General features: G+C 39.8%; 2 protein-coding genes and 1 non-coding gene across 3 annotated transcripts in view; all 3 read left to right on the top strand.

Moving 5' to 3' along the window:
• Positions 1 to 13,655, top strand: part of UBN2 (ubinuclein 2) — a 39,661-nt gene extending 26,006 nt beyond the window's left edge. Inside the window, exons 10-16 of the mRNA XM_014963786.1 lie at positions 939 to 1,082; positions 3,465 to 3,515; positions 4,868 to 4,910; positions 5,536 to 7,074; positions 11,007 to 11,253; positions 12,011 to 12,100; positions 13,255 to 13,655. Of these exons, the coding sequence (XP_014819272.1) occupies positions 939 to 1,082; positions 3,465 to 3,515; positions 4,868 to 4,910; positions 5,536 to 7,074; positions 11,007 to 11,253; positions 12,011 to 12,100; positions 13,255 to 13,304 (2,164 nt within the window). The 3' untranslated portion in view covers positions 13,305 to 13,655. The remainder of the gene's footprint in view (positions 1 to 938; positions 1,083 to 3,464; positions 3,516 to 4,867; positions 4,911 to 5,535; positions 7,075 to 11,006; positions 11,254 to 12,010; positions 12,101 to 13,254) is intronic.
• A 9,253-nt stretch (positions 13,656 to 22,908) lies between these two features.
• Positions 22,909 to 66,041, top strand: LOC106901339 (putative RNA-binding protein Luc7-like 2). Its single transcript, XM_014963980.1, has 11 exons — positions 22,909 to 23,391; positions 23,500 to 23,626; positions 38,933 to 39,027; positions 50,985 to 51,083; positions 51,933 to 52,043; positions 52,757 to 52,900; positions 54,008 to 54,184; positions 56,391 to 56,482; positions 57,361 to 57,390; positions 58,310 to 58,504; positions 65,001 to 66,041. Exons 1-11 carry the CDS (start codon positions 23,263 to 23,265, stop codon positions 65,191 to 65,193), a joined length of 1,392 nt encoding a protein of 463 aa, XP_014819466.1. The 5' UTR covers positions 22,909 to 23,262; the 3' UTR covers positions 65,194 to 66,041.
• On the top strand, positions 22,956 to 23,028 carry TRNAR-CCU. Its single transcript has one exon. It is a non-coding gene; the product is annotated as a tRNA-Arg (tRNA).
• Positions 66,042 to 71,559: the final 5,518 nt, after the last annotated feature.

The raw sequence follows: 71,559 nt of genomic DNA, 5'->3' as shown, positions 1-71,559 counted from the left end.
ATGTTATCTCTCAAGAGCAATACAGATCGTCTGAAATAATGAATTCTGTTTTGTTTCCTAGAGTAGATTTTACTGAAAAGTGAGATTTAAATTAATCTGGATAGACTTTTAAGCAAGTAGATCCTTCTAAATTTGTAATTTTCTACGCAGGATCTAAGCTAATTTTAATATAAGTATACATTAAAAGGGGCTGGTGGACTGATGAATCTTCTTAGTATGTTAAGACAACAGGGAAGCAACTTTGTGGAATATATACAACCAGTATAGCTTGGACTGACCTGGAGGGAGCCATACTTGAAGAGATATTTAAAACTGTTGTGTGTTTTTCTCATTCAAGAGGCTCTAAAAGGCCAACATTGCTTAACTGTGTGCACTTTTATATTTTTAAGGACAGTAAAAGACAGAATCCCTGGCAAAGAGAATCTTCTGTTGAAATATTCAGCGTAGAATGGATCTTGCTTTCAGACATTCTCCATCTTAAATAAGATAGAGGTCACTGAGCAAACTGAGAGGAGATGTTTCAGCTATGAGGAAACGACAAAGAAAATGTCAAACCAATTACAGAATGATCATAAGGATGAAAAAGAGCCACATGGTCTATTGGAAATGGTGAAGAAGTGATAGTAGCAGATCATACCAGTTAGCAGCAAAGTTGCGCAGTGGCAAACTCCCAGAAAAGTGATTGAAACTGAGCTCTTCTACAATTGGCAGTGGACAGCAGCAGTGTAGCATCAGTACTTCCATTTCTCAGCCGCCTTCTGCAGAGCTTTTGAAAGGATAGTTTATTTAAGTATCATGATAGAGTGGTTTAGGTTGGAAGGGACCTTTAAGATCATCTAGTTCCAAACCCCCCTGCCATGGGCAGGGACATCTCCCATGAGACCAGGTTGCTCAAAGCCCCATCCAGCCTGGAACTTATTTATTATTTCTTTCTGCAGGTCTCTATTGTGTAATCTTGTGAAGATCAAGCTGGGATGCTATGAGCTAGAGCCAAATAGAAGTCAGTCTGCTGAAGATTACCTCAAAACCTTTATGGAAACAGAAGTGAAACCACTTTGGCCTAAAGGCTGGATGCAGGCAAGGTAAGATGCCTGTTTTATGTATCTGTTTATTTCAGTGTTAACTATTTCTTGGATGTTACTGTCATATATTTGACGCAACCATGTATTATTAATATTGGTTAAAACTTCAAAATGTCAGCAGAACTGGAATATTTTAGAAGAATGTTTTTCAGAAGTTAATTTTCTATCTTGTTTGCAAGCCCGAGAGCTAAAACCCCACTGTTCTCCCTGGAAAACTATTTGATTTTGTCATCTGCTGGAGACTGAATTTACTGAAGTTCAAGTGTGGTGCTTCATTTGAGGGGGAGGTATGAAGTGGGGCATAGCTGCATGGGAAGTATTTTCTGTGATATAGAAAGTGATAGTGATAGAGAAAGCAGTTTTGCCTGTATTGTAAGCAGTGTGACAATGCAGTGTGACATAGACTTTAAAATTTTGAACTGGAATTTCAACACCAGAGTTCAGAAAACGCTAAAGTTTATGCTTTTTATTTCCTGTATGCAACTGGGGTGCTTTGTGATGCTGCAGTTAAAAAACAATGCCAGTTTCTTAATGAAAACTTATGCTTTCTTCCTACTGACTTGTTGAGAGGAAACAAACAAAAGGGGAGAACTAAAATCAAAATAGTAATCATAGTGAAATGCAAATTTAGGAACGTTTTTAAACACTTCGAAGTGGAAGAAGAGAATCAAATATAGATGATGTGAGTTCTTTCCTTTTGTGGCACTCACTGTGAAAGACAGTTTCGCATCAAATCTCCACCTAACTGTAAAAGCTAAACGATATGACAATATTAATCAATTTGCTGAAGAATACCTTGATTTGTAGATTAGTCAAATCTGTATCAAACTAAAAAAAAATATAAACTGATATTTCCTAGAATAGTCAGTGTAGAAAATGAGGGTATAATAAGCTGCTTATGAAACAGTAATGAAAGGAGCAAATGAAGTTTTACACGTCTTGGCATACAGTTGACTTATTTCTGTTTAAGGATCTAGTTTTGTATAGTAAGTATTCAGATAAATGAGATATTACCACTTATGAAGACTTTATTGAAGTAGACAAGACAAGGAATCACAGCTTAGCTGAAGAGCAGATAGGAAGATCAAGTGATAACATGTCATCTAACACCACACAGAAGGGAAGCATATTAAAACTTTGTATTTGAAAGCCATATAACATCTATGGTTCTCTACTTTCCATACAAGTGTGCTGGGGTCTGGGATTCATTCTGGATTTTCATCGCAAAATGAAAAAGATTAAGGAATAGGTCAAGCACCTGGAGAAGCTGGGTAGATTGGAAAGTGGCACATTGAACTTCTAATGAGGAATGTTCCTTTTGCTCCATGATGTTCTTCATAGGCCTTTGGTAGTCTCTGGTGGGGGAGCAATGTAACACAGATGTGAAGGTTAGTATGGTCAAGACAATGTGAAAATGGAGCTGAAAGTAGAATCTGAGAATTCAGGCATTGAAACTGTAGTGAAAAGATTTTTCTTACCAGATTACATGAGGTTTGTGGATACTTGGATTTTTCATAACTATTGCAGCTCTACAGGATGCATTCTCAGTGGTGAAAAACTCTTGTTTAGACAGCTGTTCATAATGTAGTCAGTGTTAGTGTGATGGCAGTGATGTAGGAAAGTCTTGGCTGTTCTAGTTTGCCTACCTGGAAACAGCGAAGACAAGTTTTCCTTAATTGTTTTTTTTAGCTGCATTTGGGCAGCAAGCTGTAGGATAAGCACAGATCAGGAATTGTTTTTATTTCCCACTTGTTAGCTCAGGAGTCGATAATGTGGAAATAAAAGCACGTGAAGTGTTGAGATTTGTCATGCCAACTTTGCTATGTATGTGTGAGCCCATTAGTAACTGCAGTCATAGAAATGGTACACAATGGCCTGTACAAAATACTGAAGAAAATAAGAAATAAGCTTGGCTACTATCGTCTGACTTTTCCCTGCCTTAAAAAAGCCAAAACCACAAAAACAGACTAATCACCAAACTGAAACCTATGATTAATATGTGGATACAGTGTGTGAAGAATTTCCAGTGATCATTAATATGATATTTAAAATATTTTGTTAGCCTTTGAGGAGAGAGAATTCAAATTTTATTTCTTCTGTACATCTGAAGGAGTTAATATTCCATTGTGTTGACTTCTGATTGCCCATTTACTGAGGTATTTTGAATGCAGACTTGAAATCTTTTTTTTTTAGCATTCCTCTGTTTATAGCTGCCCGGAACTATATTGTGATAGCAATACAGGCAAAGTATCTACTAGCTGCTTTGGAGACAGATAATCTAAAGGTTCTTCTGAAAATTCAAGAATACTTGCATATTTGGTGATCATATGCTGATTATCCCTGTAGAATCACCTTATGCTTCTTTTCTCATCACTCTTTTAGGATGCTTTTTAAAGAAAGCCGAAGTGTTCACAATCACCTCACTTCTGCTCCGTGAGTATAATGATAATTTACTGAAGTTGTTCATAGCATCTTTTCCCATCTTCATGCTGCCTTTTTGTTGACAGAGGCAAGGAAAGGGAGATACTTTGGGATTTGTTTTAAGAGACTTAAAATGTTAAATTTCTTTAATGCTTTCATTTAGACATATAACTGCAATGTTCTTGTGGCATTATATTTAACTCAGTTATGAAGTAGCTAGATAACTCAAGTGGATATTCATTCTTGGATTAATGCCTTTTACAAAAGTATTTTGAAGTACTGTACACTACCTAAATTTTGTTGCGCAGCATATTAAATTGAACTTGGAGACTGGAGTATTTCCTGCTCTTTCTTTTCCTTGTAAATATCTCCATGATACACAGAAGACTGTGTACCTTAGCAGAATTTTCCCTTGATTTTCAGACAATGCTATGTCCTTCTGCCATGTGCAGCCAAAAGTCAAAAATAATTGACTTTGAATTACACTCAAGATGCAACCTTTGTGATAAATAAGTTTAACATAAGATATTTTTCTACATAATAGCTAAACTGAGTCATGGGCCACCTACAGTAAGGTCTTTTTTTTAACCAGGCATGTTCCTAGTTGCTTAGGAAAGGAGAATAAACAATCTATAAGATGTTAATCTGTTGGTCCTATTGAAGAAATAGAAACGAGAAAAAAGGTGTGAAATGCTTAACTTCTAAATTGAAGGTTATGTCTAATAATCCTTAATGTTGTTCTTGCTAGCATAACTGCAGTTGGTGCTACAGTATTAATTTATACGGCAAAAGACCTTGGAACTTTGTTAAATGGCTTCTTGCAACAAACAGAAGTTAAATGTGACTTTCACAGTTGATAAGCAACAAGACACTTTTTTGGGGAATAAAAGCAGCTTTTTATATGGTTTGAAATATAAATGAGAACACAAAGTATACTCCTCATTGACAAAAACATCAATGTAAAGTGAAATTATATAACTATTATATGTGACCAGTTTAGACAAAGCTCTGATAAGTAGACAAACTCTTAACATTATAAGAGGCTGAAATGACTTGATAGTTTGTAGTCTTTGCAAATCAGAAAAGTGAAAAATAGCTCTGATATATATCAGGTTATATCAGCAATTCAGTGAATTTTGCATCTAATTTAGAGATACATGACAAAAGAATATGGATTAAAAGTGTGGTTGTTCTTTTCCCCCTATATTTTAACCCATATTCTACTTCAAGGATGTTTTACAACTAAAGCTGGACTCCAGTAGTCATCCTTCTGTTTAATTGGGATATAATTAGGGTAACAGTTAAAACTGAAATTATTTGTCTTTCTCTTGTCTTCTGATGTGCATTTATCTCCTCTGTTTTAGGGCCAAGAAGAAGGTGATTCTAGCCCCTAAACCCAAAGTGAAGGTAAATGCCTATTTAGATACCTGACTTTTCTGTGACCATTTGGTACAACTTGTTTCCTGCCTCTGATCCAGAAAAATTCTGTATTACTTTCTGGAAAGAAGTACAAAAGTCTTCTGTATAGCTTTTTAACTTGAAGCTGTATTAGTTTTTTTGAAAATTGACTGTGAAGAGGTAGTAGTTCCAGTAAAGTTTCATATTTTTTTAATGTATGATTTGTGTTCGTTTTCAGCTTGTATCAAATTTGGCAACACTGGAAAAATATGTGGTTGGGAGGATAATATTGTAAGTCAATAGAGGGTCTCATTAGACACGAGTAGGTGTTGTCTTAGTTCAGTAGCATTTTTACCTAGCAATCAGATTAGCTGCTCTGTTCTTCACAGCATTGATTATTCTGAACTGTGTGGGGCACTTCTAGTTATGTGGAGCAACAGCACTAGGTTTCTAATAAGATATTGAATTAGCACACAAGACTCCAACACCTAGATATCATAGGTATCTTAACATGAAAATTTCAATAGTAGATCTTTGGTTCATCTGAATTTACAGAATAACAGACCTAAAGGCTTCTTTAGTGTAATCCTATTCCAGAAAGGCTATTAAACCTGTCTTATCTCTTCATTCTCAGGACTCCAGTCCAAAGAAAGAACAGAAAACCTGTATGTCTTCAGTCAATTCAAGTTGCTCTACTGTTCTGAGTTCTAGCACACCTGTCTGCACCCCAGCCAGCTCTAGCTGCACACCAGCTCCAGAGACGATTTGTTTGGATGACTCGCTGGATGAAGACCTCTCTTTCCACCCACCCTCACTGGACTCTATTTCTGATGCTCTGGCAGTAATTAATAATGGTGCCAAGGGATCACCTCTTGGGTCCACCATAGACACACCAACATCCAGACCTCGCCCTGGGCTGAGGGAAGAGAAACTAGCAAGCATTATGAGTAAGTTGCCCCTGGCAACTTCAAAGAAAGTAGAGCCCACTCAAACACCCCATTCATCAAGTCTTATTGCTGGTCACACAGGGCCAGTACCAAAGAAACCCCAGGACCTAGTTCACACTGGTATCTCTTCAGGCCTTATTGCTGGATCTTCAATTCAAAATCCTAAGGTTTCCTTAGAGCCTTTGCCAGCCAAACTACTTCAGCAAGGACTACAGAGGTCAAGCCAGATCCAGGCTGCTTCGTCCTCTTCACAGACTCACATTTCTTCCTCTAAGACCCAAGCAGCTATTTCCACCTCCTCTCAAAGAACCAAGGATGCTAATATCTTGGTATCATCTTCTGAGGCTCAAGGTGGTTCTTCCTCAACATCACAAGTGACAAAGGTGCACCAGCATTCAGCTGTACAGCAGAAATATGTATCTCCTTTACAAGCGACTATTAGTAAATCACAGACCAATCCAGTGGTGAAATTGAGTAGTAATCCCAAACTGTCTTGCTCATCACCAGTCATCAAGGCTCAAGAGAAATCTGTAGTATATCGCCTGCCTTTATCTAATCCCTCACCTGGAACTGGCTCTCAAGTGTCTCACCCACTGGTTTCTCGGACAACATCCAGCACCTCTACCTCTAGTAACTATTTAGCCAAGGCTATGGTGTCACAAGTTTCTTCCCAGGGTTTCAAGCCTCCCTTCTCCATGGCTGCCTCTCCCAAACCTGCTGCCTCTCCCAAGCCCACTGCATCTAAGCCCTCTGTGACACCCAAGCCCAATGCATCACCTAAATTTTCATCCAAGTCCACCTCATCCCCCAGGCCTGCAACAACACCCAGTTCTTCCAGTTCAAGTGCACTAGTTTCCCAGAGTAGTCACTCCAGCAACAACCCCCTTCATAAACAGACCAGTGGTGTAAATATCAGCAGGCAGTCTCCCACAATGAATTTGCTGCCCTCTAATCGCACCTCAGGCCTTCAGCCTGCAAAGAACCCTCAGGCTTCTTCAAAATTGCCCAACTCTTCTCCTTCTGGAACTGTTGGTAAAAACAATTTGTGTGGAGTTGGAATGAATGTACCTGCCAGCAGAGGCAGTAACCTTAACTCAAGTGGAGCTAGTAGGACTAGTCTGTCTGGGGGAGCAGGAAGTGGAACACAGGGTGCTACTAAACAATTGTCAACTCCACACAGACCATCTTCTGCCTCAGGGTCTCCAGTTGTAGCAGCCAGTGTGCAGGTATGCATCTAATGAGTATACATCTATTCCTTACATTAATATTTATCATCTTTATTTTGTAAACATTCTTTCTTGCAATATCTTGATTTGAAAATGTGTCATACATTTAATGTTTATACCTTACTAAGCATAAATGCTAATACTGATGAAACTATTTCACACTAGTGAATAGGTCTTCCCAGCTGATGTGAAATGCCCAAATCAGTGTGGAATGGATCCTCACTGTAAAATGTTTGGTCTATATTGTGGAACAGAATTCACCTTTTTTCTTTTTTTTTTTTTTTTAAGAGCACTAGAAAAGGTAAGCTTTGTGTGGCCACGTTTTCAAGGGGTGTGATGTTTTCTTGCATTATTGGATTTGTGTGTTCTTCCATATTTAATTATTTGTAATGATGGTCATGTGAAAAGGTGTCTTGGTACATTTGTTGCCAAGCTTCATAATTAACTTGCAAAACTAGAGTTCAGTTGCTTGTGGTTTGAGTATGATGTGAGACTTGTATTTAAAAGTAACACTTGCAAGGGCTTTCCTTTAGTATTTGTGAATAAATATGTTTTATTTTGTAGGATCTAGTCAAACTGAATGAGGCATATCATTAAATATATATCCTATAAATTGTTTGAGACCTTATGCAGAACTTTACCACTGGAGATAAAACAAGTTATCTAAAACAAATATTTTGAAAATACTGTTGTTCTACAACTCATGCAAACCTATTATTTACCCAAAAGACAACTTGCTTTTCCAAGTTGCGTGGTGTTCTTATTAGGAATGATTTAATTACTAAGGTGATTTGAGGTTTTCCTCTCTCTTTATCGCCCTATCCTGAAGTCTTCACTACTTAAGTAGAGAAAAGCATTGTTGCTGTAAATTAGAGTCTGGGTATACAGCAAATGGAAAGCTGTGTATTTTTTTGAGCAACGTACATAACTATTGCATGGTAGTGCCGTATACTTAGCTTTTAGCAATCACTTATAATCTTTTTCTTTGCTATAAAATATTTCTTAATGCAGCTTAATAACAGAATGATAATTTTTATGACATTTCAATGGTATTTCATCCTACTGTACCTTAAGTCTGTTACAGTAAACAAGATGTATCTGGCAGGCTCTGATACAGCATCTCCATTATTTTGGGTACTTTGAATGAAAAAACTACAACCCATATGCTGTGTAAGGGCCACTGAGGTACCACATAGGGCCTCCAGACACAGTGAAATTTGGGTACTCCAGAAAGTGCCTGGAGGAGACAAAAAATGCTACAGTGAATGTAATTGGGAATGGAGTTGCTTCTTTCTGGTACAGAATCCAATGGCTACAACTGCTGTGATGTAGAAGACAATGTGAAATGGGTGGGGTAGTGCTTACAGATGACGGATAAGGGAAATTAGTATTGTGTTGGATGATGAGATGAATTCTGGAAAACCCTCCTGTAGTTAAAGGCAAGTAATTTTTTTTAGAAACACTGAGCACTTGGAGAACTAAATGCATTTTGACACAGTGACACTGAAGAGGACTGGAGGGGGTGTGGTGGATAATCAATAACATGAGCGCATACTGTAAAACAGCAAAATAAGGTGTGTTGGTATATAGCCGGGGGAAAATCAGCTAGAGGTACTGAGCAGCATATGGGATCTCTAAAACAGTTATTGTGACTTTATATGTGGAGTTTTTTGACACTTCAGAAGTTACTTAGATAAGCTAGAAGTGGTTCAGAGAGTGGTACAAGGAAGATAAACCATGGAATAAGGCTGTTGCTACTGTGCAGACTGAGGCTTAGCTGGTGGAGTATATTCAAGAGAAGATTAGAATCAAATTACTTCCTAGTCCAAGTACATTGAAGAGGAAGAGATTTGTGATAAGAGGGTTCTATTTAGCCTTAAAGATCTAGTGGCTGGCTGCTGAACTTAATCAATTCCGGACTAGTTGTTAGGTACCTTGTACTAAGGAGATAGGTACCCCTCTTAAAACTTGTCATAAGACTGAAAATGAATCTCCTTTCCATTAAAGGCATCTCAGATTTAATTCGTATATGAGATGCTATTAATCGGTCAGAAGATGAGAATGGTATCTCAAGTTGCTCATTAGAATATCCTAGTCTGCTTACATTGAAGATCAGACTAGATGATTTTATGTGATAATAAAGGTGTTCCCAGTGAGGAAGAGTTTCCAAGAAATGTTTCTCTCTTTTCGCCTTTTGATTGACACAATTATTTATGGGAATATAAGCTTACACCTGCTCTAGCTACACAGAAATCTTACTCTGGAATACTCTATTTACATCTTAAGAACACAAAGTAATCTAAAATTCAGAAATTGTTCTGTGTGATTTCCTATAAAAGCTCTAGCTATCATTACTCTTGAGCAGAATCTGGCTACTCAGGGATCTCAGTGACTCAGATTTACATGACCAGGATGAACCCTTTTATGAATTGCTATCATGGGTGAGATAAATAGAAACATCTGAACTGCAGTTCTTTTAGGGCATTCTCTGTAGCTCTTTCCATCAGTGAACTTCTCCTTCCTCATTTTTGACTAAGCAAGGACTTGGCAGAGCACATCACAAAGCTTCTTTCTATTTCCAGGCATTTACAAATCCACAATTGCAAGAGATTACTGTATGGCTTTTTTTGTTGCATGGTAAAGATTACGTAGGTGGTGAATGGCTGTCATTTTTTTGTACATAAGCTTATTGTGAAATTATTCTCTCTTGCCTTGAAAAGTACCAGTCATGTATGTTGAAGTTTTTCATCCATTTTTTTCTACTTGTGGGATGGAGTATATCTTAGAAGCTATCACTCTTAAGACGACCAATACAGACACTTGCTACCAATGTCACATCCGTAGTTATTTGCACTTAGAATGCTCTTACTGTTCTAAAATTCTTTGTCATCTTGTAAGCGCTTTCATCTGAACACCTGAAGACCAAAGCTGGTAGTAATAACTTTATCCCTGCTAGGAGTTTTCGTCACTTTGCTGTAAGTTGATATTACAGAAATCAAGGAGACTTCATTTTAAGCTTAGGTCTTCATTAAAACGATTCTAAGTTTTGGTTTTAGTTAAGGCTTGCTTGTATAAATGCGCAGGTTTGAAGTCCTATTCAATCCGAGTCTTTAACCAAGAATTTAAAATATCTGATCTTGAGTCTGATTCAAAATGTTTTTGATACTGACTGTTTTGTAATAGATCATTAGAGAATTGAACATCAGCATATAAAACTACTATATGCATAGTGAAGGAAAGATTGTTAAAGAAGAATGAACTGTTCTAACTTTAGAGGAATTAATGTGATTTGGGGGTTATTGTACTTAAAATGTTCTGCCTAATCTTGTATTTTCATTTTTAATTTGCAGTGAATTTAACTTCACTGTGACATATGTAGAGTGGAGAGATTATTTTCCTTGGCCTCTTGCTTTGACAGGCATACACACCTATATTACATATGTATGTCTGCATTTTGGTAACCTGACTTCTCTCAAAGTGTGAGGGTTCCAATGTATTTTAATTTTCAAAAATAATTTGGAAATAAAGTTAGTGTTAAAGTTAAGACCGACATTTGGAGAGGGGAAGGTTATACTGTGCTTCTAAAGAACTTCAGATCTACATCTGATAATTTCATATTATTAACCTAATAGAATATGTTGCATTTGATTCTGACTTTAGACCCAGTGTATAATTAGGAAAGAGATAAAGGAAATTACCTGCAAGGCTGATGAGAGAAACATGAGAAATGAACCATACTGTCATGTCTGCATCTGAGATATAATTGTATTTGCTTAGCAGATGCACAGTGGGAAGACCTCCTAGGTAGATAAGTGGATATTTATTAATAGGTTAATACACTTCTTAAGAATTTACTATTTTCTGTACACTATCTCCTTAAAGAATACAACTCAAGGCTTTAAAATCTTGAAGTACTCCTTTTCTTTGTACAGTCAACAGCAGGAGCATCATTACTGGCTAACGCCTCACCTCTGACTCTCATGGCATCACCACTGTCTGTAACCAGTCAGAACGTGACGTCTGCACCATTAACTCCTTTTGGGATGCTGGGTGGCCTTGTTCCTGTGACCGTGCCCTTCCAGTTTCCCTTGGAGCTGCTTGGCTTTGGGACGGACACAGCTGGAGTGACAACCACCTCGGGATCTACCTCAGCGGCTTTCCATCACAGCCTAACTCAGAGTGAGTGAAATTAGTTACCATACTGTGCTATAAGGAAAGGTGCATCCTGAAAATGGAAATCAAGAAGGGAAGCAATAAAGTTCTGAGACACTCAAATTTGGTTCATGAAAATCCCTACAGGAGACTAAATGTGATTTCTTTGCTGGAAAAACTTTGTTTATGTAACTATCCTTTGATAAGCTTAACTTCAGCGTTACATTCACAGTAATCGTAGTTTTGAACATGTTTTTTTGGGTGCACTTTTAATCTCATCTTTAGAAAGGAATAAAAGCTTAAATGTTTCCAAATTTCACAATACAAATAAGAGACTTAGTGTGGTGGTTCCTCAAAATATTCATAGCTCAGTAATCTCAAATATCAATCAACTCTCTCATGAGGAGGTATCAACCAAGATGGCATTTATTTTTTTCTGATTGCTTAAAAAGAATTTTTTTAGGTTTTTAACCTATACCAGTTTTTAGTCTTTCTGCTGAAGGAAATGATAGGAAGAGTTGCATCCTAATGGTGAAGCATGATCCTTGCTCTGACTTCTGATTAACCATATCTGAATAGGTCTGTTTCTGTTGAATTATTCTTGCCGTTAGAATGTTAGCAGGTATTTATTTTTTGCTGTTGAGGTACTACTTCAGAAGTCTGTGCAAATTAGCATGCTACTATAACTACACTATAGAAATAAAAGCTTGCTATTTCACAAAGGCTGCCTCTGTCCTTATTATACATTTTTCAGCTTTGTTGCTTTCCTTTTTTTTTCCCCCAGACTTACTGAAGGGTTTACAGCCAGGTGCTCAGCACGCAGCAACGCTGTCTCACTCACCTCTGCCTGCTCACTTGCAGCAAGCTTACACAGGTAAAGACATCATATTTTTCTTATTACTTTTTTGTAATTTAAGTCAGATTTGTCCTAGGCTGAAATAAAATGTACACCAGAACTGAAATTGTTTTAAATAAGGCACAGCACAGGGATAAGCCTTGGTAGCAGCAGGCAGTACACATTCTATTGTAGCAGCACTTCTGGAACCTGAACAATTTTTTTTTCTACTTGTATTTAATGTTTGGAACAAAATAGTTAAAAAAAAATCAACAATATTTTATTGTAGCAGTTCTAGAAACCAAAATGTACAAATTCAGCTAGTGGGGAAAAAAGGAATACTACTTACTAGATGCTAACATGATTGTTTACAGGCTGCATAAAGTCTGTGTTGGCAAGATTGGGGCTTTTATTCTGCTCAATTTTAATTTATCCTTTAGAGGAGAAACTGATCTTCCAGCTAGAAGTTTCATGTTTCTTGTAAGAGTGTATACATGCATGAACAATGTGATGTTTTCCTAATGGCAGACCTGCCTGCCTTGGGAATTGTATCCTTGATAAGTCACATGTTTTGATTGAGAAGCTTGAAGCAGAACATCTCCTGTTTTATAAAAGTTTAGAGCTGAAAAACTATCATAATACTTTAGAAGCTATAGATTAGAGTGTACTCTTTGCCACCTGTATGTGTTTGGGTTTTTTTGCCAGGAGAAGGAATAGGAAAGGTGGCAGGGCCTTGGTGGGAGTTCTTTATCCTGTTCTCAGCACTGGAAACCTGGGCAGTGCTGCTCAAAGAGGCTGTGAAAACAAACCAATTGGCTATACTTGGTACAACCTTAATTTTTGTGTCACAGTGAGTGCCCTGGGTTGAATGCTAAAAATGTTTTATTAAAATATAAAAGCTTCTAAGAAAGGCTTGATTTTTAATTTTTTTCAGTATCCCAAGCTGCAACTTAGTCTTTAGAAAGATGGTATCTTTTGGTATGAAGCCTGAAATCTTGGGTTTCAACAGTGCATTTTTAATAAATGAAATACAGAGAAGATGCAAAGTCTTCCAACCCTACAAAGACAATGTACTTTTTGGTGATGCTAAAGCTGAAGATGCCAAAATCCTGTCTCTCTTGCTGCAAGTTATAAAAATAAAAGTTCACTCATGCTTTTATTCTTCCCTTTCTTTTTCTGTCTCTGAACTACAGATGGAGGCCAAAGTAAAGGGGACACTAAGTTACAGCGGAAAAACCAGTGACTTCTGGACAAGCAAGGGAGCTGAAGCAGTTCTGGTTGGCTGACAGAATCTGCCCAGTTGGGAAAGTGCTTATTGTCACAGGGCTGCTGTTTCTGTCGATGTTTACATATTCTGATCCCAAGCACTGTGGTGAGAGGAAGAAGAAAAAGAAAACAATACTTGATCAAAGAGAGAAGGAAAAGGAGGACTGGTCCTCCTGGTCATGCAGACTGGTCATAGTTTGATCTTGCCTAAAGAAACAAGCTTTTTTTATCTGCTCTGATTGGCTTTTAAAAGAAATTGATCGTCAAACCCACAGCAGCACAAACATTTTATTTCTGGGTGATGTCCAATAAAGAGTTGAAAGTGTGAGATGAGCTAGAATAGGTTTCTATTTCCATTGTGTAAGGTGGAATCATCCACTTCATTAGTGCCCAAAGTGCCCAGTATAAGATTCTGTGTAGGTCCTGAGTGTACTTCATGATTGTGGACCAAAGGTTATATAGAGTAGAGGTGGTACTGGGATACTTTATTATAATTAAACTCTTACACAAATGAGTTACTGATACGGGCATTTTCCAGCTTTACAAGGCTGTTTGGCTTTAGGGAGCCTACAGATTTATGCAGTCTCATTAGAGTTGTCTTCAAAAACAGATCTCCTGGTACCTGGAGATGTGAGACACAGACTACTGGGAAATCCATTGCTCCTTCGGTTGGTTTTCTGTTTAATATAAAGAGTCTTACTTAAGGAAGGAAGGGGGTGGGAATTTCCACTTACATGAGAAGGAAACCCACATTTTATTGGTCAGGCTATCATTTCTTTGCCACATCATATTTTTTTTTAAGGCACACTGATTTTTTCAGTTCTTCCATTTGTTAAACTTCCTTTTCCTTTGCCTCATGCTTATCTGCTACTGAAATTAAATAATGTTCTATTCATGTCATTTATAAAACACAACCAGTTCTTTACTCATTCTAGATCTTCCTCATCTTTCATCCAACTCCTCCCAAAAGCCATGTGTTATACTGATTTGCTAGTTAAAGCTGATTGTGACCTATTCCAGAGCCAGGTTAATACTGCTTCAGGCATTAGCCAAAGAGGAGTCGTTCAAAAGCGACCAGAGGTGCCTTCTCTTCTGGGGGCTGAATGGGTTGTCTCCAGTATTTCCAGCCCCTGCTGGCCTGGGGAGTTCCTGACCTGAACTGTTCCTTACATGGTAGCACAAGACTGCAAAGCTGGCTTTTTTTTTTTTTTTTTTTTTTTTTTTTTTTTTTTTGGATAGCAGTACATCGACTGGTTCATTTGTAAGGTTAGGAAGTACCAGCACATGTTGCACTTTCAACACTAGGACAGAACTTTGCTGTTGAGACCCTTGCGCTGTCAGATAAAAGGTGAGAATGGCAGAAACTGAAATAAGGGGAGAGGAGCAAATAAAATAGTATGATGCCCTTCTCCTTCAACCCCAAAACATTCCTTTGATCAGAGATGCTGAAGTTCCTAGTAGCTAGTCTTTCCAGTAGTCTGATTTGAGATTGAACCAGTGACTACTGGTTATCTCACACCTTCCAGAGAGACTTCGACCCATGGTTAATGAATCTTCAATGTTTTTTGCTAGATTAACTTATAGCTTTCAGGTTTCTTTTACATGTGATTTATTTTTCTTAGACCAGACAACAGTTTCTTTTCTATTTAGAGCTCATTTTAATTTTATATAAATATATATACGTGAATTTAAAATAATATATATTGTGTATTTAGTATACAAATGTTGGGTTGAGCTCAGCAATAAATGTTTTTGCACAACACTTCTGTGAGAGACAGATTGAATTAAAATAGGATGCATTAGTTTGTTAATTTCACTCCACAGCATCTGCCAATTGAAAGCTTTTTAGCTAGTGCAAATGTTTTGTATGTGGTGTGTTGATTAGATAAGCTTGCATCTCCATCAAGATTTAGAGTTAAACCATACAGCTACGTAGACTCTGGCATTATTAACCCTGTGCAGATTTGGTCAAAATCCATGCAAGCATTATGTGGTTTTTTTCTTTTCTCCAGGAAGGGTTGAAGGAAGACAACTTCTGTTTTTTGAGGCCTAACAGTTTTGTCAGGATACTAATTCTCTGAACTGTGTCAAACCTGATACCTTTTAAAAATGCATGTAGCTAAGGGAGTTGCAGTAGTGAGCCATCAGGCAGCAATATATTGAAAAGACCCTGTCCTAAGAGAGTTCTACCTCTTCTGTGTTTTCCTCATCGAGGCATCTCATTCAAATTGCCATCTTTTGTCTTCATACTTAATGAAATTTTAGATTGGGAGACCTGGAGCCCTTTATAACTACAGCACAAATTTCTTTTCAAAATTCCTCTCTTCTCGGAAGTATACTTAATCTTCAGTTGAGGAGTATCTTCTCAATCTTAAGGAGGGTAGGAGTAGTCCTGTCTCTGTGGCCTATTGAGTTTCTCAGTCTTGGGGAAACAAGTAAACCAATACTTACTCTGGAAATAGGTAGTAGGATGATGAGAATAAAGATGACCGTATGCTGTTTGTGAAGTCAGTTCAAACAGCCCCCGGAGGGTAGCTGTTTTCAGTCATTACACTTCTGAGCTTCTTTGGAATCAGTGACATAGCAATGAAAGGGTCTACATTCCCTGTTCCCCCTCCCCGGTAAAACGTAGCAAGCCCAAATCAAAGGAAATAACAGGGTGGCTCCCGGAGACCTTTGCAGGTAGCATAAACAGGATGGGGAAGTGAAAGATTTCTGCAACATCCAAATGCAAAATTAGGTTAATGTTTTACTACTTTCTGCACAGCAGCTCTTCTAAAGATATTTCCCCCCGTTTTTACTACTTTTTAAGGGCCTTTGTTAATAAATAAACTGTAGTTGTACATATAAATAACCCTCAGTATTCACAAGCAATAAGAAAGCCAAGTAGAGCTGTCTGTTCCAGGCAGCAGGGCTGAACTTGGTTTGGGGACTGTATATGAGCTAACATGTCGAGCTCACTGAAAGCCTCAAACAAATGCAAGCAATAATTTCAAACACAGGTTTTAGATGTTAAAACCGCCTGGGTAATATTTTCTGCTACATGATCCAAAGTCCCAAAAGTCATGGTAGCTATTTTAAATCCTTTCGAGACACTTGGAAAGAAAGAAGGCAGGCTAGATGAAAAACAGGCTGCAAAGTTTTCCGATACCTTGGACTATAACTGCAGTGTTCTCCCACTCCAAGATGCAAATGACCTAAATCACTTTGTCCAGCCTTCTCTGATGATTTGAGATACATGACTAATACCAACCGAGTCACAAGTGTGGATGCTGTGGGTTTCACATCTGTTTTCTGCTAATCAGAAGTAACTTTTAATTACCTGGGTTCTGCTTCTTGTTTGAATCCGATCAAAGTTGTCTGATGCACAGATTTGGGGCTGGGACAGGTGCCAAGAGCCTGTTCCCCACAGTCCCATCACCTGACCCTTCCTCCACACTCCTTCTCCACTTGGTGCAAGACCCTTGAGGACATGAAAACAGAGAAATCCTGCAACTCTCCCAGGCTGCCATCAGTTGTGTGAACCATTAACCCTCTGGGAGTCATCTTGGACTCCAACTAACTTTATCACATTTGCTGCTACATTCGTAAAATGAACTTTTGGCTGTATTTATTAGCAAATTTTAATCTAGTTTACAGTTTGTTTGGTTTTCTTTTGAGTAGTTTTTGCCCACAGATGGATTAGAAGTGTTGGGTGTTTGGGTTGATTATTTTGGGGGGTTTTTTTTGTGGGTTTGCTGGTTTGTGGGTTGTTTTTTTTTTTTGTTTTTCTTTTTTTGAATGAATTGGTGAAGGCACAGTGGTCCCTCTTCTGCTTTTGTTTTGAATCTTTTTTGAGGATGGCATTGCAGGGAAAACATGCAGCCAAGCCAAGCTTTGGAAGGCTTCCTCCCACACCTAACTTTCGTCATTCACTGAATTGGGGGGAAATCCTTAAAGGGACACTTGCTTTTTGTTTGGGTTTTCATTTTTGGTTGTTTGTTTTTTTTTTTTTTCCATAAAATGAACCAGAAGGTGAAAGCAGTAGGTAAATGACTGATTAATTAACACTTTATGCAATTTTAATTTTATAGAAATTAAAAAAAGGTTGGTAGATTTTGATTGGTCCTAGCTCTGGTGAAATGGCTGTTACCCTCCATGACTTACTTGATTCAGGCCTTTGTCCTTTGTTTAAGTGCCTTTTTTTTAATTTTATTTCCCTACCCTCTTTAAACCGTTCTCAGAGATCCTGAAGTGCTGGAAGGCATTTTGGAGGAAAATCTTAAGCTTGCCAAGATGGCTTTATGCTGTTATACTATTTTTTTTTCCCTTTTGTAAAGAAAAAAAAGTGTATAATGTGTGTAACTTCATAGCTGCTGTACCATGGCATTGGTTCTGTGTCCTTGTGCGTGCTTTCTCTCACACTCACCCACGTTCGCACACACACATATACAGCAATATTTCTGAGAAACCTGTTCATCCTTCTACATTCTGCTGGCTCTGTTAAACACTTAAAAGGTGAACGCTTGTGCAAAGATGGCAGTACAATAAAAGTGTGAGTGTGCGTAAATGTGCATGAGAGAAAGGAAGTGGCTAATGGGAATGAAACTTCTTGCATTTTTCTCTGAAGGTTTTAAATTTGGATGTTAATTGGGTCACGAGTAAAACATTATGGGCCCTGTCTGGCAACCTTATTAGATACTGGGCTATTTCACACAATTACTGAGTCTGAGGCAAAGACGTGTGGCTGACAAGTCCAAGGATGTGTGGGAGAAAGAAGATTAAAATTGCAGTTTGAGTTGAGATGAATTGCAAGGAATCTTGTGTGGGACTGGTCACATCTGCTTGACACCAGTTATTGCGAGGATTCTCAAGATTTACCATAGTTGTCCCTTTCTACCACACACCATATCTAAGAAGGAATTTGTTAAAACCTGCAAGCATGCAGCTGCTAATTGAAGTTAAACCTGGCTACGCTTCACATGCTGCCTAAATCATTCTCCATGAAGTCATTTCCTAGTTGTTCTTTTTTTCAATTTATTGAGGTTTCATTAATGGGTTGTTCTTTTAATATAATGAACAGTAAGTTCATGTGTTGTTAGCTGAAAGTGAATCCTCATAATAGTGTCTGTGCTTGTTTCCTTGTTCTCTGGCAAAATTAGCAATCTGCAGTAGATCATCTAGTGATCTTAACAATCTAACTTACAATTATTATAAACATGCATACCTGAAATTAGCAATTCACTTGTTGACCAAGTGCTAAACTTAAGGTAACACAGGTACACATCACTAGACTCTTAATTCTGTGATGTGCTTCCCCTGGGGAAGATACTGTTTTGAGTTGCAATATGAAAATGAAGCATTGATTTTTCCAGAATGGAAATGGAATGTAGAGTCCTTCATAGGTGGAGAACCCATTGAGAGAGCAGAAAATAAGATATCAAATACAACGTGCTCCTGCAGCAGAGAATAGCCTAACTGCTATTTCAGTTCTTGGCTTGTCTTCACATTTTTGAGGGAACCTGTTTATGTCAACTAGGTGATAGGCTGATAGGCAGATTTCTTCTACCAATCTAATGGTGCCAGTCAAAGATAGCGCTATTGCTGGTAGCTCAGCCAGTTACAGTGATGGTGAGGGTGTGTCTTAATTTGCCTTAGGTGCATGAGTGAAGTTACTTCAGTGGAGTTTGCTGCATCCACCTGTGGCAGTAAACTGAGCTAATCTGGCTCTTCTTTGGCTTTTTAATTCATTTTGAGCACATGTGCTCTCTATCCGAGGCTGATCTGTGAGATGGGGAATCTACAGCTGTGATAATGGTTGACTGTTGCAGCCTTTTTTAACAGATGCAGCTGTTGTGAAAATCTGTGTCTGTCTACTGCTTAAGAAATCACTGCCAAGATAAGCAGCCAGAAGTACGCTTACTAGGCGACTGAAAGATAACCATTGTGTAGGAGAATGCTTTGTTTGTGGAAACTTCTGATGTGGCTTCATCATCCTTTTTCTATGATCCGGTGATCCCTTGCTGCTGTAATAGCCTTTTGGGCCATAGAAAGCCCTGCTGCTGCTATGAGTTATGCTGAGAGATCAGCATGGCCTGGAAATGGCCCAAAACTGGGGAAGTACAAAAATTCCCTACAGCTGTTTTTGCACACTCCTCATAAATAAAACTGTGCTAATCTTGTCAGTAGTCAAGGATGTAGGTCTGTATTTTGTAACCATTTTTGACAGCTATAATTCTGCAGAACAACTCTGGAAAAAAAATAATACATGTTTTGTATCTAGAAGTGAATTTCAATCTCTCCCCTTGCTGTTGTCATCTGCTTAAATAACAACTGTTACCTAGTAAGTTTTTTGTTATGGTGAAGTAATGCAAAGCAAGCAGTGTACGCTATGTTTGACTCCTATTGTGCTCAATATTAAGGGGTTTGGGGTTGTCTTTCTTTTCCCCCCGCAACAGTGTGTGCAGATGTATTTTATCAACAGATAGTTGTGTTTGTTACTGTCTAGTACTAAGAGAAAAAAGGAGGGAGAGAATCAATAAAAAACCAGTCAGGAGATACCACCACCATAGGCCAAACCAAGTAGCTGCTGAGGCAGCCAGAGATTCTTTGAGACTTACTAGATTTCACCAGAGGATTGGGGAGTGAGGGAAGAAACTTTTCTTGTGTTCTCAGCTTTTTTCAGATAAGGCCTTAGTTTGATTAGTAGTCACTAATATCAACTATGCAGAGAAGTATTTACGTGTTTCAGTGTTACATGCATTCCTTCCCCCAGCTACCCCTCTTAACACATGCTGAAGTTTTACCCAAAGAAAATGGAATATTTTTTGAATGTCTGTACTGCAGAAGTCTTTTTTTGCTAATGTGAAGAAAGAAAGTTGTATTTTAAAAAAGAAACTCTTTCACTGGTGCAACACCTAGTGTCAAGTGTCATGAAGTTGCTTCCAGAAGGAAGCTAAAATCACCTCTTGTGACAGGTTTTAGTCTGAGAGTTTTTTAGAATATTCAGCTCTCAAAATCAGTTTAAGAAGCCGCAGCAATGTTTTTCAAATGTACAGATTGGATTTGGGGAGAAACTAATGAGACATCCCAGGTTTCCTTCCAGTATCAGAAGTGAATTAAATCTTTCTCAGTTTAATGAAGTTGCTTCTAAACAAGGGGAGTTACCAGCTATACAGTAGCTGGATCTTCAAATAAAAGCTAAATTGCGATCCCCAGGTATTTCTCACTGATCTTTTAGTCTTGTTGTATGTAACTACAAGTAACAATTTAGCTCAGAGGTGAGGACCATAGTGCGTGTTTTATTGCCGGTGATTCCATCATGTAGCAATTAGTACCATGTTCTTGCATAGTTCTCAAGATCCATACTGGAAATAGATGGAAAAATTTTATTTTTGGACTACTGTTAAAAAAAAAAATACAGAGTGAACTACTATTAACCCAGAAGTCTACTGAGCAGCGTTATATTTTAGCAGTTGAACTAGTACCCTTGTTATGTGATTCGTCTCGTCTTTTACTGGGCGTTAGAAACATTTCATGAGTAATCCTTAAAATGTTGCCATTCTCCAGCTCCAGGTGCTCATAACAAAAGGGCATCTGTGATTATAACTCTGATACAAAAGCATTATGTTCAGAATATTTCATTGGGGAAAAAAACCAACAGGTGTGGGTTCAAGTCCCTTTAGTTCTGCCTGATAAAGAGGCTCAGTCAAGAGCAGAGCATCCAAATAACCTGCACAGCTGATGGTAGTGGGGATCATCCCCTCAACAGGGGTTTGGCCTCAGTATTCTTTGTTTGGTGTCACTTTTAGTGTGTGTGTGTGTATATGTATATATATCTTAGCAAGTTTGGATATGGCCAGCTTAAATCTACCTGACTTGCTGTCATCCCCAACACAACGAAAGGCCAAGGAAGAGATAGAGAAAGCGTTTTCCTTTCACTGGGTAGCTTGGAACAAACAGCTGTTCAAGTGTTTTGTTATAAACAAATGTTAAATCACAGCTAGAGTTCTTTGCATTCCTTGGCTTCAGACAATGGGATGTGCAGCTACTATGAGATGGCAAACCTGTTTGAGTTGGTGATTCCTGTGACACTTTACTCAGTCCAGCATGAATCTATTACAAGGTCACCTTCCTCCTTTTAATACTCGCATATTTTGGATCATAAGGCTTAGTGATGGAGAGAGGATCCTAACAGCCTCCAGAGAAACTCCCCTGTGAAATGCTCCCCTCTTGCGACAAGCCTGAACAAACTAAATGCAGCTACATTTGGGTGGTCAGCACCACTTTCATTTGGATTTTTAGGGAGGTGTGTTCAAATAACTTCAAGGGATACTGTGTTTTAAATGTGTGATTTCTTTCCTCTCTCCTTATAAAACTGAACCTGAACGCAAGTTTTGAGTTGTTGGGGTTTTGGTTTTTTTTTTTTTTTTGTAATAATCTCAGGACCTGAAAGATTGTAGCATTTAGTGTGTCTTAAAAATGATGTACTGTACCAGCCATGGATTTTGTAAATACACCTGTCTCCCTTTTTTTGTATTTTAATTTTTTAAAAGTGTGTAAGGCTCTTTGCCAGAGGAACTGGTGCCTGCTTAATTTCCATCCTGAACTGAAGCAGGAAAAGGAAGAAGCTGCTGCCACAAAAGCCCGCATCAGTTCCAGATATGTATATTGTTCTGGTCGGTTTAATGGCTGTTCGTCTTTTTTTAGTTGGGAAGCCGGTTTGTTCCCCTGCACATTCCCAGTTGTGGCCAGCAGAGCCCTATTCAGGGAGACTAATTTTAACTCTCTTCTATGTGACTACTTGATGTTTTCACTCCTTCCACATACTCAGGTTTGCCATCCCTGAGAAGTCTGATGTTTTGAGAGGTCAGGACTATTTGCCCTCTGCAAGAATAGCTGGAGAAGCATTTCTCATTTTATCACTGCTTTGGTCCAAACACAGGTAATAGGGTTTGTATCCTGCAAACCTTGCAGGTAGCGCCTCCACCTGTTCCCAGAGGGACTTGCCCATTTATTTTTTGCTTTCCTGAAAGGAGTGCGAAGATTTTTTTTTTTTTTTTAAATTTTTTTTTTGGCAGCAGCCTTTGCTCTGGGATCCCCCCTTGCCGGCAGCCCCCTGTTCTGCAGTAGGAGCCTTACTCCATTCGGCCTAGCTGTTCCCTGTCCCTCACTGTGACAGGCTCTTTTCATCAGTGTACTTTCCTTTTTTTTTTTTTTTCCTTTTTTTTTAAATGTGTCATGTGTCTGTGCTGTATTAAATAAAGAGGAATGTACATATTAGCCCTGTCTCCGTGATTTCTCACAAAAATAAAAAGATGTGAAAATGTTTCACTGGAAGGGCTGTTGCTTGGGCCTTTTTTTCTTGGGTTTTCCATTGTTGGGGGGTGGGGGGAGCCTACCTTTCTCCAGTCACGGCCTGGCGGTGCCCCAACCTCTACCAAACCGGGGCCTCGCTCTGCCGCCCGACCTCCTCAGGGCCCGGCCCTCGCGCCGTGCTCCCGCTGGGCGGGGCCACAGAGCGGCTTCCGGTCCGCCAGCCGCGCGCGGGGAGGTGCTGCCCAGTCAGCGGCCTTCGAGGCTTTCCATAAAAGGCAGAGGGGCGGGGACACGAGACAACTACAGGCACAGGAAGCTTGTCTTCGTGGCAGCCCCAGTGGCCTAATGGATAAGGCATTGGCCTCCTAAGCCAGGGATTGTGGGTTCGAGTCCCATCTGGGGTGGACATTTTTTTTTTCGTCTGGGCGGGACCGTGGCGACCCGTAGGGGCTCCGCGACGCTCAAACCGTGCTGCCTTTCCCGAGCGCCTGCCTTAAGCCGTGAGGGGTTGCGCCTCCTGGAACTTCCTGAGCGTCCCCCCTTGGTTGTAGATCGTTTTAAGACCGGAGACTGCAGAAACGCGCCGCCATCTTCCGCCCCTCCCCGCCCGCCGCCCGTTGGTCGGGGAGGGGCGGAAGATGGCGGCGCTGGGCTCCCCACTGCATACCTTCCGCGGGCTCCTCCGTGAGCTCCGCTACGCCAGCGGTCGGCCCTATCGCGACACGCCTGCCTACCGGCACATCGTCGCGGCCTTCCGCGCCCACCGGGTACGCTCCGGGCTCTTCCCTTTATACCCCTCTCCCTGGCGAAGCGGGGGCGACCCCGCGGCTTCGGGGTGGAGGTGAGGGGTTTTTGTTACCCTCCTTTCTCGGCAGGTCACCAGCGAGAAGCTGTGCCGGGCCCAGCAGGAGCTGCACTTCCAGGCCGCCACCTACCTCTGCCTGCTCCGAAGCGTGCGGGAGCACACGGCCCTCCACCGGGAGTACCACGGCAAGGGGGAGCGCTCGCCCGAGGAGGTCGCCGGCCTGGTGGGCTTCAGGTTGCCTCAGCAGCCCGGAGGGAAGGGCTAAGATGATTCTGCCGTGTTACCTATTTATTGCCGAATAATAAAACGCACTAGAATTGCCAAAACTGGGTTGTCTGGATTGTGTTTTCTGTCAGTTTTAGGTGGCCGGCATGGTGTGAAAGAGCCTTTAAGTGGGAATCCCTCTCATGGCTTATCAACCGCACCAGGCCTGCCCCGTCGTTGTGGATGTGGGTCGTGACGAGCAACCTCCACGGAATGAGGGAAAGGTGGTTTGTAGTCGAAAAACACAGCAAGGCCTTTGCTGTGAAGGTGTCTGTCAGAGGAGTCCCAAGGGTCGTTGGTTGGTTGCCCCCCTCACAATCTGTAGGGTTCACTGTAGGGTTTTCCAGCCACATTCTCTGTGTGTGTGAATTTTCTGTTCTATGAAGAGCAAAGGCTCTTTTTTGGGGTGGATTCTGGTGAGCTCTGCACAAGCACCAACCTCATTCACCTTGAAGGTATATTTTTTTTTCCCATGGTGGTGAGCTAGTGGTAACAATTCAAGGAGACCAAGACTACTTCATGAATTACGTGTTTCTTGGTGCCTCTGAGTGGTCGACTGTGCACCTGTGAGCTTCCTGTGCTGTTCTTACACACTGTAAATCTCAGAAAAACTTGAGTGAGCTGATTACTGCCAGTTACGCTGGCTGTACAAACCAGGCTGCCATTTTCCTGCTTGTCTTGCCATCTGGAACAGCAAGCCTCTTTTTATAAGAAAAGAAATACTGGCTTTCAATTCTTGCTGCCCTTTTCTCAGAAAAGGGCTGAATTATACACAAGATACGTAAGAAATCTGTAATAAGGATGACTTACAATGACTTAAAATGTGAGGCTTGTTTACTTGGGGGGAGGAGCTATAAGCAAGGCTAACAAAAGAGTGGTTGTTCGGTGGTTTTTTTTACTACCAGAGAAAACAAAGTGTTCTGTCAGAAAAGCATTGAAAATAGAATTACTTCATCTAAATCTATATATATTCTCCTTCCTCTGTATTTCAAACATGGGGATAGTTTAATCCCAAAAGTACAGGGGATAGGCACATAGATCCTTAAGACTGGGGAGATGTGGGCTGCTTAGGTAAGGTAAGGAGAGGTGCCCTACAAGTTTTAAAGTTCTGTAGACTAAAAATCCAGTTTGAAATTCTTGCAGTGTCTTACTGGCCTAACAGCGGTGGATTTCTTAAAAAAAGTGGTAATGCAACAGTTGAGGAAGTACCAACCTACTCGAAGCTCAGTGGATGAAAGTTAGGGGAAGTCACCATACCCTGAGAATGGCTGTATTTGTTGCCCTGAGTTATTTAATGCAGCTGCTACATTCTGCAATTTACTTTCCAGATGGACTAAAGGTTAGCCCCATCCAAAGTCATACTGTTCCAGAAGAAAAATACACGGCTCACTGAAACCAATTCTGAAAGAAAAGCTGAAATTTGGCCTGAAATAGATGTAAAAAGTAATCTTTGCTCTTTAAAGAGTACCTTGAGCTAAAGCTTGTATGGTGTGGGTAAAATAATAGCTAAAATGTCTCAATAGAAAAAAAATTAACCTGTATCTATATCACTTCCAGTTACTTCCCCTTCAATCCAAAGTAATGTAATGACTAACAAAAGCAAATGTATATGTTAAAGAAAAAGGAAAGCTGGGATGTGTTCTGAAGGAGCTGAGGAGTACTGGGTAGGGAACCTTTTCCTAAATTTGTTATAGAAAGACTCCTATCTAAGCATTGCACCTTCTCTGCAAGTCCTTGTGAAATCCAGATAATTTGGGGTGGGGCTTTTTAATAGCTTTTTACAGTTGCCTTTTATTGCTTGTATTAAGCTGATTTTAAAAGTTGAACACAACCCTGGTTGTAGACGATTAGAACTGATCCTTGTGACAGTCACTGACGCCTTTTGGGCACTAGATGGCAACAGGATGGTTAAGAAAGGTCAAAAAATGCAGGCGTTAGGATAGATAGAAATTGTGAAATTTGCTTTTTGTGAGGCAAGATCCTGGTGCTCTGTAAATTGATATTAGCTGCAACACATAACAGTAACTTCAGTCTTAAGGGAGGCTCTCTAAAAAGCGGGTTTTACAGGAGCTTTTCCCACCGGTGCGACCATAACTGCACTTGACAGCTCGAGAGAAGCACAGAATCACTAAACGGGGCTGAATGTCAGTCAAAGGGATTTGTCTTTCAGATGCACATCCCGTCAGCGCTAGCTCTGACGTACACCCCCCGTCACCCCTGCTCCCACCAGGCCCCGCTGCGCACGCACACCCACGCATCAGGCAACGCGCTCCCATTGCTGGGTGACTGCCCTGACGAAGGGATGCTGTGCCAGCCCCGGGGCTGAGCAAGGGGCACCAGGCTGTGGGGCTGTAAGAGATGCCCAGGTTCCTGTCCTGCTTTGCATTAGAATCACAGCATCATAGAATTGTCTAGGATGGGACCTTTCAGATCATCTAGTCTACCATCACCCTAACACTGACAAATACCATCACTAAACTGTATCTCTAAGTACTGTGTCTACCTGTCTTTTAAATACCACCAGGGATGTTGACTCAACCACTTCCCTGAGCAGCCTGTTCCGATGTTTGATAACCCTTTTCAGTGTAAAAAATTTTCCTAATATGCAATCTGAACCTCCCCTGGCGCAACTTGAGGCCATTTCCCCTTGTCCTATCACCTGTGACTTGGGAGAAGAGACTGATCCCCGCTTCTCTACAGCCTCCTTTCAGGTAGTTGCAGAGAGCAATAAGGTCTCCCCTCAGCCTTCTTTTCTTCAGATTAAACAACCCCACTTCCCTCAGCCACTCCTCGTAAGTCTTGTGCTCTAGACCCTTCAGCAGCTTTGGATGGGACCTTTCAGATCATCTAGTCTACCATCACCCTAACACTGACAAATACCATCACTAAACTGTATCTCTAAGTACTGTGTCTACCTGTCTTTTAAATACCACCAGGGATGTTGACTCAACCACTTCCCTGAGCAGCCTGTTCCGATGTTTGATAACCCTTTTCAGTGTAAAAAATTTTCCTAATATGCAATCTGAACCTCCCCTGGCGCAACTTGAGGCCATTTCCCCTTGTCCTATCACCTGTGACTTGGGAGAAGAGACTGATCCCCGCTTCTCTACAGCCTCCTTTCAGGTAGTTGCAGAGAGCAATAAGGTCTCCCCTCAGCCTTCTTTTCTTCAGATTAAACAACCCCACTTCCCTCAGCCACTCCTCGTAAGTCTTGTGCTCTAGACCCTTCAGCAGCTTTATTGCCCTTCTCTGGGCCCGCTCCAGCACCTCAATGTCTGTCTTGTAGTGAGGGGCCCCAAACTGGACACAGCACTCGAGGTGGGGCCTCACCAGTGCCGAGTACATGGTCCTTCACACCACGCTGTTCCTTACACAGGCCAGGATGCTGTTGGCCGCCTTGGCCACCAGGGCACACTTAAAAAATTTTCCTAATATGCAATCTGAACCTCCCCTGGCGCAACTTGAGGCCATTTCCCCTTGTCCTATCACCTGTGACTTGGGAGAAGAGACTGATCCCCGCTTCTCTACAGCCTCCTTTCAGGTAGTTGCAGAGAGCAATAAGGTCTCCCCTCAGCCTTCTTTTCTTCAGATTAAACAACCCCACTTCCCTCAGCCACTCCTCGTAAGTCTTGTGCTCTAGACCCTTCAGCAGCTTTATTGCCCTTCTCTGGGCCCGCTCCAGCACCTCAATGTCTGTCTTGTAGTGAGGGGCCCCAAACTGGACACAGCACTCGAGGTGGGGCCTCACCAGTGCCGAGTACATGGTCCTTCACACCACGCTGTTCCTTACACAGGCCAGGATGCTGTTGGCCGCCTTGGCCACCAGGGCACACTGCTGGCTCATATTCAGCCAGACGCTGACCAATGGCCCCAGGTGCTTTTCCAACAAGCAGCTCTCCAGCCACGCTGCCCCAAGCCTGTAGCGCTCCATGGGGTTGTTGTAACCCAGGTGCAGGACCCAGCACTGGGCCTTGCTCAACCTCATGCCGTTGGCCTCAGCCAGGATGCTGTTGGCCGCCTTGGCCACCAGGGCACACTGCTGGCTCATATTCAGCCAGACGCTGACCAATGGCCCCAGGTGCTTTTCCAACAAGCAGCTCTCCAGCCACGCTGCCCCAAGCCTGTAGCGCTCCATGGGGTTGTTGTAACCCAGGTGCAGGACCCAGCACTGGGCCTTGCTCAACCTCATGCCGTTGGCCTCAGCCCATCGATCCGGCCTGTCCAGATCCCTCTGTGGAGCCTTCACGCCCCCGAGCAGATCGATACTCCTGCCCAGCTTGAGTGGCGCCTGCGAACTTACTGAGGGTGCTTGGGCACGTCAGAATCAACCGTCGTGAAACTGCTTCGGTTGGGTTTGCCCCCGCTCCTCAGAGAGGCGAGAAACTGTGACGGACCCACCGGGCCGCGACCTCTGCTTCCCGGGAGGGAGGGAGGGACGGCCCGCCTACGCCCCCTGCCCGCCGCCGCCGCGACCGCTGGCCCGGAGACCGACACGTCACAGCCGCTAATGTGAGGCCCGGCCAATCAGCGCGCCCCAGCGGACCAGCCCGGCGACCAACTCGACGGCCCAATCAAGGATCTCACCGCGCGGGTGCGTCATCGGCAGAACACCGCAGGCCGTGGCCAATCGGCAGGCGCCAAGGCCCGTCCGTGCTGACGTCGCGGAGCGGACGAGAAAGAGGCCCAGTGCGCGTGCGCGCGGGTTTCCGTTACCGCTGGCGCGCGCGCGTGGCAGGCGTGAGAGGAAGCGGGAGGAGCGGAGGGGGGGAGGGGAAGGCGGCGCGGCGGCACCGCTGGCCGGCGCGAGGCAGGTTTCCCGCTCCGCCGTCCACCGGCAGCGCGAGGCAGCGCCGCGCCCGCTTCTTCCCGAGGCCCCGCGCGGCGTCGGGGGGGGGGGGGGGGGGAGGGGCTTTTACCAGGGGGGCAGCCGGGATTGCTTTCGTTTCCCCCGCCCTCCATTTTCTACCACCCCCCCCCCCCACTTTTGTGGGGCCCCCCCCCCCCCCCCCCCCGGCGGAGCTGCCAGCGCCAGCCGTTGTCCGGGCAGCGGGAGGCCGTGCTGCTCTTTCAGTCGCTGTTTCAGACCCGCGCCCCGCGGGTGCGTGGGGCGCGCAGCGGAACTGCAGCGCGAAAGGCGCGCCCGTGGGGCCTTCCCGCGCGGCTCAGAGCCGGGGGAGGCAGCGGTTTCCCACATTCGGATCACGGAGTTGGTGGGGGGGGAGAAAGGGAACAAATAAAAGAATCCCTAGAGACCAATAGCTGCTACAATAGAGCGTAGAGCAGGGCTTTTTTTTTTTTTTTTTATGTGTGTGTGTTATTATAGTTTTGTCTAAAGTCTGACCCAAACCATCATTTCAGTCAGCAGGTGGGTATGGCTGATGCTCTCTGAGAGTGTGTAATTAACCTAAGGGGATGAACTCTTTTAAAAACCAACAAGCCCCCAAGCAGCTAACTAAAAGCTTAACATCTAGAGGCAGTAATCCCAGGAGAGAGGTAGTAGAAGTACAGTCGGGTTTCAGATCGCTCTGTGGTCACATCGTGAAATGGAGAATTATCTTCGTGTACGGCTTCTCAGAATTTTTGTCAGGGTGTGTGGCAGTCAATGTGAAAGTTTGAATTGGCAGTCATCCATAAATCCACATAGCTTGGGGACAGCTAGAAAAGTGCTGTTGCTTTTATGCTGTGTAGTATTTTATTTAAAAACCAGAATACTGCACCCGAGGGTAGACTGCAGTTGGAGACTATTTGAATGTTCTGTACATTGTACTCACTATTACAGATGTGTTACGTGTTTGTTGAAGCTTCGTGCTGAATTAATGGTTACCTGTTTCTCATGTACCAAGTAGGTTGTATGAACTGGGACGTACCTTGTATGTACCAGTCATTTGTTGGTACTGAGGTGGTGTGATCTTTCTGACAGGTTTTTTAAATATAATGTAGAATTCTAAATAAATTTAACTAGTTTTCACACACCCAGTATGTCATAAATACTTTTTGCTAAGTGCTTGTAGTTGTTTTAAGTAGAGGTGTGATAATCTCATTGGAAAATTACTGTTCTGCAGAGATGGCCTTCCAGAGCAAGGTTTGTTAGTGAGTAGTCATCATGCAGGGTGACTTGGGGTGTTTTTGTCTTAGCCCAGAAGATTTTCAAATCCTTCCTGTTGTGGCTGCGCGTGTCTGTTTGGCAAAGGAACACTGTGCTTGTGAAACTCAAGTTTTCCCAGTGTCAGCACGTAGATCGCTGTCTCAGAGCTACTTAAGTGTATACAGAAGGTTTAAGGAGGGGGGTGCTGTTTCAGTCTATGAATGTATTTTCTATTGGGTGGTGGGGGAAGAGTGCCATTTACCTGTGACAGCTGCTAAAAATGCTAGGTGACTAAGATCCAAACCACGAAACAATTTCAGACTAGATTTCCTTTAGCTTTGTGAGAAAGCAGTTATTTTATTGATAGTGGTATTCTGCCCTCCCACCCACCCTGTACTTCCCAAGCTGCGTGTGCTGAACTATTTAGAAACTAACTGGCTGGAGAGGAAGCATTTACACAAAATTGGCAGGATGGGGAAGGATAAGGAGAAAAGACTGTTTGCAAAACTGGCTACTATTATTGGATTAAGTGGAGAGTTGAGGATCTCGGTGTAACACCGTTCTAGTTTTGTTTTTTTTTTTTAAATGAAATAATCCTGTGAAGCATTACTTAAGTGCACACAGGGATTGAAAATCATCCTTCTCTGCAGAGCTGGTACTTAGTAAATTCAAGGCCATACTCAAGGTCATTGAAACATTGCTAACCTTGGGAGTAGTGGGCTTGGGGGTTGTTTGGGTTTTTTTTGTGTTCCCATCACCTTTGACAAATACGCTGTTTCTAGTAATATGCAAGTCATAGCTTTTCATTAGAATGTGGCAATTGTTTCATTTCTTAGTTGATTGTAGCTCTCATTTTGCCAGTTATCCCTGTTGCCTTTGATTTTATTCTGCCTGGCAACACAATAGAGTTTAAAGTGTTCCTAAAAAAATAATCTTTCTTGGGTGATGTTTGTGTTTTATGTTGCTCAAAACTAACAAAGTGCTTTTTAACTTCCTGAATAACAGAATTTTATACTTTTCATAGTTTGAGGGTCGCTTTGGGGAGGGCGTTGGTTGGTTGCATTTTTTTGAGGAGCCTGGAATGTGAAAGCTTGAAATTCTTACCTATATTTAAAAAGGTATAGATAAACTTTTCATCTCATCAGTGAGACTAGAACAAACTCAGACGTAAATTCAAAGCCAATGTTGTTGCCTGAGTACGTAGTCTATGTTACTTTTTCAGAGCTTAAAGTATCCTTCGTAGAGAACAGGAGCATGCTCTGAAAATGTTTTTGAAAATTCCACAATGAGATGCTCAAATGTGGTTTTATGAGATGAGCTCTAGGCTGTAATTTGTGGGAGTTTGTGCACGTTCATTGTAACTGGTGTCCCTGGGGCCAGAATGGTGAAGCTCAAAGGAGGTAGTTATGAAATGTTTTTATGGATTTGCTGTTGAGCTCTGAAAACACCTAGAAACAAACACAGTTCTGTATTGATCAAATTGATTCAGAAAGTACTCACTGAGCCCTAATGTTGCTGCAGGAATAATTATGAAAAATAAGCTGTGTTTGTAAGGAGGCTTCTCATTTCATAGTTGCCCTATGTGTGGCTATCCAGAACTCTGTATGAGGCTCTGGGCCTGCCCCTTGCTGTATCCTTTCCCAGATGGTCCTGTGCCTGCGGGCAGGGAGAACTGAGAGCTTTGTGACTTGCTTTGGCACTGAATTTTGGCAGTGGGATAGATGCACTTGTAGTCACACGGCATTGCTCAACGTGTGATGAACTGGTACCTGCCAGGATGTGATGTTGGGGCAGCCTCTCGCCAGCTGCCCAGTCCAGTGCCCCACTGCTCCCTGCTTGCTTTGCTCGTGTGACAGGCACTTGACAGAAGGGACTTGGCAGATGCTCTTCAGGTGTTTCCAGTGAGCTGCAGTTCTTAGAATTCACCTGGGATATCTAAAAAGCAGTTGTATTGTTAATGTCAATACAATGAAGTAATTCTGTAAATAGCATGGTTTTGTTGCACACATGGAAAAACACATTATTTAAAAACAAGTGGTTTTTTTTTTGTTATATCCAACTTAAACTTCTATCACATGCTTCTCTGACAAGAAGACTCAATTGGATGTAGACCATGCCAGAATTTCAAAAAAAAGGCAACCAAAAAGCAGGTTTACATTTTGATGTTAGTAAAAAGCTGGATTAATTTAATATAGTCATCACTGCAGGTTGGAAAAATCTTCCCCGAAGTATGTCACTTCAAGTGCTGATAACCTGACATACTTAAATAGAGAAGCTTAAATATAAGCTACTGAATATACAGCGTGGTTTTCCCAAACATTTAGAAATAAGGAATATTGAAGACCAGGTGCTAATCTTATGTACTTACAAACAAATGTTTTCTTGATACTGGTTTTTCAATGTTAGCAGTTAAACTAAAAGACTCTTTATTACATATGTCAGTAGTTAAAAGGTTAATTCAAGTGGAATTTATAGTTGATGACCAGAGCTGTGGGAACTTGTCACTCAGAAGTATTACGGATAAGCTGATAGAAAAGTGTGATTTTTATTTTTTTAAATACCATTTTTCAACTGTGAAATTGGTTAAACTTTTTTTTTGTTAATAGTATGCTTTGGTAAACCCTAGTTTTGCAATCTCTTTCTCTAGAAAATATGATTGATCCTTACAAGTAGGATCATGACTGTTTTAAGTAAATTGAGTCATTTACAAACGGAGTGAAATGCTAACAATTGGTATTAGTACCTGTCGTGGTAAGTAGTAAGTAAGTATAGCTCTGCCACTCACTCACTTTTCCTGGTAGGACGGGAGAGAGAATCAGAAAAGTGAAAAAACTTGTGGGTTGAGACAAAGACAGTTTAATAGATAGAGCAAAAGCCATGCATGCAAGCAAAGCAAAACAAGGAATTCATTCACTGCTTCCCGTGGGCAGGGAGGTGTTCAGCCATCTCGAGGAAAGCAGGGCTCCATCACATGTAGCAGTTACTTGGGAAGGCAAACACCATCACTCCGAATGTCTGTCCCTTCCTCCTCCTTCCCCCAGCTTTAAATGCTGAGCATGACATCACAGGGTATGGTCACTTGAGGTCAGTTGTCCCATCAGTGTTCTTTCCCAACTTCCTGTGTACCCCCAGCCTATTCGCTGGTGGGGTGGTGTGAGGAGCCGAAAAGAATTTGACTGTGTAAGCACTGCTTAGTAGTAACTAAAACATCTCTGTATTATCAACACTGTTTACAGCACAAATCCAAAACATAGCCTCATACTAGCTACTGTGAATAAAATCAACTCTATCCCACCCATAACCGGCATGTACCCCAGGAAATATTTTGTTTCAGGATATAGCTGGATTGAACAAGGATTGCCAGGTTTTCTTTAACAGGCCCGGTTGTGAAGATCTCGTTTTGTCTGAAATCAGCTTATCTTGCTCAACTGGTTCATTTTCTGCCGGGTCAGTTACCTGCTCTGCCTTGCTGCATGAATGCTAGAGTCAGTGTGAGGAATGGGTTAGAAGCAGAAGGTGGAGCAGGCATTACTAATGACAGTAGTACACACACAGAGCAGATCAGAATGGCCCTGGAACACCACCACATTTTGAAACTGCCAAGGCTCGACTGTTGTAAAGAAATATAGTGGTAGCTTGGCTTGGTTTGGTGTTTGGTTTTTTTGTTGTTTTTTTTTTTTATAATAATTGCTACTATGTCAAAAATAGGTTATAGTCTAGAAATATGATAAACTAGCAAAGTTAATTAGATTCTCCTTAAGAGACAGCTAAATTTGTGCATGCTTCTGAGACTCATGTGTGGTTATTAAAACATTCTCCCAAGCATCCTAACCGATACTGTGCTACGTGACTAGCAGAAAAATCTTTGGAACTGTTAGATACACAGAACCCATGTGTATGAAGTGCCTATCAGCCTCTTTTGCTTCACCTGCTAACTTTTTAAGCTGAATGGCTGTATTTGGAGTCTGTAACTCAGTTCTTTAGCTGTTATTAACAAAGCACTTTCCTTGTTCTAAATCTTCTTCTTCTGGCATTGAAACTTAAAATATCCTTTTTTTCATCTGTTCACATCTTAATCAGTTTTTCTGTTTTACACTTGCCACTTCAGTTATCTTGAGTAGCAGTTACTAATGTGTGGCTTTCATGGTCTCCTTGCTTGGGAGGAGTTGAAGTGACAACCTTGTGCTTACCTCAACATCATCCTGTGTCTTGTGGCCCCCTTTATATGGTAAAAGGTGTAACCCAGAACTTGTAGACTCATTTTTTAATTTATTTGTTTCCACATGGGATTATTGAAGAATTCTCTGTGTACTTAAGGATACGTAGATTTTGGTTTCCACTTTGCTTTACACTTGTAGGTGGAAGGTAGTATATGCTTTTGAAATCAGTTTCAATATGTTTTTGTCCATAACTAGAAGACCACCAGCCCTTTGGGTAGCCTCAGGCTGAGAGCCGCATTAGGGAGCTGAGGGCCTCCTCTGAGAGCTTTTCTTTCAAACACAGATCAGCAGCAAAGCAAAGGCAGAAAAGTCTGTCCTGTATAGACATATTTCTGCAAAACCTACCCAAAATGTTGAATTTATATCAGCTCAGAAATCTGAAGGTAGTAGCAACACATAAACCATGAAAATATTCTTTATGTGTCAGGAGTGATCAGAAGTGAACAATCATGTTCAGTGAATTTTGTGTATTTGCTGGCTTCGTTATAAAGTTCTGGTACTTCAGTCTTTAAAAACGAGAACAGTGAAGGACCTAAGGAATTTCTCTACTCTGGATTTGGGGCACCGTATGAAATTGCATTTATGAAGAAGCAAATGGCCATATTCATACTTAAAAAATCATTCCTGTATTTGTTCCACTTGTAATGCATTAGATAAAAAATGGTTTAATTCTATTCTGCATTCACAAATATTAATTCAGTCATAGTGTAAACCAGAAGCTTAGAAATGTGTTATTCCAAAGTTGTTATGATAAAGATGCATCCGGTGTTAGTGACAAGAATATCAGAATTAGTTGCCTATTAAGTGTGTAGCAGGGACAGGGTCTTCTGTGACTGCCTAAGCCTCAATTAAATAATGATGTTGAATCCAGCAAAACAGGGCTTGTTTTGCTGATGAAATTTGATAGGCAGTCTTTAACCTGATATTCCACCCAGTTAGTAGCTCTTTGTGAGTAAAGCTTTCAGAGTCCCTTGCCAACATGTTGGGACTCATGCTTCAGAAATTTGAGCGGAAAGCTAACTGGTTTTGGGGAAAGCTAACTGGTTTTGGTTGATGCATCCTAATGCAGGAGGTTAACGGCATGAAAATGCTCATCATTGTCTTTGCATGGACTGAGCTTGTTGTTAGTAGTATATAAGCGTACATCAGAACAGTAAGAGGTGCTGGATCAAATAAATCATTGTTATAAGCACGTTATAGTGCTAGGCATTGTTGTTACATAAGTGTTCATTCTGCTGGTTTGTGATTAAAATACACTGAATGGGAATTGTGGAGGCTTGTTAATAGGTCAGATTTGGGAGTTCAAAGTGAATTGTATAGTCTTAAGTGCATGCTGTGATCTTAACTTCTGGATGTTCCTTAATCAGCAGTATGCATTGGTCTTCATGTTACTTTTGTAGTCAGCATGTTTAATACAAATTAGAAAACTTCCTTTAGAAAGTTTACATTACTGCCATTATGTCTTTAGTATTTGTATCCCTAGTGTGCAGTTTCTTTATGTTTATAAAGGATATGAGATATACAAGTGTAGAAATTTCCTCATGTTTGGCTTTTTTTTCTTGAATGTTTCAATTCTGTTTCAAAGTTCTCCATTCATCTGGAAAGTAATCTCTTATAGAAATGTGGTTTGGGCCAGGTACTTTAAGTAAAACTAAAGCTGCTGCTTCTTGAGGAAAATGTAATGTATTTTTTCTGTATCTCTATATAACTTTTATCAATGATATGATTATTTTTTCTTGTAAATGGAGAAAATCTAATTGGAAACACAGGAATGGCTTATAGTAATAGATGTTGACTCCTGTAATGCCCTGGTAAATTACTTTGATTTCTTTAATGAGTGTTGAGTCCCAAAGATAAGTAGTTGAATACTCTGCTATTCTTCAGAGGCAGAGTTAAATAAGTTGCTATTCTGAGCAAATTTAATTATTTACCTATTAAAATAGAACTTGTAATAAGGTCTGAATTATCAGTGATAGTGTCCCCTTTACAAACGTTTAGGGATACTTCTGAAATTTAGATGCCTGCAGGTGCTTGGTACCTAAATGAATTATTTTCTTCTTACAGAATATATAAAGCCTTTTTTTAAAATACTCATAAATGTCACTTAGCTTTCACTTGGTTGTTTGAACATACAAAGAGTGTATCAACCTAAGTACAGTTTGACAAGGAGAAGTAGTGTCTTGGTTACCTGAACACTGAAGTCCCTTGGCTTAAGAACATATCTGTTCATGTTTTAATTCTTCGTCTCTTTTGCTGTAGGCTGAATGTCAGGTGTATAGTCAATCTGTAGATTTTATTCTGCCCTTCCCCCCAGCAACCCATGTAGACCCCAGGTAGTCATCTGCTCAAGATGATTCATCTGTAGGTCAGCAGCAGAATGCGTCTTCTGTCTTTGCCAACACGTCTGCGCTATTTAGGGGTATTGGAGCTCACAAAATTTATGAAGAAATAAAAGCATTTTCTTCTGAGGCTATCAGACTCTGGAATGAGCTGCCGGAGGGGCTTACAATTCAGTTGTTGTTAGGAGATAGTATATGACACTTTCCTTTTTGATAAACCTTTCTTTCTGAAACAGCATAGATTAAAAATAAATGCAAATGTATGAAGCTGCTTTTCATAGGAAGGAAAAGGTAAATATCTGAGTGTATGGGAGCCTTTCTGAAAGTCTCTTAAATACTAGACCAAGGCACAGTGCGGAAAGAATAAAGGTTTAAAATGTAAATGTGGGAAGTGTTCTTGAGGCTGTCATTGACCGGTTTCCGCTACCTTTCTCCCCCCCCCCCGCCATGTTGTCTTAGTTGGGTAATTGTTGTGATTATCATGCTAGCCACTTAGATGAAAGAAGACTGTATTGCAGCTCTAGCATCAGTTCCTAGTTGTGGTAGAGGTATGAAAAAAGCTACGTCCAGATGTTGAGGTAACGTCTGAAAATACTGCTTGCCAACGTTACCTAAGGAACGTGATGAGTCTTTTGGCAATTTTCTGGTCTTGATAACTCCTTGACTAGGATAGTGCTATTAGGCCATCAGCTGTCTTTTTAAAAATATTTTTCGTGATTTTGTTCATGTGTCTTTATATAGAAGATTCTTTACCGTCAACATGTATTTCTAGATGCTGTGTTAAAATTGCTGGCAGAGTCTATTATTCTATACAAACTGAACAATCTGGCCCCTTGTTTTATTTATAAAGGTTCAATGTATCTTTGCCTGCCTACATCAATCTGCAAGGGAGTGTCAGAAAGGCCCCGCATTCGCCGAGCCGTGAGTTATCAATAACTTTTCAGATGTGTTAATGAATGTGGAACAAACGCAGTTATGTGTTTAAAAAATATGGATCCACCTCCTGAAAAGCAAAAAAGGAGAAGCAAAACTCTGAACTCTTTACTGCAGTAGCAGGCATGATTTTAAAGGGATTGCTCTAAATTTTTAGTGGTGTAAGTATAACTAAGCAGTAAGGTCGCCCTCTAGAAAACCTATTGTTGAACTGCTTTGAAGCTGTCTTTAGCCTGTGGATTACAGGTTTTAACTATTGTATCTCGCAGGCAAATTAAGCATGTGGTGTTTTTGGAAACTTTTGTTTGCTTATTAATCTGAAACTTGGCCTATCTAAAAATGCTACATATAAGCATCCTATGCATAGAACTGATATTTTAAAATCTGATTATGTGATAGTAAGAAAGGCTTGACTAATAAGATATGGGGGGTTTATTCCCCTCTGTCGTAGTTACTTCAGTAATCAATTTGCCTTCTTGAATTAATAGATTCAAAATTCTCAGTGTTGTGGGTCATGAAGCCATAAAAAACATCAATAAAATATATCTTAACTCTGAAATATTTGATGAAATGGAAAAGGCTGCTGTCTGAACTCATTGTATGTCTTTTTTCCTCCAGCAGCCTTCCTTGCTTCAGTAATTCACCAGTAGGTTTTCAATGATTAGAGATTTTTAAAAACATTTGTTATGTTTTAAATAATGACTAAATAGCTACATCCTGAGAGATTAAGGTGTTTTATCATGCCTGTGTCCTAACAACAAGAGAGCCGTAGCAGTGGTTTCTCTTCCAGATCTCAAATAGTGACAATGTTATGACTTGAAGGAAAACATATTCCCTCCCTCCTCCCCAAAACACCAGCTGGTTACTTTGTTCTGAAGACTTTAGGTCTTGCTCCAAGATGGGGTTATTTAATCTTGCAATTGGATCTCAGTGTGTGGGCAGGTTGATGCTTCTGCTCATGCAGGAACTACAACCTGCCATGATGAAGATACAATTAAGATATTTCCAGCCCAACAAACAGCATGTAGAGAAAAAAAAAAGGCTTATGATACGGAGATATGCAAACATTTGTAAAATAATTTTGCATATAGGCTATGTCCATATGTTTAACTGACTTTTTTTTCAGGTTTGTAAGCATTTAAAACCATTCTTCTGCCAACTTTTTATGCTACTCCCATCAGAAGTAAGAGGATGCATTGCATCCAAGAGCAAATTCATAAAATGAGTATCAGGTGGGATTCGGTGAAGACTCAATGTTTATCATCTTGTGTTTATGAGGCTGCTTTTATATGCTAATTGTTGCATACAAATACATCACTATTTCATGCAAAATCTGAATAGAGTGTTACATAGCTCATTTAAGAAATGTTGTTGTAGCGAAGTGTTTTTAAGCTAATGCTGTCTTTCTGGTTTTAAGCACTTTTCACACTGCATTTTTGAAGAGGAAGTGTGAGAGGATTTTAAAATAGCATTATAGAGCATTAAAACATGTATTTGTGTTTTCGGTGTTATTTGGCAAAGAAGCATACAATGTTTTAAGTTCTAGTTTCCATAGGCCTTCACTATATGACAGGGCAGTATTAATGCTTTGCATGTGACCTGCAGAATATGTTTGGCTTCCGCAGATTTCTAACCTGGAATGTGTTGATTTCTATATTGCAGGTGACACGACCCGTCAGCGAATCAAATTCAGTGATGACAGAGTGTGCAAGAGTCACCTTCTCAACTGCTGCCCTCATGATGTGCTCTCTGGAACTGTATGTAGCTACATCTTGTGTTTTATATAGATAAAAATGGAGAAATTGAATTATTTGTTGTTAGTAATATCACTTTCATGGTAATTTCATGGCTTTCAGCTGTGCCCTTTGTTGCCGTAATTGTTAGAATTAAACATTGCTTGATAGAAGATAAAAAATTTTAGATACATAACATTACCTACATAAATTGTGCTATAGCAAAGTGGTTTTAAGCTGGTACAGTTGCAACTAGTAGAAAAAAGAACTATAATTGATGCATAAATTATGATGTTACTTTCTGAAAACTTCATGTTATAGTGAGAATTTATCCCACACAAATACTTCTATAGGAAAGAAAGGTGATTTTTCTTTCTTCAGAAATATTTTAGTGAAAATAGTTGAAATTTCAAATAATTACATTGCTAGAAGCTGAGATATATTTAACAAGATAGTGACACTTACTCTACAATACCCAGTTGCTGTGTCATTTTCACAGATTCAAAAGGAACTTGAAAATCCTAGTCTTCAGCATATTAGTAACTTCTTTGACCTGGATTTTTGTGTACTCTGTAGTAGAAATTCATCTGCCTGAGCATAGCAAACAAAGGGTTTTCACACATGCCAGTAGCTCTGCCAGTGTACTTGTGCTTTACCTTGTGGTGCCTGGTTAAACTAGCTTATTCTTTGTGAAAGGCAAATGAGTTACAATTATACAATCATAGAATAGTTTGGTTTGGAAGGGACCTTTAAAGGTCATCTAGTCCAACTCCCCTGCCATGTGCAGGGACATCTTCAACTAGATCAGGTTGCTCAGAGCCCTATCCAACCTGACCTTGAATCTTTCCAGGTGTGGGGTATCTACCTCCTCTCTGGGCAACCTGTTCCAGTGTCTCATGGTTCTCACTGTAAAAAATTTCTTCCTTCTATCTGATCTGAATCTACCCTGTTTTAGTTTAAAGCTATTATTCCTTGTCCCTTTGGACCTTTTAGGAGGCCCTGCGAAGGCCTTTGTCCACATCTCTCCTGTAGGCCTCCTTTGAGTACTGGAAGGCCACAATAAGGTCTCCCAGAAGCCGTCTCTTCTCTAGGCTGACCAATCCCAACACTCTCAGCCTGTCTTCGTAGGAAAGGTCCTCCAGCCCTCTGATGGCTTTTGTGGCCCTCCTGGACCTGCTCTGACAGGTCCCTGTCCTCCTTATGCTGAGGACTCCAAAGCTGGACACAGTACTCCAGACAGGGTTTCACCAGATGTTCCATGGTGTTAGAAGAATTAACAATAGTGAGATGTGGTATAATGATATTTAGAGTCTTGTGTGCCTACCATTCCTTTGGTAGCTTTCCCTATTCACGTTGGCACGTTTTCTGACCCTGTGGCAGAGGGAAAAATAAGTACTGGAAAGCCTGTCTTAAGGATTATTTGAAGCAACATTGTTTTTCTGTGCCATGTCATTCCAAAACGCTAACTTGACTGGAGCTTTTAATGAAATACAGAAACTAATTTGCAAAATAGAAAACTGAAATATGTAGACTTGGTAAGTTATTTACCTGTCGCCTGGCCTCTAATATGCTTTCCAAGTATCTGTGAATTTAAATTACCAGAACATTTTTCATTGATCAAAGGGCTTCAAACATGCATGCACACACTAATTTTTTTGGCACTTGGACCAACAGGCCAATAGATAAAATCCATCTTTCCCTCTTCTTAAGAGTCTCTTTAGAAGTAGGTGCAACTGTAATCGCTAAGAAGCACAAGAAGAAGAGGTAAACTGAACTACAGAAGTTAGCATTTTTCTTAATAAAAAAGGCAATGGAATAGAAAATGCCCACTTGTTGAGCTTCTTCGTAAGTCTTGTGGCTTCTTAACTATTTTTTCCAGTCCTTAAAGACACTGTTTCCTTTTGTATAGCAAAGTTCTGTCATACCACAAAAATCAGGTATCTTGAAGTTAATGTGGTGTGTTTGGCTTGTACTGAAGATAATTCACACTGAAGATAATGCATCTTTTATATATTTCCTTACCTTCAAGTCATTCTTTTTTATAAGTGATAACAAACTGATAACAGTGCTTTGTGTATAAATGCGTATGTAGTTTTATTTTGAACTGTTCTGTAAATTACTGTTTGAACAAGATGGGGGAAAGGGAGAGGAAATGTTTATGTTGTCCAGTGTTTTGGTTGTGTTCTGAGCAAAATTTCTCATGGTTGGGGGAAGATATGGGACATAACTATGTTATAGAAACATACTAAGTCATTGGTCAGCATCTATAAGAGGATACTGTTAAAAGATTGACAGCTTTTCATTGTGGTCTAATTTTTGTAAGCAAAGATTACTAGAATGGCTGTCTTTAGCAAGTAAGAAATGTTTGTCTTTAGAACTATGTAAGTCATAGGTATCATGCAATAATGCCTCTTATGGTGCAAACCAAGCATTTAGGTTCTGCCTGTTTACCCAGTTTAAGTCTTCACTGAAAGTTCTCATCTGTCTCATAGTGGATTGTGCTGCTGCTCTGGGAGTACTAAACTAGAATGCTTCTTCAGAGAATATCAATCTCTTTTTTTTTTTCCCTCTTTTTTTTTTTTCCTCATGATGCAGTTAGTCATTGGACCTCAGAATCTTATGCTTCTGAGAGAGTAAGTTCTCTGGGGACACTTTGAGGTTAAACCTTTTCATTAACTAGATTATCAGTAAAATACTGGACATGAATTGTCATTTACAGTGTGTCACAAGATAATCTGTGCAATTCCAACGAAATGCATATTACTGTTCGTGTCTGCAAAATGCAGACTTCTATGCCATTCCAGTCCACCCCCTCGTTCAACAGCACTCAAGGAGGACATTCACAGATAACACAAGACAAACTAAATGACTCATATATGAGTAGGCTCTGTTAATTTACCGTGTTCTTTTTGTTAATGGCTAAATATCAAGAACTCTGCCAAGGAATTGATTTCCCTTGACAATAAAATCATGTTCCCTGGCCTACAGTATGTATTGGTAAAAGTAATGAGCCTATGCTTTACTTAGAAGATTGAAGACTTTGTCTTTGTTGTCCAGATTTCTGCATATGTTATCTCTTCTCTTGTTAGATGAGTGTGTGCTTATTTTTAAGAATACTGTGTGAAGTCTTCTGTTATTTCTAGACTTCTCTGGCATGCTTGCAGTAGGTATTTTCCTCAAGTTTCTTTGAGACTTATCTTTTGGTTAACAGCAAAAACACTTCAGGAAAAAAGCATTCATACAAATTAGTGAAGTTTAGAGTCTTACTAGGAAACTTCCATTGCCTAGATTGCCAACAATACACAACTTCTTACTTGTTTTAAGCTTTCTTCTGAGCTTCTCTGTGTCTTGCTTCCTCAGGGTACTTTGTATTTAAAGGAACAATAAAAGTGGTCTTTAAAGGAACTCTAAATATTTTACTTAGGAGTATAAAGCTGTAAGAATTAGCTGTATTTTGAAATGTAATTCTTTATTCTGGCTGCTGTTGCCAACAGAACAGTTCGTTCTGTATCGGTTACCCTCCTCTTCCACTTTTCTGGATGGACTTGTCTAGTTGTCTGTTAATGAGCTTAAATTGTTACCTACTTAAATCAAGAGATTTTGGTTACGTTCCTATTTTTATTTCATTTTATTTAGGGACATGATTTTGTGCTAGGTTTCTGGTTTTGTAGACTTGAAAAAAAAAAATGCTAAGTCAAGTAGTCACAGGTGTCTCGGTGCCTCCAGGAGATGATTTTGTTTCACTTTGGGGAGAGACAGGGAGTGTATGGGTTTGGATTTTTTTTTGTGGTCTGCAGTGGCAATAACAGGCTACATGGAAGATATAGGTAGAATAGTGAGTCCCAACAGCCAAAAGTGTAAACATTTCTGTTTACATAGCATCCTCTTTCAGTTTATTAAATTATAATTCCAAATCTGTTGTGCTCTGTGATTCTTTTTATTTGAAATGTGTTTTGAAGTTCATGTGAGGCACGTAGTAAACCAATTGGTAAGATCACAGAAATGACTTTGTATTCAAGGTTGTAGAACGGTGTCTGTTCAGAACATGCTTTTGACAGTGCCTCTTACAAAAGCTCTTTGTTTTTAATTGGCTTTTTTTTTCATGTTTTGGTGCTCTGCTTTTTCATAATGATCACTTGAGCACTGGTTCACATGCATAAGTCAGGCGTGTGTAAGAGTTTGCTCATTCATTTCAAGTTGAGAATTTTATAATGAGAGAGTAGTAAGACTTTGTAAACACTGGCTACTGGGACATGGTGAAGAATGTACCACTTAAAGTTAGAAATTTTTATTTAATTTTTTTGTGTCTCAAAGGTTTAACATACTTACTTTAGCTTTTTTATCCTTAATAGTTGCTGATGATCAGACTTGTGGGTTTTTTTCCCCAAACCATGATTCTTGAGTTATTTTTCATCAGCGTTACAAAAATGTTTGCTTCTATTTATCTACATTATGAAATTAGGACTGGAGCTACATACATAGGAGTCAGATGACTCCCCTGTAATGGTACAAACCTATTAAGCAACATTCTCTGGATGTAAGCTTTGTGCTATCTTCAGCAAATTTTGCAAAGGTATAAGAATGTGTTTTGTCTGTCTTTGTATGTTTCTGAGTGAATAGCTAAGTACTACTGAAGACAGCAAGATTTACAGCAAATACCTTTCATAAGGTTAAAAGTAACAATGTCCTGCATATTTATAGTAACCTGCTATCTATCTTTGAAGAGCCTGAGCACTTCAGCATTTTTGCAACAATCTGGCATTCTTACTAGCTTGATCATGCTTCCCTGTTGAAAAAATTTCATAAATACTGTATGTAGTCTTGGAAACCATGGTTGGGAAACTCCACTCAGTGGATTAGCTTTGTCTGCATTTGTATTTATGTGTATTTGTTGAGAAACATTGCTTCTTGCATTTTATTTATACAGACCTCAAAAGTGTGCTCTGTCAGCTCAGTCCTGCAGTTAAGTATATATTTAGGTGCTTGTGAATTTATTGCACTCAGCTCTTCAGGACTCTTGCTGACTGAAATCATATTGATTGAGACCTTGGTTTAGCAATATACTTTAATACGTGCTTAACATTAAGCTTATTAGGGATGGAATTCAGCTCCAGATTAAGACATCTAAATATAGGTTTCAGCTGAGGAGCTAGGTGTCGAAATTTGCACTGGAGTCAGAAAGGATCTAGGCAGTGGAGCATACAACCACTCTCAAGGTGGGCTGAATCTAAGCTCTTTGTTTTTAATTGGCTTTTTTTTTCATGTTTTGGTGCTCTGCTTTTTCATAATGATCACTTGAGCACTGGTTCACATGCATAAGTCAGGCGTGTGTAAGAGTTTGCTCATTCATTTCAAGTTGAGAATTTTATAATGAGAGAGTAGTAAGACTTTGTAAACACTGGCTACTGGGACATGGTGAAGAATGTACCACTTAAAGTTAGAAATTTTTATTTAATTTTTTTGTGTCTCAAAGGTTTAACATACTTACTTTAGCTTTTTTATCCTTAATAGTTGCTGATGATCAGACTTGTGGGTTTTTTTCCCCAAACCATGATTCTTGAGTTATTTTTCATCAGCGTTACAAAAATGTTTGCTTCTATTTATCTACATTATGAAATTAGGACTGGAGCTACATACATAGGAGTCAGATGACTCCCCTGTAATGGTACAAACCTATTAAGCAACATTCTCTGGATGTAAGCTTTGTGCTATCTTCAGCAAATTTTGCAAAGGTATAAGAATGTGTTTTGTCTGTCTTTGTATGTTTCTGAGTGAATAGCTAAGTACTACTGAAGACAGCAAGATTTACAGCAAATACCTTTCATAAGGTTAAAAGTAACAATGTCCTGCATATTTATAGTAACCTGCTATCTATCTTTGAAGAGCCTGAGCACTTCAGCATTTTTGCAACAATCTGGCATTCTTACTAGCTTGATCATGCTTCCCTGTTGAAAAAATTTCATAAATACTGTATGTAGTCTTGGAAACCATGGTTGGGAAACTCCACTCAGTGGATTAGCTTTGTCTGCATTTGTATTTATGTGTATTTGTTGAGAAACATTGCTTCTTGCATTTTATTTATACAGACCTCAAAAGTGTGCTCTGTCAGCTCAGTCCTGCAGTTAAGTATATATTTAGGTGCTTGTGAATTTATTGCACTCAGCTCTTCAGGACTCTTGCTGACTGAAATCATATTGATTGAGACCTTGGTTTAGCAATATACTTTAATACGTGCTTAACATTAAGCTTATTAGGGATGGAATTCAGCTCCAGATTAAGACATCTAAATATAGGTTTCAGCTGAGGAGCTAGGTGTCGAAATTTGCACTGGAGTCAGAAAGGATCTAGGCAGTGGAGCATACAACCACTCTCAAGGTGGTTTAGGCTCACTGACCTGTACTGCCTAGATCTCCTTTTACTGTGGAAGAGAAGTTTGGATAGTTCACACATATGCCGACAGGAGTTAGTAAAGTATTTTGATCTGGAGTTGATTTCTTTGCCAAGAGTCCTGTTGGCTCAGTGGAACTATTTCCATGCTTAAAACTTAGGTGTGCCAGTGTGATTATTTGCTGTAGCATTACAAAAACCAGGCATTCTGCTGGAGGGTATCAACTTTCCAGCTCAGGACTGATTTGGTCGTGTGAACTGCTTCAGCTTTGCAAATCAAATTAAATTAGGCTTGAATAAGCTAGCTCAATTTTGTATCCTTTAGCCCAGCGGTGATGAATTGTAAAGTGCTCTGTTGTCCCAACAAGTAGTCACGTCAGTCTCTTGAAACATATTCTTAATTCTTTTGGCCAGTGCCGGGAAAGTGAACAGATTGTACTATATTTCATTGGGTTTAATTTATCTAGGTGAAGGGTATTCTTTTGTTACTTTCTGTATGATTATGTAACTTCAATGTTAATGTTTTATATAGTCAGGCTAACAGACCAAATATTATGTGAACACTGACATATCTCATTTAAAAATAAGGAAGATTGCTGCTACCTTTATCTTTCAGTGAAGATTTATTCTAAGGACTTGAAGCCTTCGGAAATGAGGGTATGATTAAAGAGAGAAATGTCTTTAAAGTAGTATAATTCTGAAGATACCTGGGATTTTCAGTGGTTGCTAAGGACTTCAATAACTTATATAATTTCTGCCTTTTTTTAGCTCAGCATTTCTTTCCTGCCAGTGAAGTCCTTCAAAAGTTAACCCTGTTAGTGAAGTTAGAGGACTTAAATCACTCATAATTATATTATCCTAAAGACTCCCCTTCTGAACATGTGTTGCCTACAAGAAAGGACAGGCTTTATCACAAGTCTAGAAATCTGTCAGAAACAAAATTGTTAATGCAAAGTGAGTTCTATAATAAGGATGATCCCAGCAAAGAGTTTATCTGCAGCTTCTTTTTATCAGTAGCAAGGGTGTTCTGATACTTCTCTTGACAATTTGGTAAAGGGAGAGATCTGATTCCTCCAGTATAAATTTTTCAGTCATGCCAGATCCTCCTGAACAAAAAAACCCCTTCTCTTGATGAATGTTACCTTCTTTGGTATGGATATCTTTATAGTTAGAAAGAATTCTCTACATAAACACTGTCCAGAGTATCTTACTTTGAAACCTACCAAAGGTGAATGCTGGTTTTAGAAGCATTGATAGCGTGTGCTGCTATGTCACACTTGGCTAAACATCAGTCCTCTGTGTTTTAAGTAGCTTTGACTTTTCTGTGCTCTTTTTGCAGTCATATAGAGTACATTCAATAATCTAATCTCTGATGTCAAAGCAATGTGTAGTAGTTGCAGAAGTGCCAAAATGGGCATTTTGCTGTAGGTAGCTCAAGATTTGAAAAGAAGGCCGTCTTAATTTCATGTTCCAGAAACAGCATCACATCAAAGTTTAGTCTCTGGTTCAGTTATTAGTGTCAGCTATTGTGCATATGTATTTTATACATAAACTCTTTAGATTCTCTATTGTCCAAGTCCTCAGCCAGCTCTTCCTTGTCTAGTCATACTAGACTTACATGATTCTCTTTTGTTGGAGTGCATGATTTGATTGAAGCAGAGCTATGCATTTTTAAGCTACATGTATGTAATCCATATTTCTGTATTAATACTAAAGGCATTCTGTCCATATTGTGGATGGGATGAAAAAAATTATTATTAAATCATTTCAATATGAGAGATTGTTTGAAAGACCAGTTATCTAAACCTCAGGGAAATGAAGTAGCTTTGATTGCCCATATAACGCTTAGGAATAAAAAAAGTGCTGCATAAAATGGTTAGAAAGTTGTTAGTAGAAGGCTCATAGTTTCTTAACCAGAGCTCAGCAATCACAAAAGGACTGTTGATACCCTGCTTTGCATGTGGTTGCCTAGACTATTTTCTAGACTAATCTTGAGCAATAGCTTTCAGTTATAAGAAGGGTTCTGAAATATGTAGGGGTTTTTCTGGTTTTAATCTTCAGTAAAAGTGCAGTAACTGCAAAAAGTCCCAAAGCATGGTTTCACATATTCAATAAACTTTAGTTATGTCACATCTGAGGATTTGGGTGTTCTCACATTTCTTTATTTGCTTTACTCATTAGGACTCCTCTGTAAATCACTGAAGTAGTGTAAGTGTCTGAGAGTATGGACAGTGAAAAACAGTTTATGTGCATTCTTTTTAAGTCATTAGTAGCTCAATGTCTGAACGGTAGTTTTCCTCACTCATCTTTTGTTTCAAATGTGATTGATCCTTATAGCTGACTACCAGTGCCTGCACTTTGCCTCCAGGGAAAGGCATGTCTTGGCACCAGATCGCAAGGTGGACATGTGGAAAATGAAAATAATGCATCCTGCTATATCTTCTGTCCATTTCGATCTGCTGTCCATCTACTCTGCAGCTAGCTGTATAAGCCAAATTAGAATATGAGGTGGGCTGTGCTTATTAAGGTCCTTGGCAATCCTGATCCAGCATGGATTTTTGACAGTAAGGAGTCATCCCCAAAATGAATAGTTTTTGCCTGATGTTGCGTCACTTACAGCAGCAGAAATTATTTTGTATATAATATGCAAACTAATAGATTTGAATAGGTTTTTATGTCTGTCTGCCTTGGGGTTTACTAATAGAACTTTTAAGAAAGACGTTTAGTAGTAATACTTATGCGATAGTGCTTTCAAGGGATTAGACAAGACTAGTACAGGCTGTGTTAAGGACCAGTTCCAACAACAATACAATTTGTTTTGCAGGAAAGCTAATGAAAAAGAATCCTTTTCTCTTGTACCTGCTTGTTCTTGTTCCCTGTACGTTATACCACGTGAGCATTTACAAAGCTGCACTCTGTTGGATTGAAAAGGGGAAGGGGAGCCAAAATTTCTTGTCTTCTGATTGAGACATCTAACATAAATAATCCCTCCATAACACCCTCCACATCCCCCCAAATTACTGCTAATATCGCTGAAGTTAATTCAAGAATTTCTGAAGTGGCATTTTGTTAGTGTAAGAGAACCTAGCTGGTTAAGTTCACCGTTTCGTTGCGGCCTACCTATTGTTAAGGCATCTGTTTGTGTGGCTGCCTGACAAGTTGGACAAAGGTACACTGCTAAAAAATTGCCTCTGTTTTTGGTGTGCTAAGATGCATTTTACCCAGTCAGTAGGCTGACTGTTGTCAACTGCAGAGGCAGATGTGCCAGCATGGGGTGGCACAGCGCAGTGATAAAGGGAGGACAGAATGTTTTTCAGTAGCAGTGCTGGCTCAGAGCAATTACTGTCCTTTCAGGCTGTGGACTTGCAGCCTTTACAGAAAGCCACAGAAAAACCACAGACCTTACAGAAGAAATCAGAGGATATACTGTCTTGAGGAGGGCAACCCAAATTGAGAGAAAAGAAGTGTAAAACACGTGTAAAGTGAACAGTGTGTCATGGTAGTGTTGTGTGCATTCTGGTTTTTTTTTTTTTTGAGTGTGATTAAAGTTTATTTCATGCAATTAATCAAAGTGTACGTAGATTGCATATTAAAGTAGCATTTTTCTGATGCTACTGTGGGTATGTTTTGGGCTTTTTGTCATTATATTCAGATATATTAAAAATATGTCACTAGCCTTACCTACGCATTTAGAACTGAGCTGGCTTTGAGTTTTACAGTTTAACATTAAATACCTTATCAGTACAAGCATAAAGACAATATTTTCACAATTTTGGGAGGATTTTGAAATGTCTAATTTGCAGATAATTTAGAAATGTTCTTTCACATTGCTTTGCTAACAGTGAAGTACTTTCCTGAAAGAATGCTGCGGTTAAAATAATGTCAGCATGTAATGACTTCGAAATAGATGTGTAATATATTGCTCAGCTTCAAGGTCTTTGAATTGCTGAGGTCCTGTGTAGTTGCAAAAAGATGAGCTAATCTTTTTCTTTAGCGTTGCAATCAAATGTTCTCTATTACAATCAAATGTTTTCCAGAAAATAGGTTTATGTTGGCTGAAGGGTATTGAAATAACTATAGTTTATCAAAAACTTTCAAGTTAAAAAGTCTGTATTTTAACAATGTTTTTTCTGTCCAACATTTGAAATAAACCAATAACTTCTATAAAAATGACTTTAATGCATTTGTTGAAACATCCAACTGATGATTTGAGAAGTTGAAAGCAATTGGTGTTTATTTTTTTTTTTTACTGTGTGAGCCTTGAATTACTGCTTGAATGCAACTATTTTGTTTATTTAAAAAAAAAAAAGGCACTCATTTGGCTCAGAACCAAATGACTTGCAGCAATTTCTGAGTTAACACTCATCTTTTATTTACAAAACTCAACACAAATTGTTAATTATTTTAGTTTTGGTTCTAAAACTCTTACTAAACTACAAGAGTAACAGCTTTTCCCATCACAGTTCAACTTCCGTTATGTGCTTTCGATGTTAAGAAAGGATTCATTTTTCAAAATATTAAATGAGCAGTGCCAAGAGCAGACTTAACTGAAACTGCTGGTTTGAAGTGATGCAATGGTTATACATCAGCTTGTGCTTTTGCAGAGAGGGTGCCTTGTTTTTGTTCAGTGTTGTTTCCAGTACAAATATTTTTTGGGATTTGTTTGGTTTGGTTTTTTGCTTGGCTTTGGGGAGGTTTTTTTGTTGTTGTTTGTGGGTTGGTTTTTTTTGTTGGTTAGGTATTTTTTTGTCATGTACACATCACTCTGTCTTGATCACCTGACAAACTTTCAGGGAACAGATTGAGTTAGAATTCCCTTTGCTGTGTGTTACGCAAACTTCAATTTAAAATCGGTATTTGTTACCTAGTAAGATTCTGGGCACTCTTCTGGTGGCATTGTACACAAGATTAGTGATGCAGCCTGCTTAAGTTCATGCTTGCTTCCTGCCCTTTCTAGAACGGTTTTAGATTACAGTAAAATATCTAAGCTTTTTCTTCCCTGATTCTTGAACATAGTCCAACACTCAGCTCATCTTCACTCATCTGCAAAATATTTTGCTGGGATTTGCTTTTTGGCTATCTTACTTGAAATGCTTCAAGAATGTTTTTTTGTTTTTTTTTTTTTTTTAAGCAGCACTTATAGTGGTGCTGTGGTTGTAGCTATTTCAGGTGATTAATATAACTGGAACATACAGAGTGTGCAGACTGTTCAGATCCAGCATTTGGCCATTTAATTGCCAGGGTTTTTTCAGGGAACTTGGTTTTCCTAAGCTGTTTTAATTCAATACAGAATGTCCCACTTCGGTCACTTTTTAGAACTTTTGGTAAAACAACATTTTTGCAGTACATTAATGATACTTTGAAATACAAACAGTCATTATGATAAGCTGTTCATTCTGTCTCCTTTTATTATTTCCTGATGTGTGCTTATTAAAGATCTGGTATTGTCTTCTTATAGCTTTATTAAACTGTCCTTCCATTCTCACAAGTGAGATGATTTGCTTCAGAATATTTGACTGTTCAAGAAAATTGTGCTAGCTTCATTCCTTGTAGCACTTCTAAAAAGTTATACCACTTTCCTTCTGTCTCTTCAGAGAATGGACCTTGGAGAATGCCTGAAGGTGCATGACCTGGCATTAAGGGCAGACTATGAAATAGCATCCAAAGATCAAGATTTCTTCTTCGAGCTTGATGTATGTATTTTGTCTTAATGATGGAGAAAAAGCATAATTTGTGTGCATAAGTGGATAAACTGAGCAACAAAATTAAGCTTTGGTACACAAAACAAAAACTTTTGGAAGGTCATTTAATAGAAAGAGGCAGAGAAACCCTTGGCACAGTTATATAAAAGATACATGCCTCTTGTTATGTGTGGATGGTATTTAATTTGTGTTGCTAGTCATCTCTATGTAGAATTGTTAACAGCCTTCCACAGAACAAATTACGATAAACCTGGATGCTGTCTTAGCGTTATTAAATAGCAAGCAAATGTTAAGGCTGTGTATGCTTTGAAGAGAGTCTTAAATTCTGTGCTTATTGAAGAAAGTAATTTTGGGGATAACAAATCATATGCTGTGTCTCAGTACACAGAAGTTTGAGTAAATACAGTTTTGAGCTCCCGACTGGGAAGTTAGTCTCCACTAGAACAAAAAGGATGGGGTTTTTTTTGTTGTTATTTGGAGGAATAGTGTTAATATGCTTAATAGCATAGTGCATATTGCATTTATTGGCTGGGGGAGGTGAACCTGAATATTCTTCAAAGAATTTTCATGTATGTTAGAAATGCTCACTTCTCTAAAAAGACTTGAGAGAATCTATTCTAAATTTCTGCAAATACGTAGGACAACATGTAGACTATGCTTTTTAAAATGTTCTGTATTAGTATATGGGAGTAGTCACTGTAAACTGCTGGATTATTGTTTTACAAAGGTTTCACTAATAAGAATTAGTAAAAAATAAGCCTTAATAAACCTGGAAAATGTTAAGGTTAATTAAATTCTTGTTCTTGACAGCGTCAATCAATGTTCTTATTGATGTTTTAGGCAATGGACCACCTGCAGTCATTTATTGCAGACTGTGACAGGAGAACAGAAGTGGCTAAGAAAAGACTAGCAGAAACCCAAGAAGAGATCAGTGCTGAAGTTGCAGCTAAAGTAAGCATGTAAAACTAGTTACTGAAGTATCTTTGAAGGTCTGTTTTTCTAAGGAGCCAACTTAAGGCTTTGGCAAGCTATCAAATCTGAAGATTCATGCTGAGGAGGGGAAAAAATAAAACTTTGTCTCTATCCCTCCCTAAACTTCCTTTAAAGCACAGAGAGGAGAACATAGGGAAGAGACCTCTCTGATATTTTTGAGCTCAGGAAACTTGACTCTCTGTGATACCTTGCCATACAAATGTTAATTCTTGAACCTCTTTGATCAAAACTTCATCCATAAAGTAAAAAAAAAAATTGTTGTTCTTCTCTATATCTTCTAACTGAAAAAAACGTATGTAACTTTTCTGCACATATCTGCAGAAAAGAGGAGTGGTTGTACAAATAGGAGGACAAAGAAGAGGACAATAGAGGCTGTAAAAAGAGGAGGAATGGTTGTATAAATACTAATTTTGCAAGACTGTGGTAGAGACAACTGTGTGAATTACTTGAAGTTTCTGAACAAAATCCTGCTCTGGAGTTGATACATAGACTTGGTAACTCAGGCATTCTCTGTATGTTTTTACATGAGGTGACTTCTGTTTCACTTTTACCTGAAGCTTATCTCTGCATGTTTCTTATAATTCTGTCCTACACATTTTACATATAACAACTCAGATTGTTTTCCATAATTAAAATAATTTCCTGTGTTAAGCCTTTTCTTGTATTTCAAGGCTGAAAGAGTTCATGAATTGAATGAAGAAATTGGGAAACTGCTGGCCAAAGTAGAACAGCTTGGAGCTGATGGGAATGTGGAGGAATCCCAAAAAGTAATGGATGAAGTGGAGAAGGCTCGGGTAAAGAAGAGAGAAGCGGAAGTAAGTTGATGGTGAAAGGCTTGGGGGATGGAGAGGGCAGGGTCCGATATTAAATCGGTCGGCATCTGTGTAATGCAAGATGTCTTATCTGCTGCCACTTCCTTAACTAATCCCTGCATATAAACCTAAAGAATTTGCTTTGCGGCATCCTGTACAATTAAAGTTTCTACCTTTAAGTACTCTCCTATACTATTACGATTATATGCGTTTCCACAGATGATGCATTTATCTTATTTTAACTGTATTGGCCAGTTGTATCTGTGGACACTACAGTTGTGTCTGTGTTTGTTGGACTGACTGACCTCATTCGGTCTCATGGCTCTTGCTATGGCAATCCTGTTGTGCCTCATGTTCTGCTGAGTGGCTTGTACTAGAAAGCTTCAGTGAAGTGACCCATTGTGTTCACTGACAGATAATTAGTCAATGGCTTGTGTGTCAGGCAAGTAAAACGGTCCTTGTTGTAATGTTCAGGTGGCAGAACTCACCAAAAGATTTTCCATGTTGTATTTCGCCAAGATACTTACATTTCTAGAAACAAACATCTGCACTTGTTTTAATGGTACCAGAGTGGTTGCTGGCAGTCTTGCTTGTCATCTGAGTGTCTGTAGATAAATTTTGCTAATAAATTAAAACTTCGTTTAAAAAAATTAAACTTGTTTAATTAGTGTCCAAAATGAAGGTAGGTTTCTCAGGAAACTGCTACAGTTTTAAACTGAGTTCAGAATTAAAATTGGTGTAATGTTTTCATAATATGTTAACACAGCAATTGTAGTGTTAATGTCTTCATCATTGCACGTGAAACAGTTGTTCATCTTTCTAAATAGTACGATCTTAAGTAAAGGTAATAATCACCCAACTTTGCTTCATTTGCAAACCAGTTGCTGATGTACTGCTTTTAAATATGTCCAATCTTCAAATTAAGGAACTTACCTTGTATCTTAAAGAGACAATTGATTTGTGAATAGTGTGAACCAACTAAAGGGTGTGCTGATGTATGCTGAATTCAATTATATTTGTATTTTATATTTGTAGTTTATATTTGGTAAAGTGTTAACTTTGCATTTTGTGCATTGAGAAGTAACAGTTAGCAAATTGGTTTTTTTCTAGGAAGTATACAGGAATTCTATGCCTGCCTCCAGCTTTCAGCAGCAGAAGCTGCGGGTTTGTGAAGTGTGCTCAGCTTATCTTGGTCTTCATGACAATGACCGACGACTTGCTGACCACTTTGGAGGAAAACTACATTTAGGATTTATTGAAATAAGAGAGAAGCTTGAGGAACTCAGGGTAAGTCATTCTTGTATTTTTGTGTGTGGTCTTATTTAATTATTTGCCAGGCAACCTTAATGCAGTATTTCTTTCTGGGTGTGTGAATTTTTTTCATATTACTTTAAAACTTGCAATTTCATTAGTCTACAAAACACAAAAAATTCTAATATCAATTGTCTGGATAATTTGATAAGATGACCTCTTTTGCACAGAGGTGTATTAAAACACATGTTCAAAGTAATGCATCTTAGGAACAAAGAGTGCAATTCCACTTGTAAAATGGAGAACAGTATTTTGAATGACAGTGATGTTGGAACATGTTTAGCAGTCATAGATAGCCAAACGAACTTTACTTTTAGCCAGTTAATTGGCTGAAAGTAATAATAAGACTTGTGAAAGCACGACAACATATAGTGGGCCTTAGTGAGCGACATTTAATTAGGATAAAATGTCAATAAGGCTGGTATTGAAATCCTCACTTTTGGTACCAATACATAATGAGGATGATAAAACAAAAAGATCTACAGAGAGTGAAAGTTTAAAACTCAATTTGTTTATTTTATCCAGACAAAGATTGGGAGGTGACTTTCATTCTATAGGTACCAACAAGTAAAGGAGATTTCTTTAAAAAAAAAAAAAAAAATTGGAGGCTTTTAAGATTAACTGACAATAGACTAAGTAACTTCTGACAACTCAAGGCTGTAGCTATCCAAAGTCAGAATACTAAGAGATGTGTATCTTGAAGTCAGGTTAGATATTGCAATAATTGTTACAGAGAGGTTGCATGTTCTTTATAGCTTGAAGATTTGAAATCCAGTTGGAATATTATCCTAAACAGTACTGTCTTCACTAGAAATCGTGTGCTGGAAGAAAGATTTACTGGAATTATGTTCTTGACTTTCGGTATTTAAGAGGTTGGATTTGGACATGGATACCATTTATGATCTTAATATACAAATTGCAGAGTTAAAGGCTCAATTAAGTATTTAACTGTAGAAATCAGTAAAGGCAATAGCTAAATGAGTTGAAGCCCTAAAAGCAGAAAATGCTGCTACCAAGCTTGCGTAAATTGGCTTGGTGTTTATTTCATAATATTCCAGCTGTCTTGCATGGATACTGTGACTTACCCTTTGGAAAGCCCAACTCTTTCTGTTGACTGTATTGGCAATTTAGGCTCCTAAATATAGCTGCTGTAAGTTAATCCTTAGATGCCTGGAGTAGATCATGTGAGCTTCCTCTCATCCCTCCATGAAATTATGCAAAGAGTCACTTGAACAAGAAACTTTGCTTGTAGTTAAATTACTGATACTGTACGAGGAAGTATAGATATAATATGACATAAAGGGTTGAAATAACTGATCATTTACACCATTTGCAAAAAAATGCATGGATAATTACTTCACATTCCCAAAGCATCAATAAAATAATCTTTTGAAGTACTTCGCTAACAAAAAAAGAAAACAATAACTATCCCCTCCTTCCTCAGAGCTCTCCTCAGAGATCTAATCAAGATGCTGCTGGGGCAATTCCACATCTCAGAAGAAGGTCTTTACAAAGAGTTGAATTTCTTGCATCATGTCCAGAAGGTGGCGAGACTTGGGTTTGGCCAGATCTCCAGTTGTGAGTTCCACTTCTGAGGGCCCTCTACTGAGCGTGCCTTGTCCCCAGTAGTAGTGAGTTCAACCTGGGGACTATCAGCTGAAGCATCCTCTCTAATTTTATGTCTCATGTTCACAACACAGAAACGAGTAGCCTCAAAACTAGGTATCAGCCCAACCAAGTCCTTTAAGACTAAGGATTTCTTTATGTCAAAGCGTAGTTGAAGGAGTTAATAATTAACTGTCCCCGTTCCGATTCCTTTCTGCCTTTCCCCAGTGGCCAAAATATGAAAGGATTGGCATGGAAACTCTCACGTTAAAGGCATAGCTTACTCTTCTAAATTCCTATTTGTGGAAAACTTAATATATCTCCACATATTTCAGGTCTTCGTTGTAACACCCATCTATTTGCTGCAGCTCTTCTGCAATAATTTATGTTTCTTGGAGAAAAATAAATAAATAACAATATATATACACTGAGGAAGAGAGAGGGAATAATATACACAAGGGAAAGGGAATATACATGAGGGAAAGAACTGAATATTAACTGTCTAGGTTATTTTTATAGCACCTTCATCTGAGAAATTTTGATATGTAACTTAATGAATATATTCCTTTGCTTTTAGAGGATTGTGGCTGATAAGCAGGAGAAACGGAATCAGGAACGTCTGAAACGTAGAGAGGAGAGGGAAAGAGAAGAAAGAGAGAAACTAAGGAGGTAGGGATCTATTTTAATTGCATATACATAATGACATACTTAAATTTAATGGGAAAACTATGATGAGTTCATACATATTTCTTAATCTCCAGAATCATCATAATTTGTATTCCTTGGAAACTTAAAAGAATTGAGAGCGAATGTCATGTCAAAATTTTAAAACCTGAATTGTTTTCATAGCCTTTTCAAAAACTACAGATAGAAGTGTCTCTACGTATTTGTACAAATGGCCTTTAAATTAGATAATTTTCAGGTGTGTACCTTGTTTTGAAACCTTACAGATGTAAGCTTACACACATGTGAGTTTCTAACATCTGTTAAACCTTCAATATTTTCTTTATAGATGTTAGCAATTTTCCTTAGTAGTTGAATGTATGACTGAGGAACGTAATTCCCTGTTCTTCTATGAAATAGTTGCTTCCAGGCCTTTTGGAGCTAGAGTGGAATGGAATTGAACTACAGTTCTCTGGACATGTCAGCTCCAGAGGTTAACAGTGTAAACTTAGAAATCTGTTGTGGTGTGATAATACCTGCCTGACAAGAAGTAAGGGAGTACTGACTTGAAGTGCAAGCTTTTTCTGTGAGAGCGTTCGGAATAAAAAAGCTGATTAGATATTTTTTTGGGTTTGTAGTATAGTGGGCTCAAAAATAAACAAAAAAAACCCCACAAATACAAAACAGTTCTTAGAGGAATGTGTTTCCTGGTAAATATTTTTACGAAGTTGTTAACATCACATAAAAGGCCTTTAAATAATTGCTAGTAAAATGAGAACTACAGCAACAGGTCAACTAGCATGGTTTATTATTACTAAAGTATACTTTATTTTATAATAAGATTCTGTAAGAAAAATTGACTTACTGTTTTCCATTTGTTTCAGGTCCAGATCCCACAGCAAGCATACCAAAAGGTATATAACTCTGCAGACAAGAAATACAATCAATGAAGCTAGCGTTTACAAGCTAGAACATTCTAAGTTTGTCTAGCACTATAGTTTAAGAAGTCCATCTTTACAAACGAAATATTCCGTTACATATTCAACTTCTGTGTGTTTATACAGTATTTATCACTATGCAACTGAGATTATATGTGTGCATCTATTTTGTGGCTACTACAGTGCAACTTTTTGTCCCAGAAATAGTTAGAACACACAGCACTGCTCTTTCTTTAAAACAGAAATTTGTGATTAATACCTTTTGGTGAAAACCCCGTGTTTTTAAAATCCTAAACTCCAGGTTAAATCTCAACACCACATGACCCATCAATAGTACAAGTTTTCTTCCTAGCCTACACAGTTGAAGGTCACCAGTGAGGTATTATTGCAAAGTGACTGGGAGGGAAAATAAATTAAAAAAAAGAAAGAAAATAATGAATTTGTATGGTGCTTAGAACCTTCCAGACAAGTTTTGAGGAAGGATATAGTCCTGTTTTTGCAGAACATCATAATATATATGTTCTGGTAGATGATCCCTTTCATTGCATCATGCAGTTCCCAACTTTGCCTGATACAGATTTTAAAATTTTAAAAAGGAATTTTTTCCCCGTATTTTAATTCCTTTCAGAAGCCTGAATTGGCTATGCTGTAACCATACATAGAGTTGTGAATTAACTATAAAATTGTCTGCATTAGTTACAAAGGAGTTTGTAGGATTTCTAATGTTGCTTTCCCCCCTCTGTTTGCCTGTCACAGGACAGTGCAATAGCTCTGAGCACTGCAGAGCATTCTCTATACAATAAATTTCCATATGCATAGAGTACGTAGCATTCAAAGACGCTGACAGAGTAGCTGGGTGAGTGCAGAGTCTGGCTTAAGTCCTTTCTGTTCCTAGATCTAGGTCCCGAGATCGCCGCAGACATCGGTCTCGCTCAGCCTCCCGGGAACGGAAGAGAAGAACTCGCTCCAAATCCCGTGAGAAACGCCATCGTCACAGGTCTCGCTCCAACAGCCGCAGCCGGAGTCGCAGCCATCACAGGAGCAGGCACAGCTCCAGGGAGAGAAGCCGAGAGCGCAGCTCCAAAAAGAGGTAAATGTTGGCCTAGAAATAAAGGGCTTTTCCTTGGTGCACGATGAGAGTTTTCACACTCAATTAAATTTACATTTATCACATGGTAATTGTTGTGGCTTAACCTCAGCTGGCAACTAGGATCATGCAGCTGCTCACCCTCCTCACCCCTCGGGCAGAATGGGGAGAGGATCAGAAGAGTAAAAGTGAGAAAACTGGTGGGTTGAGATAGAATAGTTTAATAGATCGAGCAAATGCTGCACATGCAAGCAAAGCAAAACAAGGAATTTGTTCACTGCTTCCGATGGGCAGGCAGGTGTTCAGCCATCTCTAGGAAAGGAGGGCTCCATCACGTGTAACTGTTATGTGGTAAGACAAATGCCATCACTCTTAATGTGTGTGTGTCCATCCCCTTCCTTCTTCTCCCAGCTTTATATACTGAGCATGACGTCCATATGGCATGGAATAGCCCTTTGGTCAGTTGGGGTCAGTTCTCCCAGCTGTGTCCCCTCCCAGCTTCTTGTGCTCTCCCAGCCTGCTCGCTGGTGGGGTGGGGTGAAGAGCAGAAAAGGCCTTAGTTGCTTAGCAGCAACCAAAAGCACCAGTGTGCTATCACACTATTCCCATCCTAAATCCCAAACATTAACTGTATTCCAACTGAAACATGACAGTATTTTAAATACATTGAGACTGTGTCAGATTTCAGTTACACCTTTATCATATTTATGATTTTACACACAGTAATGATATATATATATTTTTAATAACAATAATAGGGTTATGTAGTTCTGTTTTGGAGGAGTGATAAAAGGTATAGGTGTCAAGATGATAATACTACCATTTTCCTGCAGCATAGAAAGTGAAACAGTTGATCTCCATTTGAGCCCAGGGATATCAGCAGTCCATCTTACTGTCATCTGTCTGTTTTTTCCCCTTGGGCTCTTATTCCCAGCTCTGGAGCCCCATCTGTTTTGTACTGAACCAGATAAAAACAAGTTTAGATATGCCTGAAAATAAACTTGTTGCATTGTGTCTGAAGACGTTGCTTTGCAAGGAAAGTGGCCTAACCCCTCATTGAAGGATTACTGCAGAAAGCAGTCTGGGGTTGTTGCTTTTGAATTACTCAGTCGCTGTCTGCTCCTGAGGATTTGCTGGCTTATTTTAGCTGAGTGAGGTAAGCATAGTTTAGAAGAGTGTTGGAATTGCACAATGAGGCATCTGGTAGGGAGGTCTGCTCATAACCAGGATTCCTTCCTTGTGTAGGTCAGCCACCACGGCATAGATTTGAATAGAGGGTGCCCAGTCTGAAAAGCTTGACAGACTGTCGACTTGCAAGAAGAGGAAAGATCTGGTTTTGAAATGGCCACATATGCAGGGTTTATAATTCAAATTATTTTAAGAGTTAAATTGCCAAGCATGGAGAAATGTATTGAATGTGTTTGAGTATCTCATGGGCTCTTTGCCCTAAAAATGAGCCATTTTTCATCCTGGAGTGGGCAAGTGACTGTAGTGGCATTGTGCTCTGTAAGAGAACATAAAATATAGGGTTGTTCTTTTTTTTCTTTTTTTTCTTTCCCTTCTTTTTGTTGCAGATGGATAAAACTTAAATGTCCATCACTCTAGTTGATATAATTAGTAGTGTTTGGTATTTAAAATTCTTCAGGGTGTTCTTTAGTGTCCTAAAGTCAATGTTTCAGACTCTGCAATTTCCATCTTGATTGTAGCCTGTCATCACAGTTATCCTAAAGAGCCTACCACTTCAAGGCATTCACAGCAGCAGAATAGCAGATCTTCAAACTTGTAGTTTTCCAGTCTTAAAATGGACATTTTCCTTTGAGTCAATACATTTTTTGAATTTGGAGGAACCAATGTACAGAGCATATGCTCAAATTGCCTTTAATTCTTCAACTTTGAAGTCCAGCCTTGCAAGATTCAATTTCAGTCCTTCAAAGGAAATTATGCTGATTGTTTCAGGATTCTCATGATAGTTGTTCAAACTCTCCAATATGATATGCATAATGCAAATGATGCATTTTATTCTATATGTTGGCAGAAAAATATTTAAGAGCAAGGAAATGGTGTGAACCATTGGTGCTATCCATGTAACAATAAACCTATCAGTCTCAGCTGTAAAAGGTGAATTGAAAAAGCAGAAGGTGATTTAAAGATTAAGTCGGTGTCTTTTTGCAAGTTGCAGTCAAAGAATAAGCCCTTAAAACCTTTTTGTGTGTGAATGAGTTAAAAAATACAATGTAATTCAGGGCACTAGACTTCAACCTTACAATATTCGATACTGGAAATATTTCTCCAGATGTTAGTTCCTGCCCTGAAGGAACGAGACACACCTGTGTTGGAAGACTCCTTCTTTGTACAAATAAGAGTTTTACATTACTGATAACTTGAGGGGAAAAAAATGCTGTGCCATCATTAGCAGCTCATACCTCTTATTTTCTCTGAGGTTGAGCAGAATTTTTGCTCTTACAGTATGTATATTGTGTTTTCAAGAGTAAAGAATCTTCAGAACTATGACCTTGCTTCACTGGGACCAGGGTAGCTATTGAACTCCTATAAAGGAGGCTGGCTATCTCCTTTTTAGAGATGCCCTTCTAGCCATTAGAGCTGCTTTTCACATGAATGTGGGAGAAGTCTTTCTGTTGAATACCATACTGCTGTTGATGCCAGAAAATAAACCTGAACTTGCAGACTCAAAGGTATTATATTTCTTTGTCTCCTAAGAACCCTTTCTATTCCAGGGAGGTATTTGAGATTCTTTGAATTTTATTTTTTTTTTGAGGAATTTCTTAAAATGCAAGTTAACTCCTTCAGGCAGGAGTTGGTAGCCTTTTGGTTTTGAGTAACCAAGTAATTTCAGATTTGGGGAATGTGATGCTTTTGCCAAATGCTTGCAGAATAGCAAAGTGTGACACGAGAAGCAGCAGAAAGACAACTGAAAGCTGCAGCAGTGGCAGCACGTAGTGCCACTAATTCTAGGGCCGTAAGAGAAGTGTGGATTTGTGGTTGCTGTGTGGGAAGAGTTGCATCATTTTATGTTAACCTAAAGCCTTCAGTGTGATTTTTGTGCTTAGCTTAAGTACCATAAAACACTTATTGTAGGCTGCTGAATCCTGCTGTAAAAGCTATTCATGTGTCTGGGTGATTTTTGGTCGTTGGTTGGTTTGGTGTGTGGTTTGGTTTTTTGTTTTGTTTTTTTTTTTTTTAATTATTATTATTTAGTTAGTTTTGATCACATCTATTATGGCTTCAACATGCAAGCATACTAAACAATTAAACTTCTTACTGGAGAAAGTTTTTACGTTCTTTTCCTGGAAGTCATGTTCCCATTTTGTTCTGTATGACATTATCACAGGCACATATGTGCTAGGTATTACTGTTGCAGCAAACCATGCAGTTCTTTCTGGTTTTCCTGTCCTCCTTTCTTCAGAAAGTATTTTCTGAGGAGTCTTTTATGTAAAATGAAAAGCTGCTACCTCTCAGATACTTCTTCACTCTGAAAGTAGAGAGATGTTTATTGTATGCTGTATCTTGGGAAATTCTACAAATACATAAATTGGTCTGATAGGCGTTTTCTTTGATCTGTTTCATTGGTCACCCTGTGAAGAGGTGGATAGATTTAAATCTCTTAATGGCTGAGATCTTGTTTCAAATTTAGTAATTTAGTGGACCTCCACGCTCTGTGGGCACAACTGAACATATGTAGAGTATATGGCAATAGTTGTCTCTAAGATAATGGGAGCCCATCTGGTAATAACAGCAAAGTGCTGAAGGTAATAGGAACCCTAGGTCTACCCAGGCTTAAATTACTGTCTTATCAAGAGCAGGTCTAAATATGAAGTCCTACTTTTCCTCGCTATTGGCTATAAGTTCCAAATAACTAAAGTTATTCATTTCATTAGAAACAAAATACGTAATTTTTGCTTCTTGATTTGCAGTGAGGAAGTGAATATTTGTAGTTAGGTGTTGAGATTGATCTTACCATTGAGTACAATCGTGACAGCAGACCCATGAATTGAGAGATGGTTGTGCCAGTATCCTTGAGCCCACTTGGAAGAATTCATGTGACAAGGGCTAATGTACTCCCATACAGACATTGTATGGACAAAGAGAGTACCTTAAGTATGGGGCTTCACTTCACCTGGCTTTTAGATGACTAGGTCAGATGTAAATCTTGTGAGTCTCATTACAGATTTATGTGTCATAATTTTGTGTCTATTTTAAGATGAGACAAATCATGCCTTAAAGTGTCTGTTTCTTCTGCTGACTGTTAAGGAAATCTGGCTGATTAGCTTAGATGTTTACACGGCAGACATTTAAAGCTGTGTGAGATAGATCCCACTCTTAGCATTTAGACTTTTTTTTTTTTTAATATCCTTCAGATCCTGGTTGACAGCAGAATATTCTAGCCCTATGCAAATTCTCTGCTGTGGTAGAGAAGTATAGACTTTGTTTTCTTTTCCTTTTTTTTTTTTTTTTTTTTTTTTTTTTTGTGGAGAGAGCTGGGGGGGGGGAAAAAAAAAAAAAAAAAAAAAAAAAGTTCTAGGAAAAATATTAGTTTTTTTTTTTTTTTTTTTTTTTTTTTTTTTTTTTTTTTCCTTCTGAGGAGAGAGCCTGGGTGGGGGGGAGCACAGGCCCATTTAGTCAAACATCTTACCCCTTGGAAGGTTTGAAACTGTAACTACATCTTTCTCTGCTTTCCTACATCTGACTGGCTGCTCCAGGATTTTCCCAGACTGCCAAGCCTGCCCTAGGATTTTTGTCCAAGGCTACTGATGGGTTTTTTTTGTCCTCTGACCCAATGCAGGTGTCCACAGATACTGTCTTGGAACAATTATCACATATTGTAACAAAATTCATAGTTGGTGAACGTGACAGTGTGGGTGCTGCCCAAATATCTGGTGAAGGGGGCAGTTTCTGTTGAAAAATCCACCCGGATCAGTTAGGAAGTAAAACTTTCCAAGCATTCTAGAAAATGCAAGTCTAGTAGAGGTTCTGATTGTAAAGGCTATACCTTGCTCTTCAGAAAGAACCAAAATACCATTTTTGCCTGAGTCTTCTGTAGTATTACTGCTTGCTAAAGCAATTGTATAAACTTCACATCACTATGCTGTGATTAATTAAAGCTGGTCTTCCATCTTGTCACTGACTAGAGACTCAGCTGTAGAGAGGTGGGACAGCTGGACAAATGCATCTTATATTCCTCCAAAAATGAATTGAATGAAAAACGAAGGCTGTGGGTGGCATCATGTCCTATCTGTTTGCCTATTCTAGGATTAATTACTAGAGTTGGCTTGAGTCAACCAGTTTGGAAGCATTGTTACTTCTGCAGGACACTTGCAGCATGAAACAGCTGTACTAACTCCAGTATCAACTTCTTATTTGGCATGTAGCTCTTCTTATTTGACATGTAGTTTGTGGAACAGGAGTAGTGCCCCTGGATCTCGATGTTTGGAGATACTAAGTCTTGCAAAACACCACATTGTAAGGTAAATAATCTTTCCAGCTGAGGAACTAAAATGAAAGGTCACTTATTTGTAAACTTAGAAAAGGAAATGAGTGCGGGAGCATTACGTAGACTTTAGTTTTGAAGCTTTGAGGTTGTAACAGTAGCTTTCTGTAAGTGGAGAAAGTATAGCCTCGCTGTCCAGTACAACAGATCTTTGACCAAGAAATTTGTGGCTAGCATTGTAGCGTGCTGTTAAGACTTTGCTGTGGAAGTATATATTAGAATCTTTATGATTGCAATATATCTTAGAGTGAAAATGCGATGTTTTTCAGCAACAGGTTTAGCTGCACTCTCTGAGGAAGATGCCTAATACAGTACCTACAGTTCCTAGTACAAGTAGCTCATCTAATTTAAAACTATGTGGTCTGTTTAACAGAACATCTCTTTTCTCACTCCATCGTAAAGGTGCTGGAAATGCTTATTATCAGAGTAAAATATCTAAAAATAACACCACACCAACATCGTAAAACTACTCAAGGAATAATTCTTCTAACAAAACCTAATTGTAGCGCAGATTCCAGATTTGATTTGTATTTGCCTTTATAATAGCCTCATTCCAAAATTAGGCAAGTTAATTTCCCCTTGCTTTTAATTAAACTCCCATGGTAAAAAAATATTTTAAGCTTGTAATTTATATATCTGAGAGATGCTAGACATTCTTCCCAAACTAGACACTACAGATGAAAAATTTCAATTAAGCTTCTGTTAATGCAAGCTTGAGGGCAGAGGTTGAAAATAAGAGATTTAGTGAAGCACATTGACCTTAATCTGGGCCCTGTAATAAATGTAGACTAAATTCTGCCTCTATCAATATTTGTCTTCTAAAATTGGAAATAGGTAAGGGAGAAGAGTAGAATGAATTCTTATGTCTTCTCATAGACTTCTATTTATAGAAGTCTAAAGTTGGTTTGGAAAAAGAAGAAAAGCATAAAATGAAAATGCAGTTTGATAGCCACAGACTCATGATTAACTTGATTTCTCAAATTCACTTTTCAGATCCTCAAAAGAAAGATCTTCCAGAGACAAAGAACGTTCAAGAGATCGTGATAGAACATCACGAGATAAGGATAGAAGCTCAAGAGAGAGATCACCGAGAGATTTCAAAGACAGGAAACGCTCTTACGAAAGTGCTAATGGCCGGTCAGAAGACCCGAGGAGCTCAGAAGAGCGTGAAGCAGGGGAGATATAACTGGCTGTATATTCACCTGATCTCTAGCTTCCTATGGAGTTGCATACTATGGTTTAGTTTACAGTTGTTCAAAGGGACACCAGTGAGCAGTTTCAGACACTGATCCAACTAGGGTAGATGTACAGTATATTAAAAGTGGTTATAACCAAGTCAGAATTAAACCCCGTTAATTAATGATGCCTAAAGCTGGGTCCTGGACTTCCACCAAGTTGTAAAACTTTTCTGAAAGATTTCTCTTTATTCAGGACAACAGTTTTATGTACCAGATGCAGATCTCAATGTTTTTAATCTCCTTTCCAATACAAGTTAGTGAACAAATTCTATTGTACTACTTGCCTTGGGTGCTTTTGAACCTTTATAAATTCTCCAATTCTGCTCCAGTCAAAACAGCAGCATTGAAAGGTTGTATTTTGGGGGTTTTTTGTTTGCTTTTTTTTTTTTTGTAAGAGGGTGGGTGGATGGATATTAACTTTTACTCTAAGCTTATGTTCCCAGTGACTTTTTGTTAGGGAACCTAGGAGTTGATTACAATGGGAGCATTTAGACAGGAATGTGTGCTGGAGAAAGCGGAACTGTCTTTTTACAGTGCCTATTTAGACTTGGAAATTGAACAGCTGTTGCATTACATCTTTTTTATTTCTACTTAAATTTTGAAATCAAAGCCAGTCCCATATCTGTACCATTTGATTGGTATGTGTTCAATATATTTGTTTTTTCCATAAGGACTCTTTCTGCTTTTTCTTGTGGGGTGTAAACGGCACATCCTTAATTGTATTAAAAACAGACAAAAAACCAGCAACAAAAAGCAAAAATTGAGAACAAAAAATAAAAAAAAATAAAAAAGGAAACCACATTGTCCAATAACTTAACAAGGATATACTGGTCTATTAAGGTGGTTACTTTGCAGTTCAGTCATTTAAAAACTAACATTTGGTTATTACAGTTCTTAACATGCAGGGGCGCTCTAGGAGAAGCAGTAGTTCTGATTACAATCCTGACCATCCTAAGATCTTCAGAGGCAAAAACCTGTAGAATGTTAATGATTGAGGCACAACCACAAACTCCTCAATGACTTCAATTTCAAAAAGCAGTATTTAATTTGGGTGCAAGCTGCCTTTACAGAAAGGGGGTGTTGTTGATTCTGTCTGATTTGAAAGTGCATTTGGGGCATATAAATTGTTCAAATATGCCCTACTCTCACACAGCAAAATTTAGAGATTGGTACATTCTCCTTGAGATAAGCATCATAGTTAAGTACCTCCGTGATGCTAAGAGCAGTGCCCTAATGATTTATCAGTATTTTCAGCAAGTTCTGCAGACTCTCCTCTGTATTTCCCTAGTCCTAATCATGGGTGTATAATATCACTATAAATGCGCTGTGCGCATTTTTCCTCAGTGTCTTTTCTGCAACTTCTTCAGTATGGTCAGAACAGAACCTTTACATCTCAGCGAGGAGTTGTGTCCAACGGGGCATATACCCTCTGCTTTCAATTCATGTTATTTTAAGCTCCTAAAAAAATAATAATACAGTAATAGTGATGGCTGACTACTTAAACACTTTTTATTTAGCCATTTGAAATCTGAACATGAGTTTTCTTCCTGGGAATACTTTATGGTTTCCTGCGTGGCCCAGCGGTCTGATAAATGTAAGTAACCAGTATTTGTCCCTCTAGTACGAGCGCACTGTAAAAGTGCTTGCTATTGTCCCACCTTTGTTAATGGAATTCTAGTGGTGTGACAAAAGGTGAACAGTCGCTTCTAGATGCATCTTGTGTAGCAGAATTGCCGATGGATGGATTGCTAACTCCTTTAGAATTCTCTTCTGGAAGAAAAATACTCCAGAAATACTGAGGACCTGTCTCCCCCTGCAGCCAGCAACTAGAAATCTTGTATTGTAAAAGAGGAGAGGGGTGGGAATTTTTATACTGTGGCAAAACACTGGGCTCCTTACTAGCAAATTCTGGATAATATGCCATTCATTTTACAAGTGGCTTTTAAATTTAATTATGAAACGGTGATTGGATTTTGAGCGTTTCCTTATTTATAGGTTTTCGTGGGGTGGTGAGCTTCATAGTATCCAAGTACCACACCGTTGTTAAACAGAGAGAAGGTAAGTCTTACCTCATATCCTGAGAAAATAATCCCAATTATGTGGGAAATACTTGTCTCATGTCTGAAATACGGACTGGAGTGCAGTCAGGAAGAGAGCTGAATTAAGGCGTTTGATGAAACACACTTCTGATGCAAGAGATCGGGAGCATCTATCGGTAAGGGAAACTACTTTATTAGTTGTGCCTGAGTAGATAAGGATCTTCTACCTTGCCATCAGAACCAAGCTACCTTTATTTCCAGGAGGGTGAAATTCATCACCTCTGTGTTTCCTGCTGACACCTGAAGAGTGGGAGTGACTGGTGTTAGTTTGCGTGGTCAAAATTACTATAAAAGGGATCTGGGGGAAATAAATCTGTCTGTCTGTGCTGCATCACATAAGGGAATGAGCTTTAACGCTAATCAAATAGTTTGGGCTTCATTACTTGTGGTCTTTAATTTCCCAGTCTTCAGTAAACAGTTCAGCAATTGTTAAATCTGACTTTTGGTCTAGAACCAGATCAGAAATACGGTGGTGAGATCATTCAGCAGATCAAGCCACTCAACCCGTTAGCCCAGGTCAAATATGTCCTTACAGGGGTGGGGGGGGCACAACCTTCACAATCATGTTTCAGTGTCACCCCGCCACATGAAACTTCCCACACAGAGCCTGTTTGGAGCCTGTTTGCCCAGGTTTTCTCCCTTGGGTTGCTACTTCAGCCACTGATTCTTAGGAGATTAAGAGAGCCAGAGGCGAGGTGTTCGACCCAGAGCAAATCTGGAGAAGGTGGTGGTGCTGTGCGGGGAGGTGTCTGCAGCGCAGGGATCTGTACTGCAACAGATCCTTTGCTAAGAGATCTCACAGGCCTGCAGGTCCTTGGGAGGGCCTGAGCTCTGAGAGTGCTCAAAGCCATTCCTATTCCGGGAAAACATCTTCCCTCTCCTGGAAGGAGGCTTTACTGCAGCCTGGGAAGGAAATGGAGCTCCTGAGGAAACTTAAGGGTGCTGTAGCTGAGCATCTCCTCTTTGAAATTTTGCTGATGCAAGTGTAGCTCCATAGTGATTTTTGTCAGGCTGTGTATTGAGGGGAAAATAATCGATTATTTCATTTATTTAAGGTGTTTGAAATGCAGTGAGCCTGCAAGCATTATTCTTGTATCTCAGAAAGCTCTCACGCACTCTGGATTAGCCAGGGGAGTGTAACAATGGAAGAACATTAAGATGGTAAGCAGCTGGGGGACGGCACATCACCAGAAAAGGGGTCCTTTCCTCAGCTATATGTGGGTGGTTTTTCCTGCTGGAGCAGCAGGGAGAAAATAGATGGAGCAACCCCCTAAGCCAATACAAAGGGATGATTGTGCAAACCTTAAACAGCCTCCCTCGGGGCAGGGATTATCTATTTAGCCCAAGGGAGAACGATAGCACCTTGTCTTAAGGCAGCTGGGGCCAACGAAAGCCAACTGAAGGCATGGATTGGTGCCTCCAAACAAATGGGGTTTAGGTGCGGCAACTTCAACACCACGGAAGCTTCTTGTTGTGATAGTGAAGCTGACTCACCATGCCTGCTGTCTCCTCCATGGGACCTAACCAGATTGCAGTTGCAGTTAACATTTGGAAAAAAAAAAAAGGTATAAAAGCAGAATGAGCTACACAGCAGAGGTGATAGCAGTGTGTGGTGTGTTGTCTAAGGGCCTGCAGCACCTGATAACCCACCCCAGTTGCTGTTCTCCATCCCGCACTTCACATCCCACCTGGCTCACTATAGTTGTCCTTTGTTGGTTGAACAGTAGAGGTTAGTTTCTCCTGATTCAGTGGCTTATAAAAAAAGTATTAATGCAATCTTCATTCAGTCCTGTATGGTTCTTGCTCTTTTTTTCTTTTTTTCTTTTTTTTCCCACTTTGATTGCTTTTTTTCTACTTGCTTCTTGATAAATTCTTGCACTGTTACTGCTCATGCAATTCTTGAATTCTTCTTTTCAGTAAGACCTGGCGATCTGGCTTTCATTCCAGCCTGCAAAACTGGGAAGCAGCGGGCTGCTGGGCAGGGCTTTCCAGCAGCTGGAAATGCAGGGGAAGAGAGGAAGAAATGGTTGTTTCTACCCAAGGTTCTCCTCTTTGTCCCTGCTTTCCCTTCTGCAGGCGCATAATGGGCAGTCAAGGGGTAATTAGAAAATTCTCTCATGGCTTGTCTCTCCTGGCTCTGGCTTTTCACCCCCTGTTGCTGGGGTAACTGCAGTCCCAAACCGCTTCCCAAGGCTCTTGGTGACGCTGCACAGAGCACCACAGGCAAGCAGCGTCCTAGGAGATACACCGGTGGGGAGTTCGGATTGGCTGGCAACAAAGCAGGGCTGGCCACGGGCAGGGGGCTGATGGACACAGAAACTGCTGTGGCTGGACAGCCCTTTCCCAGGCTGAAATGGTCTGGTGGATGCCGACTATAGCAAAGAATTGATGGTGATGCTCAGTGAGGAGCACGAAGGTTCAGCGCAAAACCGTTCCTGGTGCTGGCTCAGAGAGGCTGCAAATTTTCACAGCTCCAGCCCTCAGGCACCACCAGCATCAAAGGTCTCCTCCAGCCTCCACGTATCCATCACTACAGGGTGATATCAGGGTTAGGGACTTTATTAAGTTACAGTAGTTTGGTGCAAAGTGCTGCTGTCTTCCTAAGCTCAAACTGGTTTGCAACAGCGAAGACCTGGTGAGAGGTCTTCAACTGCTGCCTTGATGGAGGGTGGAACCATAGTCCAGGTGTCAGCTCCAATGTTTTTATTGTCATTGTCTTCCTGGTCCTAAAATTCTGCCTCTGCTTGTAACCCTGTGCAAAGCTCTGATGGTGACCCATGCTAATCATGATGTTGGAATCAGTCTGCTATGCCTGATGGCAGTGGTGTCAACAGCTGCCAGGTGTCCTTGGTGGACAGCCTGGGGAGGCTGGATGGAGATCTGCAGCACCAGTGGCATGTCCCTGATTCGTCTGCTCCTGTGTGGTCATGCAGGGGATAAAGTGAAGAATCACGTTGCTGCCTGTGAGAGGGACTCTGCAGTAGTGCTTCCTCCTGGGGAGATGCTTCCAGGGATGTCAGAAGCAGAAGCCTAGGCTCTCCAAGGCAAGCATAGAAAATACCCTTGCAGTACAACAAGGTTGCTATTTCTGCTGCCCACTGAGTAAGGAAATGATTCAGTCTAGGATGCTGCTGGCTCACACTGGGGAGAAAAATATCACTCCTATGTGTCTTGGGGTTGTTTGATGGGTGTCAAGAGGGTGGGGCTGGTCTTTTTTCAGTGGTGCCCAGGGACAGGACAAGAGGAAATGGGCACAAACTTGAATATGAGAAGTTCCACCTAAACATGAGGAGGAACTTCCTTTACTTTGAGGGTGGCAGAACACTGGAACAGGCTGCCCAGAGAGGTGGTGGAGTCTCTATCTTTGGAGACATTCAAAACCCACCTGGACACGTGCCTGTGCAACCTGCTCTAGGTGGACCTGCTTTGGCAGGGGGGTTGGACTAGATGATTTCCAGAGGTCCCTTCCAACCCCATACCATTCTGTGACAGTGACCATGTGCAATCTGACCAGTATAATCATGCCCTGAACTGTCTCAAACCCACTCTACTGCCTAAGCCAGAAGCACTCTGGTACTGGTATGGCATATAAGGTTAACCTCAGTGACACTCTAATTACAAATATTAATTAACTCAGTATTAACTTTAGCAAAGGTATAGAAAAAAGGCATCTTCTCTAACATTGCCTTTCTCTATAGCAGGATGTAATGAACGAAAGAGATTTTACAGTGTTGAAAACTGAGGTTAGAATAAGCCTGGGGACTTGTTTGGCTTGGTTTGCAGTGTGTCACACCTGTGCTTTTCTGGGACAGCTGTGCACCAGGCCTGATGGATGGGCATTTGAATTTGGTTGCTCTTCTGTTTTTCCAGGGCTGCTGGCTCCTAGTGCCAATTCAGGCATTTCAATGAATTTGTCTTATCTCAGTGGGATCTTCCATAGGCAGCTATCCTCTCTCATCACACGTTGTGCTGTTATGAGCCTTGTGGTACCTTCTGTTTAACCAGGAAAGGGGACTTGAAAGCCTAACAGGGCTCTGCTGCTCCTCTCTGGCTCTGATAGAAGTGACCACCCTGGCACCTAGCACGGGTAGAAACGTTGCTGCTCCCAGCATGTTCCCTTCTGCCCGCCACTAGATGTCTTAAACAGCACATAGAAGCAGCCTCTACTCTTTCAGTGTAAAGCAACGCCCCTAAGGGCAATAGTGGTACCTTTGC

Source organism: Calidris pugnax, unplaced genomic scaffold (genome assembly GCF_001431845.1).
Source record: "Calidris pugnax isolate Ruff unplaced genomic scaffold, ASM143184v1 scaffold44, whole genome shotgun sequence".
NCBI classification, from domain to species: Eukaryota; Metazoa; Chordata; class Aves; order Charadriiformes; family Scolopacidae; genus Calidris; species Calidris pugnax.
Note: the sequence above shows the minus strand (reverse complement) of the source record. Positions and strands in the feature narration are given on the sequence as shown.

Excerpts from the sequence above, each read along its gene's own strand:
- LOC106901339 (XM_014963980.1), top strand. The coding sequence starts at position 23,263 with ATGGCGGCGCTGGGCTCCCCACTGCATACCTTCCGCGGGCTCCTCCGT. Across the intron at positions 52,901-54,007 it reads TAAAGAAGAGAGAAGCGGAA|GAAGTATACAGGAATTCTAT; the intron begins GTAAGTTGATGG and ends GTTTTTTTCTAG. Across the intron at positions 57,391-58,309 it reads CACAGCAAGCATACCAAAAG|ATCTAGGTCCCGAGATCGCC; the intron begins GTATATAACTCT and ends TTCTGTTCCTAG.